At 41.5% G+C, this 53,162-nt stretch overlaps 1 protein-coding gene across 12 annotated transcripts; it reads left to right on the top strand.

Annotated features, from left to right (window-relative positions):
• Positions 1–3,938: 3,938 nt before the first annotated feature.
• On the top strand, positions 3,939–51,556 carry LOC138835910 (protein FAM114A2-like). Of its 12 annotated transcripts, XM_070034491.1 has the most exons (12): positions 3,939–4,892; positions 7,756–7,921; positions 13,560–13,627; positions 14,100–14,179; positions 14,875–15,340; positions 16,856–16,998; positions 22,487–22,682; positions 40,424–40,558; positions 41,082–41,236; positions 43,089–43,210; positions 44,688–44,726; positions 51,435–51,556. In XM_070034491.1, the coding sequence occupies exons 7-9, from the start codon at positions 22,563–22,565 to the stop codon at positions 41,091–41,093; spliced, it is 267 nt and encodes an 88-aa protein (XP_069890592.1). In that variant the 5' UTR covers positions 3,939–4,892; positions 7,756–7,921; positions 13,560–13,627; positions 14,100–14,179; positions 14,875–15,340; positions 16,856–16,998; positions 22,487–22,562; the 3' UTR covers positions 41,094–41,236; positions 43,089–43,210; positions 44,688–44,726; positions 51,435–51,556. The 12 variants fall into 12 exon arrangements, 1 of the variants encoding a protein (XP_069890592.1); XR_011374781.1 differs by lacking the exon at positions 40,424–40,558 and adding an exon at positions 49,073–49,188 and having other exon boundaries at positions 3,944–7,921; XR_011374784.1 differs by lacking the exon at positions 40,424–40,558 and having other exon boundaries at positions 3,945–7,921; positions 14,875–15,007; positions 15,220–15,340.
• The last annotated feature ends 1,606 nt before the right edge of the window (positions 51,557–53,162 follow it).

The following is a 53,162-nucleotide window of genomic DNA, read 5'->3' on the forward strand; positions in this document are numbered from 1 at the left end:
GGGGGGCTGGCAAGACCCCTTCTCACAGGGTAGCAGTGAGAAGAATCATCTGGTATTTTCTGAGGTGACCTGTATAACCTAGGAGGATTAAGAGGTGATACAAGTGACTAGGAGGTAGTGACCCTGGTGAGGGCCAGGGGCTTCATCATGGCAGACTAGGCTGCTGTCCAAATAATAGATAAGAGGCCCTGCATCTGCCCAGACCTGAAGGTCACACTAAGGGGCTCTTGTTGCCTTATATGGTTGTAGCTGCTCCAGAGAAATGCCATCTTAAGTTTGTGGAGGCTGATTATTTACTGTGTTTTTAAATGGGCCTAGTGTTGCCTAAGAAGGGAGCATGCTCAGCTGTGGAGAGGAAAAGGAGTGTATTAAACTATGGGGAGGGAGCTCATTTTGCTAACATAGGGAGTCTGGGACAAGGTTCCCATAGGCTGTGGGGGAGGTAGTGACAGGCTCTGAGAACATGGGGACAGAATTTTCCTAGGAATAAAACTTTCTTACTTGGCAGATAAATCTCAAGGAGTCCCTGGAGCTGCTCTAGAAAAATAGATAAAAGGTGGACATTGGTAGCTCATGCCTATAATCTTAGCTAATGTGGAGGCTGAGATCTGAGGATCACAGTGTGAAACCAGCCCAGGCAGAAAAATCTGTGAGACTTTTCTCTCTGTTTAACTATTAAAAAGCCAGAAGTGGAGGTGTGGTTCAAGAACAGCAGAGTTGAGGAAAAATGACAAGTGAGAGCACAAGGCCTTAAGTCCAAGCCCAAGTACCAGTATCAATTTTTTTTAAAAAAAGATGTGAATAGACTCCTGTCTTGAAAAAAACAGGAAAAGGCAGTATTGGAAGTATGGTTCAAGAGGTAGTGTACCAGTCTTTGGTAGAGTACCAGCCTAGCAAACAAAGGCCCTTGACAGTTGAAACTGTAGTAGGTACTATCAAACCATTCTTTCAAACTTCTTTTTTTTTTTGGGTCCGGTTGTGGGGCCTGAACTCTGGGCCTGGGCGCTGTCCCTCAGCTCTTCAGCTCAAGGCTAGCACTCTACCACTTGAGCCACAGCACCACTTCTGGCTTTTTTCTTTTTGCTTATGTGGTGCTGAGGAATCGAACCCAGGGCCTCAGGCATGCAAGGCAAGCACTCTACCACTGAGCCATCTTCCCAGCCCCTCTTTCAAACTTCTTTAGAATGCAGAATAGAGAATATTGTAGAGTGGTTAGAGTGTGGGATCATTCATTACCCTCCTTTCATGTCAGCCCTGACCCCTTCCCTCCTTCCCTCCCCTTCCCTCCATGCCTTCCTTCCTCTGTCTCTTTTTTGGTTGTACTAGCATTTGAAGTCAGAGCCTGCTGCTTACTATTCAGTTGCTCTACTACTTGAACCCTGCACCAGCCCACTTTCTGAGCCTTTCTGAACCTCAATGCCCTTATCTGTAAAATGAGGACAATTATCTCTGAGTTCTATAATTTGGAGTATTTTCAGGAAAATTTTATAAGAATAGTTGAAGTAATAGATATGAAAACACCTAAATGCTTAAGAGCATTATTGATGAGAAGGAGCACATCTTTTTTTTAATACATTTTTTATTGTACAAATGCTGTACAGAGGGGTTGAGTTACATGAGTAAGGTAATGCGTACATTTCTTATCAAGCATTGCTGCCTCCTCTTTTGCTTTTCCCCTACCATCCCTTCCTTCCCACCTCCACAAATACGCTCCATAACCCCCACACCCCCTACCCATGCCTAAATTGTAAAGTTCATTTTTCAACATAGTGTCTTGTACATCTCATTGTTACAATGGATCAACCTGTATCCCTATTTAAATATTTTGTTTTTTCCCTTTCCCTCCCCAAATTAGAAAACTGTATATACAAGATACAGGGCATTGACATCAAATACAGTGAAAACAGGGGGTATACCTTGGGGGAAGAACATACAAAGAAACAAAAAAAAATCACATGGTACATTATAAATATGTTAGAAACCATAGCAAGAAAGAAAAAGACAAAACTTGTGTCCCTATCTTGGGGTTCATTTCGCTTGACATCATCTTATTTGGTCATATGTACATAGCTTTTGACCTTTTCTGCTTGTCCCTGACATATACTAGTTATTGTAAGTAAGGAAACCATGGGACCTATGTTTCTTTGGGCCTGGCAAGAAGGAGCACATCTTCACTCCAGATTTATCCTTTGTGTCCTGGGCTTTTTTTTTTTTTTTTTTAACTTTTTTTGGCTTTGATAATTGGCTTTGATAATTGGATGCTCTCAGATGAGATCTCCTGGTGTCAGGTTAAATCCATGTTGCCTTACAGGTGGGTGGGCAGGTGGGTGGCCTGTTCTAGGATTTGTCCTAGTTTAGCAGCAGTGGTGTTCCAAGGAAATGAAAAAGAAATGAATTTAGGCTGCTCCTGCAAGAGTCTGTGTTACAGGAAGCTCAGCAAAAAGGACATGGTGTCTGCTATCTCTGCTGGCTTTTTAGAGACAGTGTGTGGCACCAAAGCCCTGGTGCTGGGTTATCCTGCACATCACCAATGGCACTGAGAGCACATTGTAGCTCTTTTCTCATTGATTGATTGGTGCTGGTACTGGGGCTTGAACTCAGGGCTTCCCACTTAGCTTTTTGCACATTACTAATTCTCTCCTACTGGAGCCACACTTCTACTTCCCAGAGATTATGGCTTTTTCAGAATGCTACTCCAGTCAGTCTTTGTACCCCAGCCCTTCTTCACCTCTGGCATTGTGTAGCAGTCACTCATCAATCTGTGACTGGTCAAGTGCCTGCCATGTTTCTGAAAAGGACAATCAAGATGTCAGGGTGTTCCCCCATCTCTGCCCTCAGGGCTAGGCATCAAGGCTGGGCTGTTACAGTGGACCAGAATGGCAAGACCTGATGGAAATACTCCCCAGGATACATTGGGGAGAATACAATTGAAGCTCTAGCTAGCAGGTGCTAAGCTGAGTTGGGTTTGATTTCTGTCTTCAGAACTAGAGAAAGCAAGTATAAGCAAATATATGGAGAAGCAATAGTGCTTGGGGCATTGGTGAGAAAAAGGTTGCAGGCAGAGTAGCTTCTCCCACCCAGGCTTGGCTGGAACTCAAACTCATGTGGTTGTACGCCTGTTGCAGGACCCCCACCAAGAAGATCACTTCAAAAGCAAGGCTTTATTCAGGTGGGCTGCAGCTCCGGCTTTGTCCCACACACTGACTCAGCAGAACTTAGGAGGAAGCCCCGAGCTGAAATTTCACAGTGTTTATAAAGGCAAAAACTACAAAGGGATAAAAGGAGAAGAAAAAAAAGAAATCACAGACTGACAAATTTAAGGCAACAAGAGGTGTCAGCAGGGCATTCCAAGGCAATAAGGGGTTGTAGGGAGTTATCAAACTGGCTGGGTCTTAAAGGGCATTCCAGAGCAGTTAAAGCTTAGCAGGGAGTTTCCTGGCTAGTTGGGTTCTGATAAGCTGTAGCTGGGATAATTGGTGGTCTGGGTTTGTTCACAGGGTCTGTTTATCTTGGGCCAGCTTGGTCATCTCCTGAAGTTTGTGGGGACCCAAGGCCAGCTATAGTACAAAGTGGGGCCTGACTTCAAAGTAGCTTTGTTCAAGTAATCTATGGTTTAGCAGTTTCAGCACAAACAAGACGGTTTCTGAAATTCAGGTGGGCCCAAGGTTAATATGAGCAGCAGAAGGGTTACTGCTTCTAAACGAAGCCACTTTTAACTCTTCAATGTCTCATATCCACACTAGCCCCTTCCATATCCCAGGATAGTTCTTGTGTCCTGGATTCCTCTTCCCTCACTCCCTCCCTTCTTCCCTTCCTCCCTTCCTCCCTTCCTCCCTTCCTCCCTTCTTCCCTTCCTCCCTTCCTCCCTTCCTCCCTTCCTCCCTTCCTCCCTTCCTCCCTTCCTCCCTTCCTTCCTTCCTTCCTTCTTTCCCTCCTCTTCCCTCATCCCCTTGCCCCCTCTCCCCTTCCCATTTCCTTCCTTCCTTTTTTTCCCCTTCAGGAGTTGAGACTAGAACTCCAGGCATCACTTTGTCAACCAAGCTTTTTTTCTCAAGGCTGATGTTCTCCCACTTGAGCCACACCTGCACTTCCAGCTTTTTTTCTGTTTCATTGGAGATAAGAGGCTCATGGACTTTTCTGAAGAAACTGCCTTTAAATCATGATTGTCAGCCTTCAGCCTCCTGACTAGCTTGGATGACAGGTGTGAGTCACCAGTACCAATCTAGCTCTACTTTCTTTACCAATTCAATCTAATCCATAACTTTTAACACACTGAGTTTGGGTGGTGGCCAGTGTCATATTCACCATAGGCCTGAGCCCCCTTCCTTCCACTCTGAGAATCTCTTAACAGTTGGCCATCTGATATATTGGTGGATCCTCCTCTTCGGTGGTGCTGGGGATCTTGCAATGGGACAGTCCAGATGGGGTGACATGTCATCACTTACTGATGTATTCTTTTTTTTTTTTTGTCGGTCGTGGGGCCTGAACTCTGGGCCTGGGCGCTGTCCCTTAGCTCTTCAGCTCAAGGCGAGCGCTCTACCACTTGAGCTACAGCGCCACTTCCGGTTTTCTGGTGGTTTTATTGGAGATAGGAGTCTCACGGTCTCTCCTGCCCGGGCTGGCTTTGAACCGCGATCCTCAGATCTCAGCCTCCTGAGTAGCTAGGATTACAGGCGTGAGCCACCAGCGCCCGGCTACTGATGTATTCTGACAGTGCCTTAATTTCATATTTTTTAAGGAGCCTCTCCCTGCCTTCCAGCAACTCAACACTGGATCCCACAAAACTGGCTCCAGCCTCAGTGATGGCTGTGATTCTTCTTGCCTGGTGCCTTCATGGTCTGCAGAGGTGTCAGGAGCCAGCAGCTGAAGAGCAGTCTGCAGCTTTGAATGAGGTGATGTACAGATTACTTACTCCTCAAACTCTTTCTGTACCTAAGTGTGTAACTTTAGCATGCATTTCAGTGCACTTTTTTTTTTTTTTTTTTTTGGTCATGGAACCTGAATTCTGGGCCTGGGCACTATCCCTCTGCTTTTTTTTTTTTTTTTTTTTAATAATTTTTTATTGTGAAAATACCGTACAGAGGGGTTAGAATTACATGAGCAAGGTAATAAGTACATTTCTTATCAAGTATTGTTGCCTCCTCCTTTGTTTTTCCCCTCCCATCCCTCCCCTCACATCTCCTTATCCCTCAGATCTTCATCTCAAGGCTAGTGCTCTGCCATTTGAGCCACAGTGCCCCTTTTGGCTTTTTCTCTTATGTGGTGCTGAGGATCAAACCCAGGGCCTTATGCATGCAAAACCAGCACTCTACCACTGAGCCACCTTCCCATCCCCTCATTGCACATCTTAAAATGCAACTTGTAGTATTTGAGGCACAAAAATGGTGTTTACTCTGAATTCTAAGATTCCTAAATAGTTAACTTATTTATGCCCCAGAAATTGATATCATTACCTCAACTAAGTAAATGACTAGTAGTATTAGCCAATAGATGAATTCAGGCCCACTGAATTTAATATCAGAAGCAATGCAGAGGCACAGAGGCTTGTAATTAGGGTGGGCGCTAGTCTCTCATGCCTGTAATCTTAGCTGTTGAGGAGACTGAGATCTGAAGATCATTGTTTTGAAGCCAGCCCAGGCAGGAAAGTCCATGAGACATTTATTTCCAGTTAGCCAAGGAAAAGCTGGAAGTGGCCAAGTGCTGGTGGCTCACACTTGTAATCCTACCTACTCAGGAGGCTGCATCTGAGGATCAAGGTTCAAAATGAGCCTGGACAGGAGAGGCCATGAGACTCCTATCTCCAGTAAGCCACTGGAAAACCAGAAGTGGCACAGTAGCTTAAATGGTAGAGTGCTTGCCTTGAGCGGAAGAGCTGAGGGATAGTGCCCAGGCCCAGAGTTCAAGCCCCACAACCAACAACAACAAAACACTAGAAGTGGTGCTATGGTTCAATGGTAGGGTGCTAGCCTAGAGCAAAATAAGTTCCAGGGCAGTGCCAGGCCCTGAGTTCAATTTCTAGGGCTGACGCAGAAAAAGGCTTATTCTTAGTTTAACCTTCTCCTGTTGCTATCTGGAAAGTATTAATATTTGAACAAAAGGTGCTGTGTTGTCACTTTGTACTGGGCCCCTCTACCCTGTGGCTAGTCCTGAGGAAGGTTCATGTGCCTCATCCCTGCTACATTGTGTGCTTGCTCTATCATGGAATCTCGGTAAGTGTGGGGGAGTGTCAGCTGGTCCTGAAGTAGTGAGCTCCCCATCCTTGGAAGAATTCAAAGTTGAAACTGGAGGAAATTGGAATGCCAGATGGGAGGAGTTAGAGTAGGCAATCCTTAGGATCTGAGTTCCTATGAACCCTGATTGTAGGATTCTGTAACTTATCCTTCTACAATGTTACTGAATGTCAGAAAATAGAGGAGATGAGGACCGAGGAAAATGGTCTAGTGTGTAGGATTCTGCAAGTACGAGGAACTTGGAGTTATTTCCTTACTGTTGGCAGTAGTACTGGGCTGCTGACCCTCTGCTCTCCCCAATGTTATCTGTATGGGAGAAGCTCTGTTCTAGTGCTGAAAGTTCTCCTCTTGGTCAAAGGTCACAGCAGTGACACTAGAAGTGCTAGTGTCCTCCTTCTGAGGCCTAGCAATTACTTGCCCAGCACCTTTGTTTGCTAAAGAGGGGAGTGTGTGTGTGTGTGTGTGTGTATTTGCATGTGTGTGTGCATTGGTAAACAGGATGGACTGGAGGGCAGGAAGAACAAATGACACTCCAGACCTCCTGCCATGTATGTGACATTCCTTCTCAATGTTGGAACTTTAGGCAAGTTATTTTCATCTCTTTTCCCCTCACTTTCTGCCTCTGGAAAAGGGATCTGAGAGAATGAATTTTAGCAACTTGACTCAATTTTTAGAGATTTTCATTAATAACACAATTTATACAGCACTTTGTGTTTTTCAAAGAACTTTTCACATATGTGAGCTCACCAAAATTGTCTTAACAATGAGAAGGTGGTATTTGCACCATTTAAGTGATAAAGGAACAAAGGCCAAAAAGACAGTGGGTGGCAAAACTAGGCCTCTATGTCCACCATTTCATATAGGGATCTTGGCTATTTTCTAAAAGTTTATCCTTTTGTTCATTGAGCTAATAATGACAGGTTCCCATAATGTGATACTCACATAGTCCCTAGGCTGCTCCTGTGCACAAGGATTGTTTTTCTAAGACAGGATCTGTCCATGTAGCCCATGTTTACCTCATACTCTTAGTGTTCTTCTTGCCTCTGTTTCCTGAGTACCACAATACATGGCCACAGGGATGGTTTTTGCTGAGGTCCTCCATCCTTCTCTGGTCTGCTTTGACTGGGAATGTAGCAGGGTGAGAGCCAAGCCCTGAGTTCTAAAGTTAGATACCTTCTGTTCACATCTCCCAATTTGTCCTGTAGCTGAGTGGCCTGGACAAATGACCTTTTGGGACCTGATTTTTTTCATGTGTAAAAGAATGGTAAACTTAGCTTCTTTCATGCAGGGCTGGTGCTATACCACGAAAGCTTTACCTCTACTTCCTACATTTCTTTCTAGTTAATTAGAGATAAGAGTCTCATAGATTTTCCTGCCTGCATTGGCCATGAACCATAATTTAATGATCTTAGCCTCCTGAGTAGCTAGGATTACAGGTATGAGCCACTAGCATTGGGATATTAGGCATATTTTTAAAATTAGCTTTTAGGCTTGGAATTGTAGGCTTCTTTGGTTTTCTTTTTAGTATCTGTTAAGTAATTTTCAAGGTACTGCCTGAAGTCCCAGGGAGCCCCTGTGAACCTACTTGAAAGAAGATCTCATCACTTAAAAAACAAAACAAAAAAGAGAACCACCAGGAAAAAAAAAAACACCCTGCATAACACCTCTGTGAACATGGGAAAGCAAAGAAGGTAAGTTATGATATCCACTTCTTGCTGCCATTTGGTATTTTGCAAACTGCCACTGCTATTAACAGTCACTTTTGAGTATTTATGATCTTGCAGTTAGTTGGAGCACTTTGATTCTCATAAGAAAAACAGGTTCACATTTAGAAAATGTGCCCTACAAGTAGCTGAGATCCCTCAGGGAGGCTGATGGATGGGGCCCACACAGGGGAAGGAAATGCAGCCACCTCGCCAGCCTGCAGAACTTTGCCTTTTCCACACACCCTAGTTGGAAGCTGTTTTTGTTTGTTGTGGTGGTGGTTGTTTGTTTTTGTGTTTTTTTTCCAGTCTTGGTATTTGAACCCTGGACCTGGGTGCTATCCCTTAGCTCTTCAGCTCAAGGCCAGCACTCTACCACTTGCTGCTTCCAGCTTTTTCTGTTCATGTGGTGCTGAGGAATTGAACCCAAGTTCTCATGCATGTGAGGCAAGCACTCTATTACTGAGCCACCTTCCTAGCCCCTTGAAAGCTGTGTGTTTATGTCTGGATCCTTACCCTGCCAGGGATGGACTTTCTGTGTGGCTCTGGCATAGTGTCCCATGGCAAAAGGACATGTAGCTAAATACCAAACCACTTTCCACACATATGTCCTTGCACCACACCAGCCACAATGCTAGCAAAGACCAGAAGCTGGTCTTTGAATTTATCCCAGAGTCCTAAACTGGTTCTTGGTGTGTGCAGGATAGAAGGGAGAGTTTTGGATCTGGCCAGTGTTGAAGCATCAGCCCAAGTAGAGCACCAGATCCTAAACTAGAAATTGGGAAAACACTGGCTCCCACTTTGGGCCTCAGTTTTGACTCTCGCTACATGATGCTCTGAGGTCCATGAGGTGCTTCAGTGCCAAATTATACAGGACTTGTGTTCAAGAGAAGTTGGGGTTTCCAGAGAAGGAGAATTGCATTTTAGGATTATTAGTTGTTTTTTTGTTGTTTTGGTGGTGGTCGTGAGGCTTAAACTCTTTGCCTGAGCGCTGTCCCTGTGCTCTTCAACTTAAGGTCAGCGCTCTACCTCTTGAGCCACAGCACCACTTCTGAGCATTGCATTTCAGTGACAAATTTACAAAGGTCTTGTCACTGTACATGTAAAGAAAGCATCATCAGCTTGTCAGTGAGAATCTTTTCACCAAGTGGATATGAGGGAAGGTTGGGGTTCCTACTGTGTCTGTGAGACTTTAGCTGGGCTCTGGGTCTTCTCAGGCTTGTTTCTACTTCTGTAAAATCCTTCCAGGAAACCTCTTCACATTGAGTTGCTATGGCTTCTTGGGCTCCTCTTGGCTGTGACAGCTTCTGACACTGCCCTTGTTTGGGGGCAGCTTGGATGGTTTTGAGGAGCCCTAGTCAGACATGCTTTAGAATCTGTTGGGATTCATCTCATGTGTTTTTGATTTTAGATTGAAGTTCATGGATTTGGGAGGAGAAAACCAGAGAAGTAAATGCCATTCTTAGCACAAAGTTGATGTATTTTCACTGTCAATTTGACCTTGATCACCTAGTCCGTGGGCCTTCATAGTTCTCCAATGCCAAAAATCTTTTTCTTCCTTTTTTAAACTTTACTCCCCCCCCCCCACCTCCCAATCTATCTCTTTCTGTGTCAGTACTAGAGCTTAAACTCAATGCCTGGGTGCTGTCCTTTAGCTTTTTCATTCAAGGCTGGTACTCTACCACTTAAGCCATACCTCCAATTTAGGGTTTTGCTGATGAATTAGAGGTAAGGGTCTCTTTGATGTTTCTGTTTGTGTTGGATTTGAACTTCTATCCTTAGATCTCAGCTTCCTGCATAGTTAGGCATGCCCATCTCTTTTGAGAAGACCTGGTGATGTAACATATTATTGACTGTTTGCTGTGCACCTGGTAAAGTGTTGTGTGGCAGGGCTATGAAGACACTCAAGACATCATCTGTGCTCAAGTATCCCAAGAATGAACTGCAGCTCAGATGTGTGCAACAGCGCTCTCAGCGCACTGGGGAATGTGCATTGATAGTGTTCATAGGACTTCAAGGAAGTTAGTTACCTGACCAGGCTTTCCAATTTCCTGATTTTGTGCTTTAAATGAATTTCCATGATTCCCTTCCATTTCCTTCAAACCATAATATTTTTTTTTGGTTGGTTGTGGGGCTTGAACTCTGGGCTGGGACACTGTCCTTGTGCTCTTCAGCTCAAGGCGAGAAATCTACTGCTTGAGCCACAGTGCCACTTCTGGTTTTCTAGTGGTTTATTGGAGATAGTAGTCACACGGACTTTCCTTCCTGGGATGGCTTTGAACCTCGGTTCTCAGATCTCAGCCTCCTGAGTAGCTGGGATTACAGGCAGGAGCCACCAATGCCTGGCAAACCATAACATTTTAAATGTTACAAGAGAGAGAGAAAATTACAGAAGCTAGCATATTTCTTTTGGAGACATACCCAGAGACTCATTATTTTTAAGCATTTTCTTAGCACTTCTTGTGTTGAAAGCATTTTTAACTCATTAATTAGTAATCCACATTAATATATAGATGGAATTAATCTATTCCAGACAGAAGTTTGTCTTGAGGAAATACAAAAAACTTAAGTACTATTCCTTTCCACCTGTATCTTCTCTCTCCTCCCCTCCACCACACTTTATCTTGTTCATTATTTAGATTATTGCTCTGATCATTACACTCTGATTGAGCGCCACAAGTGTCCTTGGAGCTTCCACAAAGTTTGGGTTGGGTGTCTTCCCACTCTTCTGGACTCCAGGCTGTACATGGGTCTGCTTTGGGGACTCATTAGCACTTGAAAATGAAATTGGCCTCATAAATAGTCATCCTCAGGAAACAACGGGCTCTCCCATTTTTATTTTAGTTGCATTCAGCTGAAAACCTCTTAGCTTGTATTCTTGTTTGAGGAGAGTTTTTTTTTTTTCCTCCTTTTTTCCTTCTTGCGGATCCTAGGGCTTGAATGCAGGGCTAGGTCTTAAATGCAAGGCCAGGAGATTTTGTTTGTTTGTTTTTTGTTTGTTTTTCCTCAAGGCTGGTGTTCTACCACTTGAGTCCCAGCTCCACATCTGGCTTTTTGGTGGTTATTTGGAGCTATGTGTCTCAAAGACTTACCTTTCTTTCTGAGCTGGCTGAAAACCATGATCCTCAGATCTTAGCCTCCTGAGTAGCTAGGATTTCAGGTATTAGCCACTAGTATCTGGCTAGGAGGTTAGTTTTTACCTTCAGAAAAAAAATCTCCATAACATGACTACCATTTATGTCTCTCTTTGGAACAAGGGCTCCCCTGTCCTTGTATTTGATCAAGATGATAATTTTCCACCTTGTACAGATAAGGAAATTGAGGACCATGAGGAGCAATCTCAAGATTGGTAAAAGTCAGAGCTGATATACATCTCCAAAGCTCTCCCCTTCCTATATTTCTTTGGTTCACCATTCTGGGCCTTCCCAGTGTGGTGCTCATGTTCACCCACAGTGGGCTGTCTGTCTTCCTCTGCTGCTGGCCTCTGGTGGAGAAGCTTGCAGAGGATGTGATGGTCTCCTGATTATACTCTTGTCTTCATTTTGTCACCTGGTGATCTGTTTCAGGAGCTGCCTGTCTATGGGCCCCCCTGTCCTCTTCCTTCCTTCCTGTCCTGGCACAAAGGAGCCACTCTTGGTACTAAGATTGCTGTGACATCAGATATGTAGAGAATCAGCCTATTGTCCATGTGGGGTCATAGATCTGAGGATACTATCCCTGACCTCTGGGAGCTCTTAGTGTTATCAGAGAAGAGCTGCCTTGTCCTCCTGGAGTCCCCTTCATTAGCTCCTTTTCTTTCTGCCCTTACAGGTCATGCCTGTTTCAGTAAGTAGTTATTATATGACAGGTCTCATGCTCACAGACTGCTATCTGTGACAACCTACTCATTAGGAGGTGAAATCATTGTTCCTCTTACCAGATAGGGAATCAATTGTTTAAGGGCTGGGCGCCAGTGGCTCATACCTGTAATCCTAGCTACTCAGGAGGCTGAGATCTGAGGATCATGGTTCAAAGCCAGCCCAGGAAGGAAAGTCCATGATGCTCTCATCTCCAATAAACCACTAGAAACCCAGAAGTGGCACTGTGACTCAAGCAGTAGAGCACTTGCCTTGAGCTGAAGAGCTGCGGGATAGTGCCCAAGCTCAGAGTTCAGGACCCCTGACCAAAAAATAAATAAATAAAAATAAATAAATAAATAAAAAATAAAGAATCATTTAAGGAAGGGGCTAAGAAAAAGAAAATACAGCTAAGAAAAAAAGAGAGCAGCAGAGATTCCTAATCTCCATATCTAATAGATATAAAAAACATTCAAAAAAAACATTAAAAAAACAGATTGTACCCAGGTGCGGGTGGCTCACCACTGTAATCCTAGCAATTCAAGAGTCTGAGATCTGAGGGTCCTGGTTTGAAGCCAACCTGGAAAGAAAAGTCTGTGAGGCTCTTTATCTCCAATTAACCTGCAAAAAGCCAGAACTGGAGGTATGGCTCAAATGGTATAGCACTAGCCTCGAGCAGAAAAAGCTTAAGGAAGGGCTAGGAAGGTGGCTCAGTGGTAGAGCGCTTGTCTTGCATGCATGAGGCCCTAGTTCCATTCCTCAGCACCACATAAGTAATAAAAAAAAAAGCCAGAAGTGGTGCTGTGGCTCAAGTGGTAGAGTGCTAGCCTTGATCTGAAGAGCTAAGGGACAGTGCACAGGCCCAGAGTTCAGGCCCCATGACCAGACCCAAAACAAAAAACAAAAACAAAAAAGCTTAGGGATAGTTCAGTCCCCAGTTGAGTGGGGCTCAGTGTCCCAGCTCTGAGTTCACTCTCCAGTACTTGCACCAAAATAGGAATAATATTAATAATTACTTAAGAAGGAACAGGAAATACTTAGGATGTGGTAGATGTTTGAATCCTGAAGCTCCCTGTTGAGTTGCCTTGTTTCCCTTGTAGTACTGTTGCAGTGGTGTGTGTGTGTGTGTGTACACAAGTAACCCTATTAGTTATTCTATTGTGACCGTTAGGACCCATGAGCAAGAACTATTATAAGAAAACAGAAGTGTTGAACAATATGCTGTAAGCTACAACAGTAGATGGCCAAGCCAGATGGACCCCAGGTATCATTGATTCTGGACTGTGCACAGTTAACCAATCACAGACAGTATTGGCTCCTTGGTTAAACCCCAGAGAAAAAGCTGCTTTGCTAGGGATGCTGCAAGATAGACTGGCCAAGTGAATATCCTGTGTTAAAACAGGGAGAGGCAAGTCAGTAAGGTGAGGGCTATGCAATGCTCTGAAGGAAATGGGCATAAGTGAGAGCACCTGTCCTAAAGGGGCTTGTGGTATTAGTCTTTCCCCACACCACCATCCTAGAAGTTGTCCCTCAGCTTTTTGCTCAAGGTTAGCACTCTGCTACTTGAGTCATAGCTCCACTTCTGGCTTTTTTGTTGCTTTATTGGAGATAAGGAACCTCATTGACTTTTCTGCCTAGGATGGCTTCAAAGCATGGTCCTCAGATCTCAGCATCCTGATTAGGATTACAGGCATGCGCCATGGGCACCCATCTATAATGCTGTTCTTAATGGCAGTGGCAGTCAGACAGGGCCTTCATCCGTGTCTTATTATATGGTCTCATCCTAATAGGTCCTGTCCTCAGGCTAGAGTGTAGGGGACTGACTGGAAATCTCAGGCCTGGCCACAGTGACAATTGAGTGAGTTACATTTCTTGAATTTGGATGCAGGCCACCTGCTTTGCTTCTTGGGTTTCTGCTTTCAAGTGCTCTGCTGGACTATACCTGGGGTCTCTGGTGAGACGCCTGGGTGAATGTGGGCACTTTTCAGAATGGCTTAGAAGCAGCTCTTGGTGGCTTTGCAGCTTGGCTTTCATTTCTGGCATGACAGTGCATTGGGAAGGTTCTGGATCGAGTCAGGCTTAGCTTTGGGCTCAGTCTCTGCCACATGCTAGCTCTTTCTTCCATTCCAGATGAGTCACTGTCCATCTTAGGCTGCCCTGTCCTGTCTCCTCCTCATATACCTGTCTCTGACTTGGGGCCAGGGATCTGATGAAGAAATTCTCTTCAGACAAATAGAGATTCCCTGGAAGGAAATTGATCATGTAAAGCTGGTTTCTCCACTGGCAGTTGTTTAATTTTATTTCCCTTTCATTTTTCTTCCTCTTCTCAGGGATCACTGCCTATAAGAACTTGATAGCAACTAGACTTAGATGGTTAAATGTAAATTGGAGCTGGCTTCTGAAACTCCAGGTGAGTTTCTTCAGGCCTGGGAGATTTTTCAGAGCCCTATGCACCTAATGCATTTTAGCCTTTATTTTTATTTTTCACCTATATTTTTTTTCTTGTATTACTTCTAGATGCCTTTTATTTTCCCTTAGGACTCAAGCATAATTTTGGTTGCTTTTAGGTGTAATTATAGAAGGCCTAACTCATTTCAGTGAGAGGAAGATTTATTATTTCACATAATAATAACCACAGTGGGGCTGGGGGGTTATCCAGGGGAAGGGCGCACGCCTGGCACGTGTGCAAGGCCCTGGGTTCAGTCCTCAGCCCTGGAAAAAAAAAGAAAAAAATAATAACCATAGCACAAGGGAGACGGTAGAATTCATTAATTCAGTGGCTCAGTACTGTCTTCTTTTTTTGTCTTTTGTTTTGTGAGCCATGGGGCTTGAACTCTGGGCCTGGGCTTTGTCCCTGAGCAACTCAGCTCAAGGCTAGCACTCTACCACTTTAGCCACAGGGCCACTTCTGATTTTCTGGTGGTTTATTGGAGATAAGAGTTTCGCAGGTTTTCCTGCCTGGGCTGGCTTTGAACCATGATCCTCAGATCTCAGCTTCCTGAGTAGATAGGATTACAGGCCTGAGCCACTGGCACCTAGTCTGTCTTCTTATATTTATATTCCTACCATCTTTTGAATTGACCATACTGGGTATATTCTCCACAGGCTAAAGCTCATCATCCCAAGTTGGCTGTTGCAGCACCAGACATCCCATGTAAACACAGAAACCAACAGAATGGATGATGAGACAAAATTGGGATTTGTTTGCAAAGAGGACTGAGAAGTGACCACTGAGGTGGTATCTATCCTTGATGAGAAACATATACCTTTTCTCTTTTGCTTGACAGGTTAAGAACAAATATCTTGTCATGGCATAATGAGATTACATACTGTGCCCTCAACTATTATTTCCTCATTTTATTTCCTTCTGCTCTCTACACTAGAAGGCCAAACAAGACCACTAGCTATTGTCAGAACTATGTACACCTCATTTTTACCTCCTTGTTCTAGGCAGGCTGAGCCTGTGCCTGAACCACACCCTGCCCATGTGGCCTGCCCTGCAGCTGTAGCATAAGACAAAAACGGCTAGAGTCAACAGTACTAGCAGAGCCTCTCCCTTGTTCCCTCCCAAGTATGTATTTTGAAAACAATCTTTTTATTTTATTTTTTTTAATTTAATTTAATTTTATTTGTGAACATACTGTACAGAGGAGTTACAATTACGTGGGCAGGATAATGCATACATTTCTTACCAAGCATTGCAGCCTCCTCCTTTGTTTACCCTTCACATCCCTTCCCAGCCTCCCCCCTCCCCCCCAATCTTTTTATTTTTATTGCAAGATAAAACAGAAAATATAGCTGGCACTTGTAATCCTAACTCATCAGCAGGCTGAGATTTTAGGATTAAGTTTCAAAGCTAGCTTGGGCAGGAAAGTCTGTGAGACTCTTCTTTCCAACAAACCATCAAAAAGCCTGAAGTAAAGTGGTGGCTCAAGTGGTAGAGTGCCAGCCTTGAGCAAAACAGCTAAGAGACAGTGTCCAGGTCTTGAGTTCAAGCCTCAGAACTGGCACTCCCACTCAGGATCCATCCAGGATCCTGCTTTCCCTTGATCTGTCAGACCTCCTCTGCCTCCTCCAGTCTGTGACATTTCCACTGTCTTTTCTTTAGTATGAGCTTGACACTTTTGAAAAGGGCAGCTACTGATCCTGTGGGAAGCCTTCCAGTGTGACTTGGGTGGGTGTTTTTTTACTTTGGCTGGTCCTGGGGCTTGAACTCGGGGCCTGGGTGCTCTCTTTGAGCTAGTTATAGGCTATCACTCTACCACTTGGAGCTACAGCACCCACTTCCAGTTTTCTGGTGTTCACTGGAGATATGAATGTCACAGACTTTTCTCTCTGGGCTGGCTTTGGACCAACATCCTCAGATCTGAGCCTCCTTATTGGCTAGAATTCCATGGGTGAGCCACTGGAACCCAGCTAGGCATATATTGGTTTCCTTGTTTGTTTGTGCCCAATTTTATAACTGAATGAGAAAGCTCAGTTATGTCATATCAATTTCTGGTGTCTCATTGCCTGGATGTATCTTTGGTCATCTACTTAAGGTGATCCTTGCCAGTATTTTTCAGGATGAGGCCATTGTTTCTTACATGATAATTGGCAAATAACATGAGTCTATAGTTCAATTGTAAAGAGATTTTCTTCAAAGAGTATCTCTGTGCAGGTTTAGCTTAGGAAACAGATGGGAACCAGATGCTTTGCTTGAGATGGACATGGGCCAGGTTGGTATTCCAGCAAGATCTTCTGCCTCATCTCTAAATGGCCCAGCTTGTGAAGTGCCTCAAGTTCTGTTTGAGAACCTAGCCTGATGTTGGAGATTTGCCTATAAGCTTTTCTGCAAGATAGTTTCCTTCCAAACTGACATTCACAAAGTGAGTTAGGTTTAATATAAGCAACACAAAATGGAACTGGTATCAAGCAGCATTTATTTAGTGTCTCTGTGTATCTACTACTATGTTAAATCTAAGGACAGTGAAAGTCATAGTCTGTGTCCATGAATCCAGCACCTTTTCTTCAAAGTATGATCCTTTGAGCTCCTGTTCTGACACAATTGTTTAACTACATTGTTTTTACTGTTCTCTTTAAATAGATTTTCACCTGTGACACTCATCTTCAGTGAAACACCAAAAAAAATCTGGAAGTGGAGCTGTGGTTCAAGTGGCTAGGCCCTAGGTTAGAACAAAAAAGCTCAAGAGCAATGCCCAGGCCTTGGGTTCAAGCCCCAGAAATGAGGTAAGAGGAAATTAGCAGCTACTAGATAAAACAGAAGGTTAAGAGGCCAGAGCTAGAGTGGCTCAAGCCTACGATTATAACTACCTAAGGAAGTTGAGATCTGAGGATCCAGATTTGAAGCCAGCCCAGGCAGACAAATCGGAGACTTATCTGGGGAAGGTTTATTTAGAATGATGGCTCTACTGAAACCACTGAAGCAGTAGAAAACATAGATTCTCTTTTTTTCTCTCCTGTCTCCCTTATTCTTGTTCTTCTTTTCTTCTTTCTCTCTGCTTCCTTTCTCTCCTAGCACATGCTAGGCTAGACATCTAACCACTGTGTTTGATACCCAGCCACATGTTTGGATTTTTACATAATCCAATTCTCTCCAGGTGCCGGTGGCTCATGCCTGTAATCCTAGCTACTCAAGAAGCTGAGATCCAAGAATCAGGGTTCAAAGCCAGCCCTGGCAGGAAAACCTGTAAAACTCTTATCTCCAATAAACCACCAGAAAACCGCAAGTGGCGCTGTAGCTCAAATGGTAGAGTGCTAGCCTTGAGCTGAATTGCTCAGGGACAGTGCCCAGCCCCAGAGTTCAAGCCTCAAGACTGCCAAAAAAAAAAATCCAATCTCTTTACCTCTGAAAAGTTCCATTTTCCTTATATTTATAAACTTATACCTTTCTAGCTCCACAACTCCAGACTTCACACATTTACACTACTGAAGGATAAATAATGAGATGCATCTTTTTTAATGAGGGAAGGGGGACTCATCTTAAAAACCACAAATCAAAGCATCTTACTAGTCTGCTTAGAAACCTACTGTCTTTTCCCATTAAGTTCCATATTAAGAGTTAAAACTATCCTGAGCTGGGCATAGGTGGCTAATGCCTGTAATCCTAGCTACTCAGGAGTCTAATGTTTTGGGGGCCAGAAAATCTGAGATTCATCTCCAATTAACCACACACACACACACAGAGAGAGAGAGAGAGAGAGAGAGAGAGAGAGAGAGAGAGAGAGAGAGAGAGAGAGAGAGAGAGAGAGAGAGAGAGAGAGAGAGAACAACTTTATCCCATCTCATAAGCTCGACGAGCCAGGTGTTCAAGTCCCAGACCTCCTTTTTGCAAACCTCCTCCCCCTCATTTTTTTGTGCCAGTCCTAGGGCTTAAACTCAGCATCTGGGCACTGACGTTGTGCTTCTTTTGCTCAAGATTAGTGCTCTACAATTTGAGCCACAGCATCACTTCTGGCCTTTTCTGTGTATGTGGTACTGAGGGATTGAACCCAGGGCTTCATGCATGCCAGGCAAGCCTCTATCACTAAGCCACATTACAATCCCCTTGACCCGTTTTTTTGCAGCATTTTTTTGTTTTTCTTTTCTTGGATTATTAAAATTTGTTAAGGCCTTTGCATTTGCTAGTTAGTCCTCCCTCACCTTCTCCTGCCCAATTCATATAACTAAACGTCCTTGCAAACACTTTGCTACTGGCCTGGACAGCCCTGTTCTGCCCATTTGGGCCTTGCCAATCAGTGGCTTGGGTAATCCCTGACCTCGGGATAGTTGGGAGGCTACTTAGCGCTCAGTACCTGTTGGAGGGTCAGATCTTCAAAAACACAAATGCAGATGGACACCCCCAGTCTCCTTTTCCCAGCTGACATCACTCCAGTGACTATGGTCAGCCAAACTTTAAACCACCCAGTTGGTGCCCAAACTCAATGAACCAGAGCCCAGCCACTTCAGACCAAAGAAAAACCCGGACCCAGAAGTATACCTGGCCAGACCCACCCCACAGGGGGAAGTATTTCCCAGGCATTGGGAGCACACTTTGTAGGCATCAGGAGTGGCTATGTGCTGGCTGGGTGCATGGTACTCCCCAAGTTGAGGTTGGCAGGAGCAAGTTGCTGGTAAGCCTTGATTGCTGAGAAGGGTAAAGGAGGGAAAAGGCAGCCTGATGGTAGGAGTGAGAGACACAAAGCATATGCATTTTGGTTCCTTAAAAATATGAATCCTTTTGGCTTATTTTTTCTTAATTTACTGGCATATTTCTCTTTTCCAATTCATCATAAAATACCCAGAAAACTTAGGAAACCATTAAATAATGCAATTGCACTTTCACCTACCTGTTATTTATTTATGTTTGCTGAGAGATGATGAATTTATTGAGAGTAGAGTATCTACATTCCTTCTACTAATAATATTAACAGTATAAACAATATAAACTCTTTGTCTTCCATCCTAACACATTCTAGATGATCTTTTATTTTCTTTTTTGGTTGGTCCTGGGGCCTGAACTCTGGTCTTGGGTGCTGTCCCTCAAGTCTTCAGCTTAGGGCTAGCACTCTACCACTTGAACCACAGTGCCACTTCGGGCTTTTTCTGCTTACGTGGTACTGAGGAATTGAACCCAGGGCCTCATGCATGCAAGGCAAGTACTGTACCACTGAGCCACCTGGCCAGCCCCTCTAAATGATTTTTAATCATGTAGATTCAAATTTAGATGGTGATGACCAAAGTATAGAGATTTCCATTGTTTCCTATTTCAGAGTATGTCTTAATATCATATGAAGTTAAATGAATTACATTTCTACAATGATATATTTTGTATTACATATAGTGCATGCATTACACATAGTATACAACACACACACACACACACAAACACACACACACACACACACACACACACACACACACACACACACACCTACAGCTTAGCTCCAAGGTATCTTAAAGTTGCCTTCTGATTTCATGCCTCGTGATTCTTTTTCTCTCTGGTATTTTAATGGCTCCAGGCAACTGGTATCATGTATACCTTTGAGCTTTCTCATGGATTGTTTTTATACCTTTGAACACTCTCTCTGGCATTTTCACCTGTCACAGTCTGATGTATGTCTCATGGCAGGTATTTGCAGATGACTATAGGGCTAATCAGTTAACATAAATGAGTGAATTGAATTCGAGTGCCAATTTTGAGGTGCAGGAGCATTGCCTAAAAGGACCAGTAGCTATTTGGCATGAAGTAGTTATTAACCAGTCACTATATAGCCTTTGTTGCTAGATCTTTCAGTTTTCAAGGGAAATTGGACACTTGCACTTTTGTATGAAGACTGGTTTTTAAACATGGAACTCATTTAAAAGTTTAGGCACTATATAGATAAATTAAAAACATCTCTAGGCTAGATTTGACACTCCAAGCTCTAGACTTGTGTTTGGTTCTTTGTGTATGAATCATGTCTCCTGATTCAAATGGGTGTTTTCCTTTCTGTTAGCATTTTTGGTATGTATCTTAATTATAGTAGTGTGCTGGTCTTTCTGCCTTAGTTGTTAATAAGTTTTTTAAATCTGTTTGAAACATTTGTTGTCATATATTGGCTCTTTCCTACATGTAATCCATCTCTCTATAAAATAGTTTATACATACCTGTGTGTATGGGTGAAGGAGGGTGAAAGAGAAAGAGAGAGAGCACAAGAGAAGAGTGAAGGAAAGAGGAGGAAATACATTTATTCTCTCATGGTATTTGATTCTCCTTCTCTTCTTCTGGAAGGAATTAGATTGGGTAATTGAATTGTTGCTTAAAAGTTGATCTGAGGTGCAGGGAATGTGGTTTAGTAATAGTGCTTGCCTACCATGCATGAAGCCCGTTGTTCAGTTCCTCAATACTACATACACAGAAAAATCCAGAAGTGAGGCTGTCTCTCAAGGGTTAGAGTGCTAGCCTTGAGCAAACAAAGCTCCAGGACAGTGCCTAGGCCTTGAGTTCCAGTTCCAGGACTGGCAAAAAAAATGTTAAAGTAGGAATTCAATGGATATAGCCAAATGGTGGAGCTCTTCCCTGGTATGTGTGGGGTCTTAAGTTCTATCACTAGCACTGTAAAAAAAAAAGTAAGTGTAAAATATAAGTCAATCGTCATCTCTTTTGTCACATCAAATGTTCCAATACTAACAGAATTTTGGTATATTTATGATGAATATTTTTAATAATAGCAAAAGGCCCAGAATAGTGTTTTATACTTATAATCCTAGACACTCCAGAGAAGGAGATAGGAGGATTAAGGTTTAAGAGCAGACCAAACAAAAAGTTAGTGTTTCAGAGATAGCAAGCATGGTAGTGTATGCCTGTAATCTCAGGTACTTGAGAGGCAGAGGTAAGAAATTCATGGTCTGAGGCTTGCCTAGACAAATTTGGGAAACCCTATCTAAAAAACAAAAGCAAAAGGATTAGGGACATCTTTTGTTCCCTAGGGCCACCACATAAATAGGAAACAAAACCCTAAAAAACTGTTCTGACAGAAATATTTTTGGATAGATTAAATCTCTGGAAGAGTTTTAGTAGGAAGTGATTACTAAAGATTTTAAAGGATAGTCAGTAAAAGGGAAAATAGATAATGAACCTCCTCACAATGAAAAACTTGCTCAGGGAAAGACTCTAGGAAGAAAGGAAAAAGATAAACTATAAACTAGCGTGAAATATTTGCAAGCCATATAGTAGAGGAATTAAATCTCTAATAAACAGTGTTCTCAAGTCTCTGTAGTACATAATGATAAAAACCAAAACACAATGATTGGATAATGACCAAAAGATACAAATAAATGTTTCACTGAAGAATATATATTCAGCAAATAAGCACATAAAAGGATGCCTTTGTCCCAGCCATTAGAGGAATGCAATTTAAAAGGCTCAGTGAGGTACCACTACATACCTATTTGAATGGTTCAATCAAAATAGTGACAACACAAGGTTGATCAGAATTCAGGGGAACTTGATTATTCATACATTGCCACTAGGAAAATGAAGTGATAGTTTACTTGGGAAAAGAATAGAAAAATACCTTGTTTTGAGACAGTACTGTGGATTGAGCTCAGTGCCATGGCACTATCCCTGAGCATTTTGCTCAAGTCTAGTGCTCTACCACTTGACCCACAGTGCCAGTTTCTGTTCATATGTTACTGAGGAATCAAACCCAGGGCTTCATGCATGCTAGGCAAGCTTTCTACTGCTAAGGCACATGCCCAGCCTAACAGTAACATTTAAAACTAAACTGAGTAGCCCAAGAGAAAGCTTTGGTTCCCATAAACACCTATACATAAGGTTTCTGAATCATCTTATTTCTGTGATAGTCCCAAAGTACATTTATAGCATGGACTATTCAGAAACAATAAAAAAAGTCTTAATACAATAGAAGTTGGTCTGGAGGGACTTAAATGCTGTGTAAAAAATTCTTAACAAGTGGCATGCTATGTAATTTCATCTATACTTCTTGAAGTGAAAGAGTTTCAGTTGAAATCTGTTGAAATCTGAAGATTGGTGGATTCTGCCACAATGAATTATGCTTCAGTTATGGAAGCTGTTATTAGGAGAACGTGGGGGAAGATCTGTGGGATCTTGTCTGTATTAATTTACTAATGTTCCTGCCTGTGACTCTGTGAAAGTGTCAAAAGATTTAGACAAATAATGTATACTAAAAAAGCTGACCTCAATCACTTTTTTCCCTTGGGCTTTCTGATAAAGATGATCCTTGAGACTCCAGTGATAACTGAAGATGGAAACTGGGAGTCAGTGGAGAATTCTGAGTCTGTGAAGACTAATGAATCTGTTGACCAACATGCCAATCAAGAAAGTTAATGGAAGCTGTAGTGCCCAGTTGAAAAGACCAGATGTTGGGTCTTCCAGGGACCCTGAGACTTCAGAAGTTCTCCCTTTTCAGGTATTACAGACAGCCACTGACTAGAATCTCTATTTTTTTGTGGGTCATGGGGCTTTGAGCTCTGCGCTTGGGCGCTGTCCCTGTGCTTTTCAACTTAAGGTGAGCACTCTACCACTTAAACCACAGCACCACTTCTGGTTTTCTAATGGTTTATTGGAGATAAGAGTCTCATGAACTTTCCTGCCTGGGCTGGCTTTGAACTGTGATCTTCAGATCTCAGATACTCAGCCTCCTGAGTAGCTAGGAAAACAGGTGTGAGCCTCTGGTGCCCAGCTAGAATCTCTATAAAATATTGGGATTTAAAAATATTGGGGTTAACCTGGTACCCCTGGCTCACACCAGTAATCCTAGCTCCTGAGGATGCTTAGGTCCAGATGAAATGCAGATTCAATTTCCAACTAAATTTCAGCAAAATGCTACACTAGAGGTATGGCTCAAGTGGTAGAGTGCCAGTCACGAGCAAGCAAACCAAACGTGTGAGGCCCTGGTACAAGGAAAAAGAAGTTGGGGTTAAGAGACTCGAGCTCAATGCTAATTTAGGATTGAACTTCTTTACTTGTTTTTACAACCATAAATAATAGTTTTTCAGTTCTATAAATGCCATCAGCAGTAATTACCTTTGCTGCATGGTGCCTACATGATGAAAACATGCAAGTGTCTGTCAGTCAAGCAGTGCATTAAGCAAATATTATTTGGTTCCCCATACTTTGGCTAATAATTAGATAACTTACGTATATTATACTATTTCTCTCTAATTTTTCATACTTTCTTTTTTTTTTTTTTTTTTGGGTCCGGTCGTGGGGCCTGAACTCTTGGGCCTGGGCGCTGTCCCTCAGCTCTTCAGCTCAAGGCTAGCGGTCTACCACTTGAGCCACAGCGCCACTTCCAGTTTTTTCCTTTTTGCTTATGTGGTGCTGAGGAATCGAACCCAGGGCCTCAGGCATGCAAGGCAAGCGCTCTACCACTGAGCCACCTTCCCAGCCCTTTCATACTTTCTAGTGTCTTCCCTCCCCCGATCATTTACTGGGACAGTAGGAAACTTTCCAAAGATATATCCCAGGCCAGATGGGGATATTGGGGCACCTGGAACAAGTCCTTGCTCTCCTCAGGCTCAGCTACATTAGCCACTGTGTGTAAGATCATCAGTCACTTCATGACTGTCTGTGTTCGTTTACATTGTTACAAGGGACTTTGTTAATAAATCTCCTTCTACATTTGTTCAAGGGATTTATTGTTTGAAGACAAGTGATCATGAGGTAGATGATAGACATCGCATGTAGAATTGTTAGCATTTTCTTATTAGAATGAAGTCTAGGAATTGCTATAAATGTCTGTTCTTTAGTGATGTTGTATCAGAGTTTTTGTATAAAAAATGTTATACTAAGGAGATATTTCCAAGGATTAATAACCCTAATTGTTAAAAATAAACTGTCTTATAGCTATCATGATTTTAGACACATGGACTTTGATATTACATTTTTGAAATTTAGTTTGTTTAGTTTGGGTAATAAAGAGCAACACATTTTGATTTTTCTTTAGGACAAGATACTTCAAATATCATTGAAAAGGCAGAGACTTCCCTTGGGATCCCTAGTTCCAGTGAGATTTCAGCTGAAGTCAAACATGCTGGAGGTCTATATATGGAAACATTAAGTCCTAGGATACTTTGGATTCAGTAGCTAGCTTGTGCAATTTTGATACTAAGGACATGGGGACATTCTACTGGTGTGGTGTGTTGTCTTGTGAATCCAGCTGCCAGTTAGAGATCTGTGTCTTGGAACTGCTCATATCCCTCTACTCTGCCTCTGAAGTAATTTCAAGGACTTCTATGTATTAAAATTATATCGTCATATATGTTGAATATAAGAATTGCTTAGCACTTTGTTTGGCAACCAGGGCTAGGTGAATTTAAATCTGTCAGGACCAAAAAGTATTTTTGTTCATTTAGGGCTATTTTTTTGCCTTTTGTTCTTTGTTTGTTTGATTGTTTTTCTGCCTTTTGTTTTTTGATAACTGGGCATTGAACCCACGTTGTTGCACTAGCTAGACAAGGTTTTGCCATTGAGCTGAGGTACATTCTAGCCTTTTTTCTATTTTCTTTTTTGCATTTTCTTGATCTACTGAGGGGCATCTGAGTTGGTTCCATATCTTAGCTATGGTAAATAATGCTGCAGTAAACATAGTTGTGCTGATAGCTTTAGGATGGTCTTGTTTGTGATCATTTGGGTATATGTCCAAAAATAGGATTGCTGGGTAATAGGGGAGCTCTATGTAGTCTTTTGAGGAACCTCTATACTACTTTCCAAAGTGGTTGAACAAGTTTACACTCCCACTAAAATGCAGTAGGGTTCTGTACATATCCCCTCCAGCATCTGTTGTTATTAGAGTTCTTGATTCTAGCCATTCTAACTGGGGTGAGGTGGTATCTCAATGTTGTTTTGATTTGCCATTTTTTTATGGCTAGGGTGGTTGAGCATTTCTTGATGTGTCTATTGGCCATTCTTATTTCCTCTTCAGAGAAGTTTCTCTTTAAGTCTTTAACCCACTTATTTATTGGGTAGTTGTTTCTTTGAGGATTTATTTTTGGAGGATTTGATTTTTTGAGTTCCAGGTATATTTTAGATATGAGACCCTTGTCTGTTGTATGGCTAGTGAAGTACTTCTCCCCATCCATGGGCTTTCTATTGATCTTGCTAACTATGTCCTTTGCCATGCAAGAAGCTCTGCAATTTCATGCAATCCCATTTGTCCAATCTTTCTTTGATTTGTTGTGTTTCTGGGTCTCTTTTAAGAAAAATTTGGCCTGTGCCAAGGTTTAGTCTTGAAAGTTTGTATTGATCAAAAGGAAACCTGCACTTCTAATCCATATGGAAAAGTTTTGAAAAACCAGTTTGTTTTCTTCATCTCTCATAGCCCTTATTGTTTCTCATTTAATACTCTGTGCTCATCTCTATCATTTTTCTCTGGAAGGAGATTTATTCTACCTGTCTTTCTCCATCTTCAGAGTTATATTGTGTCTTGGCATACATACCTATCAGATACTAATAGGTTCCACTATCACTACTTGTGAATACCTAAGAGAGAACTGGATTGACCTACTTTCGGGTCCATAGTGCATGGGTCAGTAGAATGGAGAGATAACTTCATGGGACATGGCAAATTACTCCATATATGAGGCACTGTTCTTAATGATGCTTGCATAAGTGAGGCTACTTTGTCTGTGACTAACACACTATGTGTTTAAAAATGAATTTATTTTTCTCCCTGAAGAACTCTACAAATAGAGTATTGCATGTTATTTTGGCGAATGTAGGGGCCTGGTATCTTCACTTTTATTTGTTGGGTTCTTTATGATTTTGTAATTGTTGTCAGATCATGCTGTGAGTGCAGGTATGGTATTCTCAAACAGATAAGCTCAAATTCAGGAGTTACAGAGACAGGAAGTTTCATTTCTCCTCATGCTCCCAGCAGCTAGAATGGTTTAATGTCTAACTCTGATGCTTTGAGATGTTGGAAGATTAAAGTGTTGGCATTTTCAGAAATTTTTATCAGGAATTGCTTTTAGTGGACAAGGAAAACAGGAGTTAGAAGTATGTTTGGATAGTAAACAGCAGTGATTTCATAAGACTTGAAGGATATTTGTCATTCAGAGCCATGTTTTAGAAGGGGAATAAAAATCATGGAGAACCCTGGGAAGAGTGGCTAGTATTAATGTCTTAAAAAGTTAGAGAGTTAATGGATCATGAATATGAAAATCTAAGGAAAGGAGATAGGGAGAATACACCTTTTTTTATACCTTTGAAGACTAGCATGGAGAACAGAATTTAGGTTGTGTTTACTTGTGTCTCATGAGTAGAGAACTCCCACTACTCAGTGGAAGTTTTATGGACTTAGATTTTAGTTGAATATTAAGTGTACCAGAATAGAATGGGTGGCTTTTTCATCCTAACGTCTTTCCCATCTAAAATTTCTAAGCATTAATTTCACTGTGAAAGAAAGTATACCGGAGATGGGTTTTTTTTAGAAGTTTGAGATAAAAGATACCAATGAAATCACTTGGTATCTTTTTTGCAATTTTGTCATGTTCCTTTAAGGATGTTGTCTTCTGCTGTGTGTGTGTGTGTGTGTGTGTGTGTGTGTGTGTGTGTGTGTGTGTGTGTGTGTCTGTGTCTGTGTGTGTGTGTGTGTGTGTGTGTGTGTGTGTGTGTGTGTCTGTGTCTGTGTGTGTGTGTCTGTGTGTGTGATGTTCCTGGAGCTTGAAGTCAGGGCCTGGGTGCTGTTCCTGACCTTTTTGCTCAAGGCTGAGTAGCTAGGATTATGGTTGTGAGCTAGGATTATGGTTGTGAGCTACCGGTGCCCAGCCTCTTTCTTTTTTAATGTGTATGTTCTGGCACTGGAGCTTGAATTCCGTCTTCACAGTCTACCTTGTCTCCCTCCTCCACAGCTGGCACTTGAACCCTGCCTCTCGTTTTTGCCGGATAAATAAATGGAGATGAAAGTCTCACAGACTCTTCTGCCCTGGTGGCTTTCCATTGTGATCTTTAGATCTCAGCCCAGAGTAGCTAGGACCATAGGCATGAGTCACCAGTGACCCTGTCCTGCTTTCCCAATTCAGATTCATACTTAAAAACTTTTTAACTGTTACTAAAAGATACGGGTTACAGTTATATAAGGTGGGTAAAGAGTTCATTTCTTTTTTATCAGTCATGGACATGAACTCTGGGCCTGGGCGCTGCCTCTCACCTCTAGAGCTCAAGGCTAGTTAGTGCTCTACTACTTGAGCCACAATGCCACTTGTAGTTTTCTGATGGTTTATTGGAGATAAGAGTCTCACAGACTGGCATTGAAGCACAATCCTCGGATCTCAGCTTCCTGAGTAGCTAGGATTACAGGTGTGAGCCACTGGTGCCCTGCTAAGAGTACATTTCTTTTTGGACAGTGTCACCATTTCCTTCTCTGTTAGGCTTGTTTAGAGGGAGTCTAGTGTGGACTTCAATCTTTTTTTTTAATTTTTATTTTTTTATTGTGATTGATTACATAATTTCCCCAATTTCACAGTATTGTGGGATAGTGATGCTGTTAAAGTCACAAACACATTCTAACTTTCCTGGAACAAATCGTCTATTACGGTATAACATTTATGAGTTCTATGAGCTTTGTGATACAGTCATTTCTTCCGCATTGGGTGGTATGTACATTTCTTTTGTTTTGCATAGTATCAGCTGTTCCCTCTTTCCCATTTGTTCCCACCCTCCCATAATTGCCATTAAGTTGCTTAGTTCATTTTGGTCAATGTCCTGTGCAGCTGATGGGTCCCGCTGTTGTATGTTTTTCCCTGATTCCCTCTAGTTCTGTGTCATCTTCCTGGTTCTCCTCTGGTGTACACATATATACCATACATGTGATCAGCAGCATGGAGTTATTTAGTAGTGGTTTGACCAGATGAGTGGAAGTTCTTTGTTTCTTTTTTTTTTTTTTAATTTAATTTTATTTTATTTGAGAACATACTGTACAGAGGGGCTACAATTACATGGGCAGGATAATGCATACATTTCTTACCAAGCATTGCAGCCTCCTCCTTTGTTTACCCTTCACCTCCCTTCCCAGCCTCCCCCCTCCCCCCCCAATGATACCCCCCGCCCCCCCCCCACACCGACATTGTAAAGTTGGTTTTGACATGACATTTTGTACTTCTCATTGTTGCAACAGGTCCACCTGAATCCTTAAACGACTTGTTTATCCCCATCTCCTCCACATGTTATATTGACATCAAATATAGTGAAAGCGGGGGTTACACTGTGGGGGAGGGACATACAAAGCAACAAAGAAATAATCTTATAAATGCATTAGAAACACATGCATGAAAGAAACGAAAACATTAAAATACATATTTAAGGGTTCATTTTCCTAATATCACATTATCTGACCTTTTCCGCTTGACTCATACCTATACTAGATATTGCAAATAAGGGAAACCATGGGACCTATGCTTCTTTGGGCCTGGCTTACTTCACTTAATATAATTTTTTCCAAACCTTTCCATTTCCTAACAAATGGGGAAATGTCATTCTTTCTGATGGAGGCATAGAATTCCTTTGTGTATATATAGCACATTTTCTCGATCCATTCATCTACTGAGGGGCATCTGGCTTGGTTCCATATCTTAGCTATGGTAAATAATGCTGCAATAAACATAGTTGTGCTGGTAGCTTTAGTGTGGTCTTGTTTGTATACATTTGGGTAAATGCCCAAAAGTGGGATTGCTGGATCATAGGGGAGATCTATGTGAAGTCTTTTGAGGAACCTCCATACTGCTTTCCAAAGTGGTTGAACAAGTTTACATTCCCACCAACAATGAAGTAAGGTTCCTTTCTGTCCACATCCCCTCCAGCATCTGTTGTTGTTATAGTTCTTGATTTTTGCTTTTCTAACTGGTGTGAGGTGATATCTCAATGTTGTTTTGATTTGCATTTCTTTGATGGCTAGGGATGTTGAACATTTCTTCATGTGTCTATTGGCCATCCTTCTTTCTTCTTCAGAGAAGTTTCTCTTTAAGTCTTTCACCCACTTATTTATTGGGCAGTTGTTTCTTTGAGGATTTGTTGTTGGGTGGTTTAATTTTTTGAGTTCCAAGTATATTTTAGATATGAGACCCTTGTCTGTTGTATGGCTAGTAAAGATCTTCTCCCAATCGGTGGGCTTTCTATTGTCATTTGCCCTGCAGAAGCTCTGCAACCTTATGCAATCCCATTTGTCCAACCTTTCTTTGATTTGTTGTGCTTCCGGGTCTCTATTCAGAAAATTTCGGCCTGAGCCAAGGAGTCCTAGGGTTTCTCCTATTCCATCCTGTAATGTTTTCAGAGTGTCTGCTTTGAGTTCAAGGTCTTTGATCCATTTGGAGTTGATTCTGGTGCAGGGTGATATATAAGGATCTAGCTTTAGTTTTCTACATGTAGTTAACCAATTTTGCCAGCACCATTTACTGAAGAGGCTGTCTTTCTTCCATTCTATTGTTTTACCTTCCTTATCGAAGATTAGATGACTATAGGTCTGTAGGTTCATTTCTGGGTTTTCAATTCTATTCCATTGGTCCTGAGGTCTGTTCTTATGCCAATACCAAGCTGTTTTGATTACTATGGCTTTATAGTAGAGTTTGAAATTTGGTATTGATATTCCTCCAGCAGTGTTCTTTCCGTTGAGGAGCGTTTTTGCTATTCGGGGTCTTTTATTGTTCCATATGAATTTTGGGATTGCCTCTTCTATTTCCTTGAAGAATGAGGGTGGAATTTTGATAGGTATCGCGTTGAATTTGTAGATAGCCTTGGGAAGTATTGCCATTTTCACGATGTTAATCTTGCCAATCCAGGAGCATGGGAGGTTTTGCCATTTTTTAAGTTCTGTGTTGATTTCCTTTTTCAAGATTTTAAAGTTTTCATCATAGAGGTCTTTCACTTCTTTGGTTAAGTTAATTCCTAGGTACTTTATTTTTTGTGGGGCTATTACAAATGGAGTTGCTTTCCTAATTTCAGCCACACTTTTCTCATTGTTGGCATATAGAAAAGCCATTGATTTTTGGGGGTTAATTTTATACTCTGCTACTTTGCCAAAGTTTTGAATCAGCTTGAGTAATTTGGGAGTGGAGTCTATGGGATTCTTTAAATACAAGATCATGTCATCTGCAAAGAGGGAGAGTTTTATTTCTTCTTTCCCTATTTGGATCCCCTTTATGTCTGCATCTTGTCTTATTGCTGTAGCTAGGCATTCTAATACTAGATTGAAGAGAAGTGGAGAGAGTGGGCATCCTTGTCTTGTACCTGAGTTAAGAGGAAATGGCTTTAGTTTTTCACCATTGAGTATAATGCTGGCTGTAGGTTTGTCATATACAGCCTTTATTGTATTGAGGAATGATCCATGGATTCCTAATTTTTCCAGAACCTTCATCATAAAGGGTTGTTGGATCTTGTCAAATGCTTTTTCTGCATCTATTGAGATAACCATGTGGTTCTTATTGTTGCTCCTGTTGATGTGATGAATAATATTAATTGATTTGCGTATATTGTACCAGCTTTGCATCCCTGAAATGAATCCTATTTGATCATGGTGTATGATTTTTTGGATGAATTGTTGAAGTCGATTGGCCAAAATTTTGTTGAGAAGTTTTGCATCAATGTTCATCAAAGAAATGGGTCTATAGTTCTCTTTCTTTGATGAGTCCCTGCCTGGTTTTGGGATGAGGGTTATGATGGCTTCATAGAATGTGTTCGGTAGTGAGCTTTCTCTTTCAATTTCATTGAAGAGTTGGAGGAGTATTGGTGTGAGCTCTGCTTTGAAGGCCTTGTAAAATTCTGCTGTAAAACCATCTGGTCCTGGACTTTTCTTAGTTGGGAGGTCTCTTATTGCTCTTTCTATTTCAATGCTTGATATGGGCCTGTTAAGCTGGTTTAACTCATCTTGGTTCAGTTTTGGCATGTCAATATTTGCTAGCAAAAGGTCCATTTCTGTCAAGTTCTCAAACTTATTAGCATAAAGTTTTGAGAATTATTCCCTTATAATGTTCTGAATCTTGGTTGTTTCCGTGGTGATGTTTCCATTCTCATCTCTGAGTTTATTACTTTGGGTGTGTTCTCTCCTTTTTCTGATAAGGTTTGCTAAGGGTCTGTCAATTTTGTTAAGTTTTTCGAAGAACCAACTCTTTGTTTTGTTGATTCTTTCTATAGTTTTTTTGGATTCTAATTCATTTAATTCTGATTTAATTTTGATTATTTCTTTCCGTCTACTGGATTGGGGTTTATCTTGCTGCTCTTTTTCAAGGAGGTTTAGATGTGTCATTAAATTGTTAGTTTCAGATCTCTCCAATTTGTTGATGTAGGAGCTCAGAGCTATAAACTTGCCTCTGAGTACTGCCTTTGCTGTGTCCCAGAGGAGCTGGTAATTTGTGTGTTCATTTTTGTTGAATAGCATGAACATTTGATTTTCCTTTCTAATCTCTTCCATGACCCACTCATGATTCAGCAGTGTGTTGTTCAGCCTCCATGTGATACCGGACTTTCTTTGGTGGCTTTTGGTGTTGAGTTCTAATTTTATTCCCTTGTGGTCAGAGAGAATGCAAGGTATAACTTCAATGTTTCTGAATTTAGACGTTTGCTTTGTGGCCTAAAATGTGGTCTATTTTAGAAAACGTTCCATGTGCTGCTGAGAAGAACGTGTATTCTGATGCTGCTGGGTGAAATGTTCGGTAAATGTCTGTTAAGTCTAGTTGATCTATGCAGCTGTTTAGATCTGCGGTTTCTCTGTTGAGTTTTTGCCGAGTTGATCTATCTAGTGGGGAGAGTGGTGTGTTAAAATCCCCAACAATTAATGTCTTTGGATCTATATGGGATTTGAGGGAAAGTAGTGTTTCTTTGATAAATTTGGGTGCTCCATTGTTTGGCGAATAGATATTTAGAATTGTAATATCCTCCTGAAGGAGAGATCCTTTAATTAGTATGTAGCAACCTTCTTTATCTCTTCTCACGATTTTTAATTTGAAGTCTATTTTATCTGATATTAGGATTGCAACTCCCGCCTGTTTATGAGGGCCGTTTGCTTGGTAGATTTTGTTCCAGCCTTTAACATTGAAAATGTGTTTGTTTTTACGGGCAAGATGTGACTCCTGCAGGCAGCAGATAGAAGGGTCTTGTTTTTTAATCCAACTAGACAGTCTATGTCGCTTAATTGGAGAGTTCAGTCCGTTAACGTTAAGAGATAGGACTGAGAGGTATTTGGGAGTTCCTGCCATGTTATCCACCTTCTTGGGGGCTGCGAAAACTGGGTTCTTCCTAAGGTTCTTGGATTCTCAGTTTGGGTGCAGTTTCTTGGCCTTTGTTGAGGTCTTGTTGGTTTTCTATGTGTAGGACATCTTTAAGAATCTTTTGTAGGGTTGGTTTGGTGGAGATGTATTGTTTCAATTTTTCTTTGCTCTGGAAGGTTTTTATTTGGCCTTCAGTTATGAAGGAGAGTTTAGCTGGGTACAGTATTCTTGGTTGATAGTTGTTTGTTTTTAGGGCATGGCATACGTCATTCCAGGCTCTTCTTGCTTTGATTGTCTCTGCTGAGAAATCTGAGGTAATTCTAATTGGTTTCCCTTTATAGGTGATTACCCTTTTCTCCTTGACAGCTTTAAGGATCTTTTCCTTGGTCTGGGTTGATCCTGTGTGGATTATAATGTGATGGTGGGATGTCCTATTCTGGTCTGGTCTATTTGGGGTTCTAAAAGCTTCTTGTATCTGAATAGGCCTATCTTTTTGTATATTTGGGAAGTTCTCTGCTAGGATCCTGATAAACAAATTTCCTAGACCATTAACTTCTGTTTCTAGGTGCTCCTCTACACCCATTATCCTTAGATTGGGCCTTCTGATGGTGTCTTCCAGGTGTTGGATAGACCTATCATATTTCTTGGACTTGTCTTGGATGGTTGTATGTTCTTTCTCTATAATATCTAGGCTGTCTTCAATCCCTGAGATTCGATCTTCTGCATGGTCTAACCTGCTGTCAAGACTCTCTACTTTGTTTTTTATCTCTTTTCCTTCTAATTGGTCAGCTATGATGGCTTCAAGTTCTTTGTTGAAGCTCTGTTTTAGGTCTTGTATGAATTTCTTTACTTCCTTAATTTGGTGTTCAGTGTTTGTTCTCAAATCACTTAGTTGATTGGTTATGGTTTCTTTGGACTCCCATTCCTTCTGTTGGGTTCCATTCAGCATTCCCTTTGTGGTCTCCGTGACTTCCTTCAGCTCTTTGTTAATGGATTCCATGAATGCCTTTAGTGATCTTTGTGTATTCTCTACCTGGTCTCTCAATTCCTGAATTACTCTTTGATTAGCTTCCTCCCGTCTGTGGGATTCCTGCAGTTCTCTTTCCTCCCATTCGTGGGATTCCTGCAGTTCTCTTTGAGTGTTCTCTGCCTGCTCATGCCATTCCTCCCTTTCTCTTTGAGTATTCTCAAGTTGTTCACGCAAATCCTGTATCAGTTTTTGAGTACCATCCTCACGCTTATGATATTCCTGTATAAACTTCTGGGATGCCTCCTCTCTCTCCCTATCACGCTCATACAGAGTCCTTTGTACATTGTCAAACTTCTCATTTATCATGTTTGCTATTAGTGTTTGTAGAGCTATTTGGGAACTCTCCTCTGGATTATTCTTTATCTGTTCTAATCCCTGATTATCAAGATTGGGAATTGAGATACCCGAATTTGCCATTTTTCTTGTGTTTTTCCGGCTTACTCGGCCCATTTGAGATGAAGATTGCACCAGTTTTGTGCTAGAACACTATCTTAAGGCAACCATCAACCAAAGTTTGCCTTTGTACAGTCAATAGTCTACAGGTACAATCTATTCAACATCAAACAACTATATGTTAGACTTCGAACCACAGAAAAGAATTTGGAAAACCAGAAATTATTAGGATTAGGGAGAGATGTGGGTAAAAAATAGGAATAGATTGGTGTGGGGAGGCACAGGGAGAGTTAACTATGTCCTAATCACAATGCAGGAAATGGGTTGGGTAGGATGCAAGTAGAGAGAGAGAGAAAAAGAAGAGATGGAAAGGGGAATGAAGAGAGACCAGAAAAAAATAGAAACATAAAAATTAATGTTATTATAGAGGTTAAAAACCGTCTATTTAGAGAGGAATGTGAATATGTTCAGAGAAGGGGAGGGACATAGAGGAGATGTGAAAAACTTTAAGGATGGGAAAGGGAGAAGAAAAGATCAGAAGTTCAGTAGAGCTAGACAAAAAACAAAAAGATAATTAAGAAAGAAAGAAAAAGAGAAAGAAGACAGAAAAGAAAGGAAAACGCTCATTCACATATTCCTAAAATAAAAATTATAAGATGAGAAAAAAAAAGTTACTGGAAAACAATTATTTTTTCAGAAGAGGCAAAAATTAAAGATTAATAAAAGTTTTAGAAGGGAAAAAAATATATATATATGGTAACAAAAAACAAAAAACAAGCAAAAAAAAGAAAAGAAGAAGAAGAAAAAAAAAGAAAAAAAGAAAAAAAAGTCTTTTGATTTTTTTTTTTTGGGGGGGGAGGAGTGGGAAGAATCCTGTATCTCCCTTTTGTCTGTAACCAGTCTCTTGTTGGAGTCTCTGGTCAGCTTGAGGTCCTGTGGCTTGATTGGTTTCTTAAGTCGGTTGGTTGGAAGAGGCAGAATAATGCTCTGCTTTACCCAAGATTTTGAGATCCCCCTCCCAGGTTAGTTTTCTGGGAGGGTGATCTGCTTTGAGAATCACAAAAGAGGGGGATGTGGTGATGAGGCTAGGTTCTGGGTAGAGTTGAGGCCTTTCAACACACAGTAGCTTTTCCCTGGGGCTATTTTGTGATAAAGCTCACAGCGCCCAGCCTGGAGCCATTCTCAGGGTTTCTGTTTTTCAATTGATTGTGGTGGCTGCTAGAGGGAGGGGCAGCCTCTGGCTCTGGTTACCCTGTGAGTCAAGGCACTCCAATGGCTGGCGCCTGAGCTGGGTGACTTTTCCCTGGATGGAGCTGAGTCTGGCAGGTCACTTCGCCGTTAAGTTCTTGTGACCTGCTAAATGACTCGTTTTATTCCAAGGCCTGAGCTGGAGCTAGCAGCTCCTCCGAGCTTTGTCGGTATCCAAGATGGAGATCACCGGTGCTGGGGGGGGGAGGGGTGGCCTTCCCTCCTCTGCTCCCTGAGAAGGAGTGAGGACGTCGGGCTTGTACTCACGCCGAGTCTTGGATCCTGGGTCGTCTCTGGTCTGCAAACAGCAGGATGAAGATGTCCGCTCCTTGTCGGTTCTTGTTGGTGTTGAGTAGAATCCGCTCGTCCGCTGCGTCCGGCTCCTTCGTCCCGGACTCTCTGTGTCTCAGGTATGACCCCGCAGCAGTGGTCGCCGCCGCGACCCTGCCGCCGCAGCTGCAGCTGATGTGTTTCCTTGGCTTCCCCTCTGTTGTCTAACTCTCTGTCCTGTGATGGCACACTTGGTGTGATTCTCTGGCTTAGTCCTGTTCACTGGAACTCTAAAACTGCTTTCTATGCGAGAGCTTGTTCAGATTCCAGCTTCTCCTCCGCCATCTTCCCGGAACCTCTCCAGTTCTTTGTTTCTTAAGTCTTGTTAATTTTGTTGTATCAGCTAACATTTTGGATTTAACATCCACTTATCAGAGACACCATACACCATTTGTCTCTTTGCTTTTGGCTTACCTCGCTCAACATGATTTCTTCTAGCTCCATCCATTTCCCTGCAAATGTCATTATTTTGTCATTTCTAATGGCTACATAATATGCCATTGTGTATAGATACCACAATTTTTGGATCCATTCATCTGTGGTGGGGCATCTGGTTTGTTTCCATATCCTAGCTATTGTGAACAGTGCTGCAGTAAAGTGGAGGTGCATGTGTCCTTGTATACTGGTTCCTGTTGTTCAGGATAGATGCCTAGAAGTGGTATGACTGGGTCATAAGGGAGGTCAATATTTAGCTTTTTGAGGACCCTCCAGACTGCTTTCCAAAGTGGTTGTATAAGTGTACATTCCCACCAGCAGTGTAATAGGGTTCCTCTTTCTCCACGTCCCCTTCAGCATTTGTCATTGGCTGATTTGTGGATGTGGGACATTCTGACTGGGGTAAGGTGGTATCTCATGGTTGTCTTTATTTGCATTTCCTTCACCACCAGGGATGGTGAACATTCCCTCATGTGTTTCTTTGCCATTTTTTATCTCTTCATCTGAGAAGTCTCTCTTTAATTCCCTTGTCCATTTAGTAATTGGTTTGTTAGGTTTGAGAGGGATTAGTTTCTTTTTTTTTTTAATTTATTTTTTATTGTGAAAATACTGTACAGAGGGGTTAAAATTACATGGGCAAGATAATGAGTACATTTCTTATCAAGCATTGTAGCCTCCTCCTTTGTTTCCCCTACCCATCCCTTCCCATCCTCCCCCCGGCCCCATCACCAAATCTCCCCGCCCCCCCCCAAGTTGTAAAGTTCTTTTTTGACATAACAATTTGTACTTCTCATTGTTGCAACGGGTCCTCCTGTATCCTCATTTAAACGACTTGTTTTTCCCCTTCCCCTGGGATTAGTTTCTTGAGTTCCCTGTATATACTGGATATTAACCCCTTGTTTGATATATTGCTGGTAAATATTTTTCCCAATTAGTTGGTTGTCTTTTTAGCTTGGTTGCGATAGCTTTAGCTGTGCAGAAGCTTTTTATTTTAAGGTAGTCCCATTTGTCGAGTCACTCTCCTAATTTGTTGTGACTCTGGGACTCTGTTCAGGAAGTTTCTTCTTGTGCCTATAAGTTCAAGTGTCTCTCCTACTCTGTCCTGCAGTAGTTTCAGAGATTCAGGTTTAATGTTAAGATCTTTAATTCATTTTGAGTTGATGTTGGTGCATGGTGATAGGCTGGGGTCCACTTTTACTTTTCTGCATGTGGCCGCCCACTTTTCCCAACACCAGTGGTTGAAGAGGCTTTGTTTCTTCCATTGTATGCCTTTTAGCCTTCAATCTTAAGGACTAGTTTATCTTTACTGCTGCGCCCTGATTCCTCTGAATTCACTCTTATTCCTCAGGTTTTCAGTGAAATCTGTTCACTTTGGTTGTTTAAAAACCAGATGTTTCAGCATAGCTTGAGCTATGGGGATTGTGTTGCTTACTACTTATGCTAGTTCTTCTCCCAACTGTGTGACGTTACCTAGTGTTTGAACAGTGTATTACTCAGATAAAGACAAATCAGCACATCTGTAGATTCTTGGAAAATTTTACTTATATAGCTGTATCCTCTGAAGTTTTTTGACTTTAAAGTGGTAGCTGCTTCAGCCTTACCTGATACCAGACTTTATCCCTGACTTACATTGCCTGTGAGTGTTCTGTTGTCTGTAGGTTCTCCTCTGTGTGTTGGGGTTTGGAACTTTTCTCTAGGCAGAAAGCCCAGCTGTGGGGTTGACTTTGTTTCTCTTTTCTCCTGGACCAAAGTGGTTTTTTTTTGTCTTTTTGTGTAGTATCTAAAAATAGTTCTTTCTTCTATTTTGTCTGGTTTTCTAGTTGCTGTATAGGAAGGCAAGTGTAGAACTTGAAAGCAAAAGTTCTCTCCATAATAGAGTGTTTGATATAATATAGTTAAATTACTTGGTGTACTAGTTGATCTAGTATAAGATTTTTAAAGGTAAACAGAACTAATTATTCTTGAAACATACTCATCTTTGTAATGTATATTGATTCCCATACTAAGAATCAGCATAGTCTTTTAGGACAAAGTTGAGCTATAATTTTCATACAGTAAAACTTTTTTTCTGCAATATGCCTTTGTGTTGAGAAATAATGGTTATGTTAATACTGTATAATCACAGTATATTGTGATGCACAGATACAGAATATTTTCTGTATTTGTATGGCTCACTGAGATATAAGAATATTTTCATTATCTGAGGGAGTTCCTTCATGCCAGTTTGTAGCCACACCTTTCTGTCTGTTCACAGCATTTGCCAACCATTGATCTGTTTCTGACTATAGTTTCCCCTTGTTTAGAAAAATGTTTACTATGTGCAGATCAATATTTTTTTTTCTTTTGCCAGTCCTGGGGCTTGAACTCAGGATTTGAGTGTTGTCCCTGACCCTTTCTGTACTTAAGGCTAGCACTCTACCACTTGAGCCACAGCACTATTTCCTAAATTTTTTGAGAAGTCATTTGAAAATAAGAATCTCATGGACTTTCCTGTCTGGGTGGCTTCGAATATGATCTTCAGCTCTCAGTCTTCAGAGTAGCTGAGAAGCTAAGATTGCAGGCACGAGTCAGCAGACCACCATTGCCTGGCTATTGGAACCTTTCTTTCTTTCTTTTGGCAATATGAAGTACCACTTGAGCCACATCCTTAGTCCTTTCTTCTGCATGCCTCTATCTATCTACCTATTTACCTGTCTATCTATCTGTCTGTCTGTCTATCTATCTATCTATCTATCTATCTATCTATCTATCTATCTATCTATCTATCTATCTATCTGTCTGTCTGTCTGTCTGTCTGTCTGTCTGTCTGTCTGTCTGTCTGTCTGTCTGTCTGTCTATCTATCTATCTATCTATCTATCTATCTATCCATCTATCTATCTACAGGGAGTAGTTATTATTTTGCTCTATATTCTCAGAGATGTCAGTTCAAAATGGCAGGGAGGGCATGGCAAAGCAGAATCAATCATACGATGGCAACTAGAAAGCAGAAATAGCTAGTTTGTTTTTGGTTCTGATCATCGGTTTTGCTTGTGCTGGCTTTGGACTACAATTCTGCCTCTACTTTGTAAGCAGCTGTGATTATAGGCATACACTGTGTCTTTGGATTCTCTTTTTATTCTTTTCACTCTGTAGCCCGAGCATCCTTGAATGGATATGAATGTAGCTTAGGCTCGCCTCAGACTCACAATACTCATATCTTAGTCTCTAGAGTATTGGCATTATAGGCATGCACTACACTACAATATTTGGTTATACTTTAGCTTTATGCTTTATATTTTTTCTTAATTTTCATACTGAAAATTAAAACAGTGAATTTTCATAATGTGAACTTGTTCAGAATCTTTTTTTTTTTTTTTTTTTTTTTGTCGGTCATGGGGCTTGAACTCTAGGCCTGGGCTTTGTCCCTCAGCTCTTCAGCTCAAGGCGAGCGCTCTACCACTTGAGGTACAGCGCCACTTCCGGTTTTCTCGTGGTTTATTGGAGATAGGAGTCTATCGGTCTTTCCTGCCTGGGCTGGCTTTGAACCGCGATCCTCAGATCTCGGCCTCCTGAGTAGCTAGGATTACAGGTGTGAGCCACCAGCGCCCAGCATTGTTCAGAATCTTTAAGAGACTGTATGCCCCTTCTAGGAAGATAACTATAGTCCTGACTTTTATCTTAGATTAATTTTGTTTGCTTTTATACTTTACATACTTATAGTACATTTTGTATCTAGCTTCTTCCACAACATTTTTGTATTATTTGACCATGTTGTATTTTGGATGTGGTATTCCATTTTGTCACTATGTTATATTTTATTTATCCCACAGTGAAATAGTTTCCGTGTTGTAGCTATCACAAATACGGCTGCTCTGAATATTTTTGTTTATGTCTTTTTTTTGGCCAATACTGGGGCTTGAACTCAGGGCCCAGGCACTGTCCCTGAGCTTCTTTTGCTCAAGGCTATCACTCTACCACTTGAGTCACAGTGCTATTTCCTGTTGTACTGAGGAATTGTTCTCAGGGATTCATGCATGCTAGGCAAGCACTGTACAATTAAGCTGTCTTCTGATGAACCACTACACATATGTAGCATAGTAGATACTGGCCAGTTTTCCAAAGAGGAGAACCTACTATGGTTCCACATGCGGTGTGTATTTATTTCCCTTGCTGTTCCACATTCTTCCCAGTACTTAGTATTGTAAGTCACTCTTAAAGAATTGAAACATATAAATGGTTGGGCACTGGTGGTTCATGCTTGTAAACCTAGCTCTTCAGGAAGTTGAGACCTGGGGTTGTGGTTCAAAGACAGCCCAGGCAGGAAAATCTGCAAGACTCTTCTCTCTAATGAACCAGCAAACAAAGTAGGAAGTGGAGCTGTTCCCCAAGTGGTAGAGTACTATCCTTGAGGAAAACAGCTCATAGACATCACCTAGGCCCTGAGTTTTAAGTCCCTGGACTGCCACAAACCCCCCACAATATATGCAAATGTATTTTCCCAGTATAGTAGTAATGACATTGATGTTGCTATCTAGGGAAAGGACATTATTAGCGGGGGTTTAGATGCCTTAGAATTCATTGGGAAGAAGACAATGGATGTAATAGCAGAACGGGATCCTGTATTTAAAATGACTAAGGGTTTGATGAACCGGAATTCTGCACTGTCTCAGGTACTGTTACCTTTACTGGTTTGATTGCTGTTTTCTGTTGTTTGTGTGTTTTTTTTTTTTTAATTTGAATTTTTCCCTTTGTTACCTTGGGACTTTGTTAGTGTGTTTTCTTGTAAAGAATTATCAATGCATTATAAAATTAAGGCATTTTTTATGGGCTGGATTTTTTTTATGGGTTTGTCTAATGCTTAGACAAACAGCCAGCTCTTTTCTTTCTGCAGTCGCCTCTGTCAGTGCAGTACAAAATCCTGAGCACTGTCAAGATTACTTATTAGGTTACTGTTGAAACCACTTTTGGAAATGCATGTGGCTCCTTAGGTGCTGCTGTCTAGCATCAAATTTTGTTTAGCTTCTTTTTTATTTCTATGCAGCTCCTGATCCTTAGTGAATTTGACTTGCTGAATGAAGGGTAGTACTTTATACTAGAACTTATACTAGAACTTAGCTTTGCTTCTTTCCACTCTTAAAAACTTTCCCTTGAGCTCTTATTATTTGCTGCATCTATGCTTCCATCTCTTTTTAGGTTTTACAGTAAGAGGCCAAGGAAAAAGAAGAGCTAACACCTCCAATGAGGTAGCCATGGAAATAGACAAGAAAACTCATTGTGAGCTACCCTTTGATGAACTTCAAGAACATCTAGAAGTTCTGGCGATGCTTTCCCAAGAAAGTGAAATAAAGGTAATTCCAATCCCAAACTCCCAGCTGAAAAGAGTCTTCAAAGAAAAAACGTTGCATGGTTTCTTTTCACTTTGTATATTTGGAAGATGAAATGTGTCTCTGAAGGAGATGTGGGTTGCTGGAAATATTATAATAGAAGAAAAATATCCCCTACTGTTTAATTGTTAGAAATAGTGAATAAGTCAAATATTTCTCTTAAAATTATAGAAAAAGAACAGGGCTGGGAAGGTGGCTCAGCGGTAGAGCGCTTGCCTTGCATGCCTGAGGCCCTGGGTTCGATTCCTCAGCACCACATAAGCAAAAAGAAAAAGAACAGAGGTCTTAGTATAAGATATCCTTTTCTTTCACTTTAGTCTTTCATTTTCTGTTTTTTCTCCAGTGTCATGGGTTTTTAGGTGTCAAAAAGCCTGTTATAGCTGCTAATTTGTATATAATTTCCTGTTAGTTCATCTCCTCTGATAATCTAAGACAATCTTTCTTCTTCTTCTTCTTCTTCTTCTTCTTCTTCTTCTTCTTCTTCTTCTTCTTCTTCTTCTTCTTCTTCTTCTTCTTCTTCTTCTTCTTCTTCTTCTTCTTCTTCTCCTTCTCCTTCTTCTCCTTCTTCTCCTTCTTCTCCTTCTCCTTCTTCTCCTTCTCCTTCTCCTTCTCCTTCTCCTCCTTCTCCTTCTCCTCCTTCTCCTTCTCCTTCTCCTTCTCCTTCTCCTTCTCCTTCTCCTTCTCCTTCTTCTTCTCCTTCTTCTTCTTCTCCTCCTTCTTCTCCTTCTCCTTCTTCTCCTTCTTCTCCTTCTTCTCCTTCTTCTCCTCCTTCTCCTTCTTCTTCTCCTTCTCCTTCTTCTCCTTCTTCTCCTTCTCCTCCTTCTCCTCCTTCTCCTCCTTCTCCTCCTTCTCCTCCTCCTCCTCCTCCTCCTCCTCCTCCTCCTCCTCCTCCTCCTCCTCCTCCTCCTCCTCCTCCTCCTCCTCCTCCTCCTTCTCCTTCTTCTCCCTCTCCTTCTTCTCCTTCTTCTCCTTCTTCTCCTTCTTCTTCGTTGGTCTTGGGGCTTATACTCTGGCCCTGAGTGCTGTGCCTCAGCTCTTCAGCCCAAGGCAGGCACTTACCACTTGAGCCACAGCAACACTTTCAGTATTTATTCTGGTGGTTTATTGGAGATAAGAGTTTCATGGCTTTTCCTGCCTGGGCTTCGAAGTCATGCTTAAGCACTGATAATTTTCATTTATCTTTTGGCCTATATTACTTTTGGAAATACAAATTCTGTCTAGTTTCCAATAATATCTACCCTTTAGTGTTACGGTTATTAAAAAAATTAGTTCTGGCTCTAATCCTAGCTCAGGAGGCTGAGATCTGAGGTTAATTGAAAGCCACACCAGACAGGTTATTTTTGATAAACAACTCAGAAAGCTGGAAGTAGTGCTGTAGCTCCAAGTGTATATCCGCTATCCTTGAGAACAAAGAGCCTCAGGGATAGCTCCCGGGTCAAGCTCCAGGATCTGAAAAAAAAAAAAATTACTACTGGGTACTGCAATCCTAGCTATTTAGGAGAATGAAATCTGATGATTATGGTGGGAAGCCAGCTCAGATAAGAGTGTCTGTGAGACTTTTATCTCCAATTAACCACCAAAAAGCTGGAAGTTGTGCTGTGGTTCAAATAATGCAGTGCTAGACTTGAGCACAAAAGCTACGCCCCCAGGCCTTGAGTTCAAGCCCTAGGACCAACACAAACACACACACACACACACACACACACACACACACACACACACACACAGAGCTGTGCTGGCATGAGCTCTTCAGTCTTTTCTCCTTATGAGATTTTTTTCATTAATATTTACACAATATTTTATTATTTTCATTCAGGTGAAATCTTTCCTTAATTCTCTGAGTGGAGAAGAATTAGAGGCTCTAATATTTGAATTAGAACAACTCAGAAGCATTTTCCCTAGCAGAATTTTATGAGGAAGAGGAAGAAGAGAAAAAAGGTAATATGAAAATTCAGAATCGGAGTGGGAAGATGCAATGTATTTATTATTACTAGAGTATTTATTATTACTAGGGTATTTATTATTATTATTAATATTATTACTAGATTATTTATTATTACTAGAGTAATTTGTGTGTTTGTGTGTGTGCACGCACAATGCCTGTGCTGGTCCTGGGGCTTGAACTCAAGGTCTGCTTGCTGTCCCTGACCTTCTTTGCTTAAAGTTAGACCTTTAAGGACTTGAGCCACACCTCTACTTCCAGCTTATTTTTTGTGATTAGAGATAGGAGTCTCATGGAGTTTTCTTCCTAGGCTGGCTTCCAACTGTGATCCCGAGATCTCAGCTGCCTGAGTAGCAGTCTGACAAGGATAGCCACTGGCACCCTGCATCTCTCTCTTTTTTGCAGTGAGAATTTTCATGTAGAATTCTTTTTGCAACTTTCCCCCATCTAGGTGTTCAGACACGTCAGCCTCTTGCTTATGTCTTCTTTTTTTGTTCCCTGTCAGACTCCTCTTAGCATCCCTCATACTGATATTGTTCATACACCCCTGCCAGTGATTACAGAGTTTGTCCTCAGTTTGGCTGATGTTTCTTTATATCTCTGGATACTTCATCTGTGCCTTGTGACTTGTGGGATCCTTAATCCCATCTTGAATTGAGGCAGAAAAGGTGGTAGTACCTAAAACATGAGTGACAATCTTCCCCCTCCCTGCCTCCACAATTTAAAGCCTGTATCTCTTAGAAAATATGAATGTTGAAGCTGCTCATTTTTTATAGTAATTAGGTAATGTGGCAGTTAGTATAAAATGTAATTTCTGGACAAATGAATCTTAAGGTTGTTTTATTTTAACATTTAATTAGATATATTTCTAAGACATATTATCTGCTAATTGGCTATTTTAAGAAAGTGGAATCCAATGAATTCAGTTTTGTCTTATTTTTTTAAGCTGGTCCTAGGACTTGAACTCAGGGCTTGGATGTTGCCCTAAGCTTTTTTGCTCATGGGTAGTGCTCTACCACTTGAACCACTGCACCACTTCTGGCTTCTTCTGAATAGTTCATTGGAGATAAGAATCTCACAGACTTTTCTGCCTGGGCTGGCTTTGAACCATGATCCTTAGATCTTAATTTCCTGAGTAGCTAGGATTACAAGCATGAGCCACCAGTGCCTAGCCCATTTGTAGTGTTTAAATGAACTATTTACTTTGCCATGGAATGACATTTTCACTCTGAAGTATACAAGTGGTCATAGAGACTAGAATTTTATTTGGTGAACATTTCTTAAAAGTGAATGAAATGAGCCTTTACCACGAGAAAAGCAACGATGTATGAGTCATGATACACATTGAAACTAAGTTTCAATTTTGTAGAATGTATTTATTGCTCTGTTGAGCTTTGTAGCTTCCCAGTGCTGTTTACAGACTATGCTGATGAAATCTGTGTTGATAATAACAGCTATATTCATTGATTTCAGGACAGTTGGTCAGCATTTGGAAGATTTGTGTGACTCAGTGTGAGTATTTTCCCATTATTTAATGTGTGATGTTAGCAAATCATGTACAGGCAAAAGAAAAGAAAAGACTAACTGATTTTAATTTAATACATCCAAGCAGAAAATCTTATGGTATAGCTTCAGGCTCATTGCTATGTATCTCATTACAACTAAATTTTAAGAGATGACCACTAGTTGAGTTTTAGTGTAATATTAAGGAGTATGCCAGCATTAGCTTTATTGATAATCTGAGAAGGCAACTAAAATACTTCTTCCTTTTCTAACTAAGTGACTTTGTAAGGTAGATTTTCTGCATATACTTGAAACAACATAACCCAACAGACAGTATAAAAGCAGATGAGAGAATACAGGTGTCTTTCATTAGGCTAAAGGATGAAGAGATTTATTAAAGATGTAAAACAATGGGACTATTCTGCTGAAATTTTACCTTTTTTGGAAAATACAGTTTTTTTTCAATAAGTGTATATTAATAAGTAGTGTTTCTTTTCTTTCTTTTTTTTTCTTTTTGGTGAGTTGTATGGAGTAAACTTTGGGCTTGGGTGCTGACCCTCAGCTCTTTAGCTCAGTGCTAGTATCCTACCACTTGAGCCACAGCACCACTTACAACTTTTTCTGCTTATGTGGTGCTCAGTAATTGAACTCAAGGCCTCATGCATACAAGACACTCTACCACTAAGCCACCTTCCCATCCCCAGTGTTTTTGTTCTTAAGTTTACAAAACTACCATAAGCACTTGAGTTCTAAATTTTCTTTTGTTTGGGTTGTGAAACTAGGACTCAATACCTGATGCTTTGCTCATTAGCTGAGTTCTACTTTTTAACATATCTGTCTGTTTCTCTCGTGTGTGTGTGTGCGTGCACATGCAAATGCATGTGTATCCCCTATTTTTTATTTAATTTATTTATTTTTGTGCCAGTCCTGGGGCTTGAATTCAGCACTTAGGCATTGATCCTGAGCTGTAGTCTACCACTTGAGTTATAGTTTTACTTCTGGGTTTTTTTTGTTTTGTTTTGTTTTGTTTTCTAAGTAGTTTATTGGAGATAAGAATCTCATTGACTTTCCTGCTCCAGCTAGCTTTTAATAGCAATCTATAGATCTCAGTCTCCTGAGTGTGTAGCTAGGATTACTGGTGACAGCCACCAGTTCCTGGCTCTACTAACATTTTTTTTTGTCGGTTGTGGGGCCTAAACTCTGGGTCTGGGCACTGTCCCTCAGCTCTTCAGCTCAAGGCTAGCGCTCTATCACTTGAGCCACAGTGCCACCTCTGGCTTTTTCTACTTATGTGGTGCCGAGGAATCGAACCCAGGACCTCATGTATGCAAGGCAAGCACTCTACCACTGAGCCACCTTACCTTTTTAATTAGCTCTTTGGGAGCTCTCAAAATTTAAGAGTATTAAGAGGTCCTGAGACTAGCATGTTTGAGAGCTGCCAGATGAAAATTTTCCAAATATTAGTGCTTTTAAAGATGGCTCTCTGTTTACTTCTTTGAACTGTCAGTGTGCTTGCCACTGATATCTCTAAACCTCATTTGATTTTTTTTTTGTTGTTGTTGTTGGTTAATATTGTAAGGTCTGCTCCTGGATGGCGAGCAGACTCCACCCTCCTCACAGCAAAGTCTCCACCCAGTAACTGCATTACCTAGGCAACTGGAACACCTGGAAGAAGTCACATTTGCATCCACTGAGGTCATATCTGAATTTGATGTGGCCACACCTTTCTCTGCCCGTACCCTAGATAAGGCCTAGCCCAGGCCCAGACACTCTCTCTCTGCTCTCTCTCTGCTCTCTCTGCTCTTTTCTAGCTCTTTCCTCTCTCTTTCCTCTCTTTCCCAGCTCTCTCTCATTCCAAGGCCTTTCCCAGCCATGTGGAGTTCCAACCTTGCCTGGTCCCAGCAGGTCTACTATCCCTTACCTGAATAGCACGTGCATGGTGCTGTTCTTACTAGGCTATCTCTTTTTTTAAAACCTAACAAGTGAGATAAGTGTCCTATGGCTGTAACTACTCAGGAGGCTGAGATCTGAGGACCTCAGTTGGAAGCCAGCCCAGACAGAAAAGTCCTTGTGAGACTCTTATGTCCAATTAACCACTCAAAACCCAGAAGTGGTGCTATGGCACAAATGGTAGAGCACAAGGCTTGAGTACAAGAGGCCCAGGGACAGCACACAAGTCCTGAGTTCAAGCCCCACAACTGTCAAAAAATACAGAAAGGAAAAAAGTACTACCGGAAGCCAAGATGACTATCCAGACAGCTTGGTATTGGCATAAGAACAGACATCAGGACCAATGGAATAGAATTGAAATCCCAGAAATGAACCTACAGACCTATAGCCATCTAATCTTCGATAAGGAAGCTAAAACAATAGAATGGAAGAACGACAGCCTCTTCAGTAAATGGTGCTGGTAAAATTGGTTAACTACTTGTAGAAAACTAAAGCTAGATCCTTATATATCACCTTGCACCAGAATCAACTCCAAATGGGTCAAAGACCTCGAAGTCAAAGCAGACACTTTGAAAACATTACAGGATGGAATAGGAGAAACCCTAGGTCTCCTTGGCTCAGGCCGAAATTTTCTGAATAGAGACCCGGAAACACAACAAATCAAAGAAAGGTGGGACAAATGGGATTGCATGAAATTGCAGAGCTTCTGCATGGCAAAGGACATAGCTAGCAAGATCAATAGAAAGCCCACGGATTGGGAGAAGATCTTCACTAGCCATTGAACAGACAAGGGTCTCATATCTAAAATATACTTGGAACTCAAAAAATTAAATCCCCCAACAACAAATCTGCAAAGAAAAAACTGCCCAATAAACAAGTGGGCTAAAGACTTAAAGAGAAACTTCTCTGAAGAAGAAAGAAGGATGGCCAACAGACACATGAAGAAATGCTCAGCCTCCCTAGCCATAAAAGAATTGCAAACCAAAACAACATTGAGATACCACCTCACTCCAGTTAGAATGGCAAAAATCAAGAACTCTAACAACAACAGATGCTGGAGGGGATGTGGACAGAAAGGAACCTTACTTCATTGTTGGTGGGAATGTAAACTTGTTCAACCACTTTGGAAAGCAGTATGGAGGTTCCTCAAAAGACTTCAGATAGAACTCCCCTATGACCCAGCAATCCCATTTTTGGGCATTTACCCAAATGTTTACAAACAAGACCACACTAAAGCTACCAGCACAACTATGTTTATTGCAGCATTATTTACCATAGCTAAGATATGGAACCAACCCAGATGCCCCTCAGTAGATGAATGGATCAAGAAAATGTGGTATATATACACAATGGAATTCTATGCCTCCATCAGAAAGATGACATTGCCCCATTTGTTAGGAAATGGAAAAACGTGGAAAACATTATATTAAGTGAAGTAAGCCAGGCCCAAAGAAACATAGGTCCCATGGTTTCCCTTATTTGCAATATCTAGTATATATATATGAGTCAAGCGGAATAGGTCAGATAATGTGATGTTATGAAAATGAATCCTTAGATATGTATTTTAATGTTTTTTTCCTTTCATGCATTTGTTTCTAACGCATTTATAAGATTATCTCTTTGTAGCTTTGTATGTCCCTCCCCCACAGTATAACCCTGCTTTCACTATATTTGATGTCAGTATAACTTGTGTAGGAGATGGGAAAAAACAAGTCGTTTAAGGATACAGGTAGACCTGTTGCAACAATGAGAAGTACAAGTTGTCATGTGGAAAATGAGCTTTACAATGTTGGTGGGGGGGCAAGCCGGGAGGATTGGGTGGGCGGTTGCGGGGGGAGGCTGGGAAGGGATGTGTAATGTAAACAAAGAGGAGGCTGCAATGCTTGATAAGAAATGTACGCATTAACCTGCCCATGTAATTGTAACCCCTCTGTACAGTGTGCTCACAAAAAATAAAAATAAAATAAAAGAAAAAAAGAAAGAAAAAAAAAAGAAAGTTGAGAGCCAAGGTTCAAAGCCATCCTAGGCATGAAAATCAATGAGACGTTTTTCACCAATTAACCAGCAACAGGTAGGAAGCAGTAGAGCTCTACCCTTGAGTAAAACTCAAGTTTTAGCCCAGGAGCAGCATAAATGAAAAGAATTCTCATTTACTTTCCTGCCCAGGCTGGATTCAAACCACAAATGCTCAGATTTCAGCTATTTGAGGAGGTAGGATTATAGGTGTGAACCATATTTTTAAAATCTTGAATTGGCTCTAATATTTTTGTCCTTCTTTTCACTTAATTTATTATTCTTTTTCTCTTTTTCACAAGTTTGGGTCATCCAGCTTATTATTAGGGCTGGCCACTCTTTCTGGGTTTTTGTTTTGAAGTTTTTTTGTGGATTTTTGTCCCAACCTGCAGGATGTCAACGAGGGCGATGAACCTAAACGAGAAGGAATGAAGGGACAAGAGACATGAAGAATGACAGCAAGACAGGGATTCTGATCAAGCTGCAAATTTTTATTTTTCACACAGGGGTATTTATATGCTTGGAATAAGGAAGCTTTTAAATTGGCCATTAAGGAAGCTTTTTCATTGGCCATAGCAGCTGCAGGATGTTTGCGTAGGGCAGGGTGAAAGGGTGGTCATTAGCAGCTGCAGGATATTTGCATAAGGCAGGATGAAAGGGTCGGATTTCTGAGAGTGGTTCTGTAAACTCAGCCACAAGATGTTCCAGTGAGATAGTCAAGCCTATCTTCATGTTGAGAGACTCCTTTTGGCTCCCAACAGATTCTTTTTTTTTGAGCTTTTTATAGTACTTGAACTCCAGGCCTGGTCATTATTCCTAATTTTTTCTCAAGACTAGTAGGCTTCCCACCTCAAGACAGTTCAAATTGTGGCTCTTTATGTATTTTTCTTTCTTTCTGCATTTATTTTAGGTGATGCTCTTATGGCTTGTACTCAGGACTTGGGCATTTTTGCCGAGTTTTTGTTGTTGCTGTATTTTTTTTTCTTCATTGCTGGTCCAAGGGCTTGAACATAGGGCCTGAACTTTTGCTAGTCATAAAATCAGGGCAGAGCCACTGTGTCTGAGGTTTTTCCCTTTTCTTTCTCAAGACTAGCAGTCTCTATGGCTTGAGCCACAGATAAAGTTCTGGCTTTATTTATTTATTTATTTTCATTTTTGTTGCTAGGGCTTCAACTCATGACATGGCCACTCTTCTGAGGCTTGAAGTCAGGGCAGGGCCACTGTGAATGAAGCATTTTTTGTATTGTTTGTTCTCAAGGCTAGCATACTTTAACAGCTTGAGCAACAGCTGCATGAATGGCTTTGTTTATATAATGTTCTCTACCACCCCCACCAGGCAAAAGTTGTAAAGTTCATTTTTTGAAATAATTTCTTGTACATCTCATTGTTGCAATAGGTCTAGCTGTATCCCTATTTAAACAATTTGTTTTTTCCCTTCACCTTCACAAATTACGCCAACATCAAATACAGTGAAAATGGGGGAGTTATTTATTTATTTGGTTCTGGTCCTAGGGCTGGAACACAGGAAGTGGTGACTGTTCCTAAACCTGAAATCAGGGCAAGGTCACTGTGCTGGAGTCTCTCCCATGTCCTGAGCAAGGCTGGCAGGCTCTAAAACTTAAGCCACATTTTAACATCTGGCTTTGTAAAACAAATTTGGTGATTCATAAGGGATAAGTTTCTTATGGAGGAGCTGGGAAATGGCTCAGTGGTAAAGTGCTTGCCTTGAGCTGAAGAGCTAAGGGACACCATCCAGAGCTGGAGTTCAGGCCCCACAACCCATAAAACAGAAAAAAGAAAAGAAAAAAAAAGCTGAGTGCCAGTGGCTTACGCCTGTAATCCTAGCTACTCAGGAGGGTGAGATCTGAGGATTGCAGTTCAAAGCCAGACTGGGAAGGAAAGTCCATGAGACAATTATCTCCACTAAATCACCAGAAAACCAGAAGTGGCCCTGTGGCTCAAGTGGTAGAGCACTAGCCTTGAGCTGAAGAGCTTAGGGACAGTGTGCAGGCCGAGTTCAAGCCCCATGACCAACCCCAAAAAAAGAAAGATTCTCATGGGAAGACAGGGACATTAGCCAGGCTCTAAAATCAGAGGATGGTGGTTCAAAGCCAGCCAGGGCAGGAAAGTTGTTGAGACTCTCATCTCCAATTAATCACCAAGAGCTTGGAAGTAGAATAGTTCTAGTCTTGTGCAAAACAGCACAAGTTCAGGCCCCAGGACTAGCACACATAAAACCAAGTGTCATGGAGCTTCCTGCCCATGTTGACTATGAACCACAATCCTAAAATTTCAGCTTCCACAGTAGCTAGGATTATAGGCATGAGCCACTACTTAAAAATATTTCATTGACTTCTCTCTTCTTCTTCTTCTTTGTGTGTGTGTGTGTGTGTGTATGTGTGTGTGTGTGTGTGTGTGTGTGTGTGTGTGTGTGTGTGTGTCCGTCCTGGTGCTGGTTCTAGACCCTTGAACTCTGGAGCCTAGCCACAGTCTCTGAATTTGTTTTTCTTTTATTTTTAATGCTGTTTCTAGGCTTTGTATTCAGGGCCTAGTCCTTGTCCCTGAGTCATTCTTTTGTTGCTGGTGGTGGTGGTCCTAGGGCTTGAACATAGGGCCTGGTCACTTCCTGGGTTTGAAACCAGGGCAGGGCCACTGTGTATGAGGGATTTTGTTGTTCATTTTCCCTCAAAGCAAGCAGTCTCTGTGGCTTGAGCCACACAGATCAACTTCTGGCTTCTTTTACTTTTTTGGCAGTTCATGGAAGATAAAAATCTCATAGAAGATAAGAGTACTGTATCAGCACCTGAAATCTGAGGATTGGGGTTGAAAGCCCAGGCAGGTAAGTCCATAAAACTTATCTCCATTTCATCCCCCAAAGAAAGGAAGTGGCAGAATGCTACCTTTAAGAAAAAAAAATTCTATTTCAACCCCTGGGTTCAACACCCACACCTGATACATACTCACAAATTCCTAAGGGACTTTTCTGCCTGGGTTGCCTTGGAACCCAGATCTTCAAGTTCTGTCTTTTGTGTAGCTTGAGCTCCAGGTATAAACCAGCAATTCTCTTGGCTTTTGTGCTCATCTTCCACTCTGATTTTTATTTGTGTATTTGTATTTAATTGATTAATTAGTAGTAGTCCTACCTGGGCCTGGTCACTGTTATTTTGCTTTTTCATTCAAGGCTGTTGCTTTACCACTTGATCCACAGCTCTACTTCTGGCATTTTTGCTGGTTAGTTGGAGATCAGAGCCTCATGGAATTTCCTGCCCAGGTGGGCTTTTAACCACCATCCTGAGATTTCATGCTCCTAACTGGCATTACATGTCAGCCACCAAAAAGTGCCTGGCTCACTCAATTTTAATATTTTTTTTTTGGTTGGTCATGGGGCTTGAACTCTGGGCCTGGGCGCTATCCCTCAGCTCTTCAGCTCAAGGCTAGTGCTGTACCACTTGAGCCACAGCGCCACTTCCGGCTTTTTTCTTTTTTGCTATATGGTGCTGAGGAATCAAACCCAGGGCCTCATGCATGCAAGGCAAGAGCTCTACCACTGAGCCACCATCCCAGCCCTCAATTTTAATATTCTTAATAGGCTCTTACAGTCTTTTTATTCACATGATGATGATGATGATGATGATGATGATGATGATGATGTGCTGGTCATAGGTTTGAAATCAGGGCATGGGTGCTGTCCATGATCTTCCAGTTGAGCCTCAGCTCAAGTCCTGGACTTTATTCCTTTTTGCTTCTTTCTTGGTGGTTAATTTGAGAGAATTGTCTCATAAAAAACCTTGGCACTACTCAGGAGGTTGAAATCTGAGGATTGTGGTTTCAAGCCAGTCCTGACAAGAAAATCCAAAACACCCTTTTCTTTTTCTTTTTGTTGTTGTTGTTGTAATGACAAAGGTGAGGTGCAGTGGAGTTGCAGTTTCATTAACAGGTAAAAAGGATGTTTGTTTTGGAGCAATAGCCTCCCAAAGTACACTGCCTCCTGACTAGGGATGGTCCACTGATGGTTAGAATGACTTGTCTTCCTTCTATGACCCTATTACCCTGGTAACCGATTGTTTACAAAGATGTGATCCTGACACCTTAGCAACATGAGAAGGGACAATATCATTCCTAGGTTGGGATGAAAACCAAGTGGATCCCCCCATTTGGTGTGCTGTCTCGCTCTGGGGGGCCAGGATGATAGTGCACCCTTCTGTGAAGAAGGAAAATGACTTGAACAATTCTGTACTCTTTGTTCATTTCTGACAGATGAGGGCTGTAGATATATTCATGGACTTATCTAGGGACAAGCAGGGAATTTTCTAGGATCTCCATTGTGTCTAGGAAGGAAGGGCCTCAGGTTTTGCTGCAGAGAGATGCATCCTACAGTGCGGTTGCAGCAGCCCTGGCTTGCTCCAATGCCAGTGATTTCCCAGATCAGCAATATACCTGGACCCAGGAAATGTCACCTTATGCAGATGAAATAACTCTCAG

This window comes from Dipodomys merriami, unplaced genomic scaffold (assembly GCF_024711535.1).
Source record: "Dipodomys merriami isolate MVZ:Mamm:240054 unplaced genomic scaffold, mDipMer1.0.p SCAF_2401, whole genome shotgun sequence".
In the NCBI taxonomy this organism is placed as follows: Eukaryota; Metazoa; Chordata; class Mammalia; order Rodentia; family Heteromyidae; genus Dipodomys; species Dipodomys merriami.

Coding starts and splice junctions, on each gene's coding strand:
- LOC138835910 (XM_070034491.1), top strand. CDS start 22,563: ATGAATCTGTTGACCAACATGCCAATCAAGAAAGTTAATGGAAGCTGT. Junction 22,683..40,423: donor CAGAAGTTCTCCCTTTTCAG/GTATTACAGACA, acceptor GTTGCTATCTAG/GGAAAGGACATTATTAGCGG.